Source organism: Triticum aestivum, chromosome 2A (assembly GCF_018294505.1).
Source record: "Triticum aestivum cultivar Chinese Spring chromosome 2A, IWGSC CS RefSeq v2.1, whole genome shotgun sequence".
Taxonomy (NCBI): domain Eukaryota; kingdom Viridiplantae; phylum Streptophyta; class Magnoliopsida; order Poales; family Poaceae; genus Triticum; species Triticum aestivum.
The window spans coordinates 106502922-106569275 of record NC_057797.1 but is presented as its reverse complement, the minus strand read 5'-3'; the positions used below and the strand labels follow the sequence as shown (position 1 = coordinate 106569275).

The 66354-nt window shown below is 46.3% G+C and overlaps 4 protein-coding genes across 5 annotated transcripts; 1 reads left to right on the top strand and 3 right to left on the bottom strand.

Moving 5' to 3' along the window:
- The first annotated feature begins 18529 nt into the window (after positions 1-18529).
- On the top strand, positions 18530-23405 carry LOC123184942 (uncharacterized). 2 transcript variants are annotated; one of them, XM_044596972.1, is made up of 6 exons: positions 18530-18934; positions 19922-20011; positions 20107-20177; positions 20406-20514; positions 22794-22884; positions 23078-23405. In XM_044596972.1, the coding sequence occupies exons 1-5, from the start codon at positions 18683-18685 to the stop codon at positions 22839-22841; spliced, it is 570 nt and encodes a 189-aa protein (XP_044452907.1). In that variant the 5' UTR covers positions 18530-18682; the 3' UTR covers positions 22842-22884; positions 23078-23405. The 2 variants fall into 2 exon arrangements, with proteins under 2 accessions (XP_044452907.1, XP_044452906.1); XM_044596971.1 differs by having other exon boundaries at positions 22788-22884.
- A 577-nt stretch (positions 23406-23982) lies between these two features.
- On the bottom strand, positions 23983-29674 carry LOC123187839 (uncharacterized). Its single transcript, XM_044599799.1, has 3 exons — positions 29345-29674; positions 28851-28942; positions 23983-24500 (listed from the first exon to the last, which is right to left on the bottom strand). The coding sequence occupies exons 1-3, from the start codon at positions 29447-29449 to the stop codon at positions 24323-24325; spliced, it is 375 nt and encodes a 124-aa protein (XP_044455734.1). The 5' UTR covers positions 29450-29674; the 3' UTR covers positions 23983-24322.
- Positions 29675-36850: 7176 nt separating this feature from the next.
- Positions 36851-37610, bottom strand: LOC123184941 (NADH-ubiquinone oxidoreductase 20.9 kDa subunit). The gene is made up of 2 exons (XM_044596970.1): positions 37330-37610; positions 36851-37232 (listed from the first exon to the last, which is right to left on the bottom strand). Exons 1-2 carry the CDS (start codon positions 37481-37483, stop codon positions 37078-37080), a joined length of 309 nt encoding a protein of 102 aa, XP_044452905.1. The 5' UTR covers positions 37484-37610; the 3' UTR covers positions 36851-37077.
- An 8120-nt stretch (positions 37611-45730) lies between these two features.
- On the bottom strand, positions 45731-46596 carry LOC123184940 (protein DMP2-like). Its single transcript, XM_044596969.1, has one exon. It carries the CDS (start codon positions 46557-46559, stop codon positions 45918-45920), a length of 642 nt encoding a protein of 213 aa, XP_044452904.1. The 5' UTR covers positions 46560-46596; the 3' UTR covers positions 45731-45917.
- Positions 46597-66354: the final 19758 nt, after the last annotated feature.

Below are 66354 nucleotides of genomic sequence, written 5' to 3'. Positions count from 1 at the left end.
AAAAAGTAGTTCGTATGGTCCTAAGCGGAAAAGTACAACAAATGGTACGTACAGTGAAAAAACCAAAGGCTATTTTTAGGGCTTTTGAGTTCAATCTTTCAACACATAGAGAGAGAAACTCAGCCTAACAACTTCTATCCTTTTTGATAGCATCGTCACATCTATTGTTTTTTAGCTGGAATTATTGTTTTTTAGAGGAAGTCGGCATATTTTCTTTCTTTTTGTGGAATTTTTCTTACAAGTACAATGGAAGGTCAACTTTAATTCAAAAATATGTTCCGAATTTGACTTTTTATTTAATTACTAATTTTCCCATATAAGGCGTATATACACTCATAGACCAAAAGTTTCCCACATGAAGTATCTTAGTATCCTCTCTTAGAAAATATGATTTGAAAGAGTGTTGCTTCCAGTGAACTGGTAGGATAGTTTTCTTTTTCTTTTAAAGAAGGGGAAGACCCCGACCTCTACATCAATTCGTGGGATAGGGGAGAGTATAAATTGGCAGAAACGGAAATATGACCGTCACACACCTTTTTATCATAGCTAGGAAGCTCCTTAGTTCGTAATCTCCAAACAACGCTAAAGGCGGAAACTTTCAAAAGCTCGAAAGGTCCGACTTAAAGTCGTTTAGAGGCTTTGACTGACAAATGACTCACTTAGCACACACTACTGGATGTCGTTCAGCAATTTCAACCAAGTTCGCTCGAAAATCCGTAATGTGTGCAAAGGAGTGCACAAGCGCTCCAGAGGTTTCAGATGGAGGTCTTCGGGAGCTCATCTATCGTTTGCAATGACTATATCTAAAAAGTAGTTCGTATGGTCCTAAGCGGAAAAGTACAAAAAATGGTAGATACAGTGGAGATACCAAAGGCTATTTTTAGGGCTTTTGAGTTCGATCTTTCAACACATAGAGAAAGAAACTCAACTTAACAAGTTCTATCCTTTTTGATAGCATCTCGTATCTATGGACTCAATATGATCTTGGATCACTAAAATAAAAATTCAAGTCCTTAGTTTGGCTAACACTTGTCTTAATGGGATTTTGAGTGGGCACCAATCATCTTATTTTGACGCATCGTTTGGGAGCTAATATGAAAGATACTTGATGAATCATTAGTACCTTGAGATATGTTGCCTATACAAAAAGGCTATCTTTTTCTACAGCTTTGGAGGCCGCCGAGCAAGACCCAATACTCATTGACCCTTGAGGCTCTTTCTCGGTGACTTAGGCTCCATGTTGTGGCGCTCAGCAAGGAGCGGTTTGGAAACTAAAGTGCGTCGTAGTAAAGGCTCATTTGGTGTTGGGGTGTGTGTACTGCAACTATCGAGCCGAGGACACTGCTCAGAGTTTGTATCGAGGTATGTGTTCTTTCATGGCCTTTGAGCCAGATTTGTGTTTTTTTGCATTGAACCGTTGTGGGGATTTCATGGCAATACACATGATTTGGGGAATTTTGGTTAGGCAAGGTGCACGTGGATGATCTAGTTATGAGATTTCACTCGAGAGAGGTTTTACCCAGGTTATGCTTTGATATTGTATGAACAATGTGGTTACAATGATTTCTAGCACCGATGTGCTTATGTGTCTATCTGGACTTGTCAATCTACCTAGCAAAACTTGTTTAAATCTTATTTTGGTCTTCTCCTTATATGTAACCGATGAGGATGAAGAGCAGTGGTTGTAGCCACGTTGTAATAATTATGGCATGATGATGATGATTACTACATGAATTACTGTGTAGCAATGAAGATGCCTTGAATGCGTCGTTAGAGATGCCTGCTTTGATTGCCCAGTACTTGTCCAGTCAGATGGACACTGTGGTGCAAATCAGCCAGATGGGCTTCACGATACCAGCCCAGCCAAGTGATCTCCTGGCATGGAGTCGGTTCGTTTAGGCCTGCTGGGCCGAATCCTTGTGTGGGCCTACCCCAGGGAGATCCCACCATTATGAACCTATGTTGTAAACCTCTAAAGACTTAAATTCACTGAAGCCAGACATATGGTCTTTTCTAATAAAAAGTTGCATCGGGTGAAGTTATGTTCTACAATAGAAGCTTACGCTCTGAGGGTGATGCCCATAGGGTTCTCATGTGTTCCTTTCCCCACAACTGCGCCGTTGTTCAAAATTATAATCATACAAGCTCCTTCATGGTTGAAAGCTGATATGCAATGATGAAGGTTGTCATGTCAACCATCATGACATTCAATGCACCTTTTTGGATAAGGTTTTACAATCACTCTTGGCCAATTCCAACATGCAAGAAGGAACCACATGCCAACACACACACATACCCATACAAGAACCACTCTTACTAAACTGAGCTAAACCATGAGCTATAACATTAGTATCTCTGTTAAGTATGAACAATCTTGAAATTCATCGACTTCTTCAACGGATCCAACGTCATCATGTTCAAAATTCATGTAAGACAATTTGCCCATATGTGAGGAGTTAAGGCAATTCTTAATATATGTAAAGACAGCGAGCTTTGAAAATGTAGGGTGGATAGAAATCAATACCCATATGGATCCCCATGATGCACGCCTGAAGCTCTGCCTCTTCCATGGTGGAACAACTTGGGACAATATTCCTGCTGATTTCAAGACCCTGCCAGATATCTCTGTCACCACCTAGCAAATAGTTCCTGAGACTGAGCAAGGATCGAAGCCAACGACAACATTAATCACACTACATCCAGCTTGATGGCTTTTCCAAACTATGGTTGTTCATGCTTGTGTATGCAAACTAATCTGTTCCCATAGATTATTTACCTTTGCCATTTTGATTTCCTACATTACCACATCCAAGAAACTAGCCACATAATCTTGGAGAAAGGTGACAAAATTTAGGACAGGTGCCTTACCTTCACCGAATATTAGGTCGTTTCTTGGAGGCCACAATCTCTGGAGCATGAACAAAACCTTAGCTCTATGATCAATATTCAGAATTTCTAGCAAAAGGAGCAACCACTCTAGTCTAGTATTAGCAAACAAATCCTCACTAGGAAGAGGCCAAACTTCTCGAAGATCAGACCTAAGGGTGTGTACCTTGGGGCATTTGACAAGAGTGTGGAAAACATCCTTATCTTCACAACCATATATGCCACATGTAACAGGTCAAAAAAAATATGCCACATGTAAGAATAACACCAAATGATGGTGAACTCTACCAGCATACACCTCAAGACTATTCGTCATCCCTCTCCAAGAAAAAGCTTTCAATTTCTGAAGCGTGTGAGATTGCCAAATTAAGTTCCAGATATTTCTATCCCCATGTGGCGCCATACTAGATTGATCTATATTGCATGCCATTACTGTGTTGCATTGCCATTTCGTACACACTTCTTACAGTGAAAAACTCGTTCCAAGACACAATGACCCCCTCCAGTGGATGACAAATGAATATTTAGGTGTGCCTCCACATCATGAGGGTAGATGTGTCCAATAGAGTTTTCATTCCATCACAGGGGATGACACAATAACAATTCAGATACCCACATCAACAGAGTTTTGTTCCTTTTACCTAAAATTTCAAAGAGGACTCATGGGGGGTCCAATTTATCTATGCAAATATGAACCTTCTCACAAGATTTTTTCTCTCTCCAAATGATACCTTCCTTCAACAAGTACAAGCCATGTAGAAGCCTTGCCAAGTTGGCAACATATTTGATGGAAGGTTGTGTCTAGCAGACGCCCACAAGGGAAATATTTAGCCTTCATAATTCTAGCACACAAACTGTTTGGAAATTGAAGTAGGCGCTATGCCTGCCTTGTAAACGATGCTTGATTGAAGGCCTTTAGATATCTAAACCCAATACTCTCATCTCCTTTAAGTCTGGTGGTTTTCTCCCATGTAGTGGTAGGTTACAAGCTTTGCAAATCATCAAGCATCGATGTCAATGGCGAGGTAGAGATGGCAATTGTGGCCCCAAAATCGACACAAGCTTCATACCCATAAGGCGTACCATGACACCCAACACCTTTGTCTTGAGCACGCACGCCTACAGCTTGGTCGAGCACACCTTGAGAATTGAGAGTACTCGAGCATACGCCTCTTCATGGAGCACCCCTTAAAAAGTTAACTTTGGGGATGGATAAGAGTTGTTCTTAGGGAAGTTAACTCAGCCAACGACACTTAAATCACCAAATATGTGTGTGTCAACTTAGGGGATATGCAATTTTACACTCTCCATGTAAAATATAGGTGTTCTCATACAAAATGCACACATGTAGCAAGTGTTGTTCCTCCAATGGTTCGGTCTGTGTACCCCGGTGCTTCTTTTCTTATTTTAGGAACTTTACCTATTTTAGGAAGCTCTAGACATTCGACACCGGTTTTGTTGTTTCTCTTTGATGTATTCCGGTTTTATATTTGTTTTTCTATTTTTTTTCTTTTTGTTTGTTCTTCTCTTCTTCTTCCACTTCTTTCCTATTTCCTTTTTCTAAATTTAAGAGCATTCACCAAAATTGTGATCACTTTTAAATTCATGAACATTTAAAAAAATCGTGAACATTTTTAAAATTCATGATTTTATTAAAATTTGTGCTTATTTTTAAAATTCATGAACAGTTTTCTAATTCACAAACATTTTTATCATACTGATGAATCTTTTAAAAGCTGCGGACATTTTTTTAAAACCGATGACATTTTTTAGAGTCACAAAAAAATTAAATTAGTGAAAATTTTCTAAATCCAAAATAAAAAAATCATGAAAACAGTTCACAAACATTTTCTAAATTTGCAAATACTGTAATAGGTCACGGGATATTTAAAAATCCGAAATATTTTTTTAAAAAATTGTGGATATTTTTTGATTTCATAAACTGTTTTCGAATCTGTGTACGTTTTCTTTTATGCCAACGGAGGAGCTCGTAAAAAGAACAGAACTAAGTAACCAACGAGCCAGCCGAGAGGACCTCTTTGTCTAAAAAAAAAGCCGAGAGGACCTCCTATTTGCCACCCGCAGGCGGCAAATAGATGAGGTCTTGATGAAGCCAGGGCAAATAGGGTGGCCCATTCCCTGCGAGCGGAATTATGTTTTTCTCTCTTCGGTTTTAGTCATTGTTTCACCCAAAAAACTGGTTATTACTTTTTAGGTGCTACATATTTTGAAAAATTATTAAAACAGAAGAGTATTTTATAAAATTGATCAGTGTGTGTTTTATAAACAAGTTCAGTGTATGTAAAAAAATCACCATATATTTAAAATTGTTCATCGTATAATGCAAAAAATATATAAAAATAAAATATGCAAAAAACAGAATAAAGACCAAAATCTAAAAAGAAAACCCAGAAACAACCGTTACATGGACCGGCTCGTCGAACTAGCTCTTTAATATAGCTCAAATTAACAAAAAATAAAATGCTCATGTTAAGATGAATGCAGACAATCATGCATAATGGACATACAAATGGTATGAATGACTCGATGAAACATGATATAAGGAGTTATTATTCAATAAATGAGCTTTAAAATGAGTAAAAAAATAGAGTCATCAGGTCGCTCGCCGTTGCCTTTGTCTAGCCGTTTCTGGTTTAGTGCAATCCTCCCTGCCATCGGACGCCGGGCCCCTCGCGCCATCGTGCACGATTGTATGCCCGGTTGTCATGGTTATGGTGGTACGGGGTTGGTCTACCCTACAGCCAGGTCCCCTTCGCATGTCATGTCGGTGTCACGACCTGGCATGTGCCGCCTAGTTCTTCGGTCGCGGCACCCGCCATGATGGTGAGATCCCTTCTTTGTAAAAAAAATATAACTATTTCATTTAAGCTAGGCATGTTATGGATGATTCAGATGCTTTCAATGTTATGTTAACCGGAATTTCTTGATTTTATTTCTGTAATACCTTTAATTTTGTTCCTACATAAAAATGGTATATGCCATTGCATTAGTGATTATGTTATACTACATGCTTGTATATTTTAGAAAATATCATATACTATGCATGCTTGTATGTGACAGTGTATGTGTATCAGTGATTATGTTATACATGCCTGTATATATAAGTAGTATATGTCTCGTATTGACCTCTTACCTCGTTACTCCTGCACCGTCTCCAGACTCTCCACGGGGCCGATTTGCCACGTCAAAACGAGCTCAATCTTTTGCTCAATGTTTTTTGCCACTATCAGAATTTTGGAGCGGTGCAGTTTGCCATGAATCATAAAGTGGTGGTTTTCCGCTAACCATGATACGAATGTGGTGGTTTTGTGCATTTAACTCGTATAATTGAGACTATCTTGCCATTTGAAAAGAAAGTCGGTAGAATTAAGAAGTAACGTACATGAGCGTTCTAAAATGAGAGAGAGAAAGAAATTGGTGTATTCGTAGCCTGGCAAAAAATGCGCACCCGACTAAATTCTTCAGACAATCTGTTGTACTCATTAGTAACTGAAAGAGATATATTAGTAGAAGTTGCAGAGACAATAGGACTCAAAGCATAGAAGACTGAAAGTTCGCATGGGAAATAATTGATATCACAAACAGTGGCGTAGCCATAGGGTGGCCAGGGTGGTCCACCACCGTGGGATTTTGACAGCCCAAGCCCATTTACTTCAACGTAGAGAAAATTATAACCCAATTACCTAAGCCCAAGGAAGACATAACTCGAACTGCACATAGGCGGGTGATTGTTTCCTTGTACGTACGATCCTGGTGTCTCTGAATCCCGATCTGATCGCCGATCGTTCCCAAATCTTGGCTCAAACGAATGTGACTTCTTTCGCCGTTCCCAAATCTTCTTAACCCTACCATCTAGCGACAAGTGAAGCAGCAAGCGGAGTCCAATAGTTCAAATGCAGCCTGTGGAAGTAGGCGTGTAACACCCCGGATGTAATTTACCTTATCTGTATTCCAACTCTTGCTGTTTCCGGCCTAAGTTATTTTATTTCGTCGTTGTCGGGTTTTTGCCTTCGCGTGTTGTTATCTTTGTCATGCATCTCATATCATGTCATCATGTGCATTGCATTTGCATACGTGTTCGTCTCATGCATCCGAGCATTTTCCCCGTTGTCCGTTTTGCATTCTGGCGCTCCTATGTCACCCAGTGGTCCTCTCTATCTCTTTTCGTGTGTGGGGGTAAAACATTTGCGGATTGGACCGAGACTTGTCATGCGGTCTTGGTTTACTACCGTAGACTGCCTGTCAAGTTTCGTACCATTTGGACTTCGTTTGATACTCCAACGGTTAACCGAGGGACCGAAAAGGCCTCGTGTGTGTTGCAGCTCAATACCCTTTTCAAACTGGCCCAAAACCCACCTAAACCCTCTCCATCATCTAGAGCGTTCGATCATGATCGCGTGGCCGAAAACCGCACCTCATTTGGAGCTTCCTAACTCCCTCTACCTATAAAATTAGCCCCTCCTCCGAAATTTCAGGTCTCTCCAACCCCAAACCCTAAAAATCTCCTCGCACCGCCGCCGGACACGTCCATCCCGAGCGGACGAGATCGCGCCGCCGCCCCGCACCAGTGGCGTAGCGCCACATGGCGCCGCCGGCCGCTCCCGCGAGAGGCCCGCCGAGCCCGCGCTGGGCCCCCGAGGCCCGGGCCACCACCACCGCCGCCCGAGTCGTCTCCCTCCGCCTGCGCCGCCCGTCTTCCTCGTCGCCGTCACCTGCACCGCCCCGCCGCCTCGCCGGTGTTGCACCGGCAACCGTGCCCGCAATTTCCGGCCGTCGCGCCCCTCCTCGCCACCTCGTCGCACCTGCCTCGCCGGCGCCGCCGCGGCGCCCCGCAGTGCCCGAGGGCCGCGCCGCCGTCTCCTCTCGCCGGATCGGAGCTTCTACCTCGCCGGAGCAGAAGTTTCTCGCCGGAGCTCCTCGGATTGCGTGCCCGCGGAGGAACCCTAGATCTGAAACTTACCTCGGTTGACTTTTTCCCTCGTTTGCCCTAATTTTTTGCAATCTTCATCATGCCATAACTCTGCATCCGTAGCTCCGATTCGTGCGTGTAGTATATCAAAATGTTCGCCTGGACGAGTACATCATTTCATCTCATTGCATTATTTTCATTTGAGCTCATCTTGATGCCTGAAATATTGTTGGAAGAGGACTATGTGAGGAAAGTTGCAGATCTGTTTCAGCAAATAGTCTTTTGTCTTTTTGCCATGATTAATGTGTGCATGCTATGATCCTGAGCTCTACATGTGTTTTGTTATATGCCATGCCATCTTTGCAGGGGTGTATGCCATGTATTTTTGTGCTCTTTGTGGTGACTAGCACAAGCTTGCAAAGTAGCGTAATCGTTGATGCTGATTTCAGGGACTTAGAATTTCTCTAAGTCCTTGTCCTGATTTTGTTGTTATGCCATATGTCCATGTTGTTTCCTAGTGATCCGTGCCTCTTTTGAGGATGATCAGTAAGGATATTTTGTTAACATTGTGGTGCTCTATCCATCCATGTCTTTATTTGCAATTATGGAGCACCCTAGCTTGAGTCAATCGAGCTCTACTTTTGCTATAAAATGATCCTGGCAGATTGTTGACATGTTTAGCGATTTTGCCGAGGATGTTGCTATTGATCCGTGCATGCTATGTTGTTGTTCTTGACATGTATAGCTTCTATGCCATGTCTTCTTGATGGGTGTATACTTAGTTTGTCATGTCATGCTCTGTAGTGAGTGCATCGAGCTCGTAAACATGCCTACTCGTTAACTGTTTTGCATGCTCCAGTTTTTCACTAAGTCTGAATCTGTTTATGTCTTTTCTATGTTCACATGCTTGCAATTGTATTTTCTGATCCCTTTTGGCTCAAGGTCACTAAGGGAATTTTGTTAAGTGCTTTGAGTAGCTTCATGCCATACCTTGCTTTGTCATGATATGTTCCTGTAGCATGTAGTTTTCATGCTCTAAAGATTGCTTCCCGATGATAAATTCCAGACTTGTGTTAATTTCACTAAGTGTGAAACCTGTTATCATTTGCACTTTTGCCATGCTTGTTTGAACCTGTTAATGGATGAATTAGCCGTAGCTCAGTGTTCATCTTTTGTCAAGCATCATGAGTGGATCCCTTCCATGTATTTTGTTGTCATGTTTGAGTGTTGTAGCATATTTTACTTGATGCATTTAGATGGCTACTTGCTGATTATCATAGACCGGTGCCATATTTGTTTTGCTTGCCATTTTCAAACCGTGCATCCGATTCCGGTGATCTTTATATCGATTTCAACCGAAATCACCTCACCTTTCCAGTGGCACCCTTGGATTTCCAAGTTGAGTCCAAGTTCAATCATTCCTTGTCAAATCTTGCATATGCATCACATATCGCATCCCGCATATCATACCATGTTTGCATCATGTTGCTTGAGCATTGCACGTGGTTGATTGTGCTCATTTTGCTTGTTGTTCTTGTTTGGGTAGAGCCGGGAGACGAGTTCATGAACGAGGAGCCCGTTGAGTTTGCTTACGAGGATCAAGGCAACTCTGAAAACTTTGCAGGCAAGATGACCATACCCTCGAAATCACTTCTATCTTTGCTTGCTAGATGCTCGCTCTTTTGCTATGCCTATGCTACAATACCTACCACTTGCTTTTTATGCCTCCCAAATTGCCATGTCAAACCTCTAACCCACCATGTCCTAGCAAACCGTTGTTTGACTATGTTACCGCTTTGCTCAGCCCCTCTTATAGCGTTGCTAGTTGCAGGTGAAGATTGGAGATCGTTCCTTGTTGGAACATTGTATATTGTTGGGATATCACAATATTATCTTGTTTATCTTAATGCACCTATATACTTGGTAAAAGGTGGAAGGCTCGGCCTTATGCCTGGTGTTTTGTTCCACTCTTGCCGCCCTAGTTTCCATCATATCGGTGTTATGATCCCGGATTTTGCGTTCCTTATATGGTTGGATTATAATGGGAACCCCTTGACAGATCGCCTTGAATAAAACTCCTCCAGCAATGCCCAACCTTAATTTTACCATTTGCCACCTAGCCTCTTTTTCCCTTGGGTTTTCGGAGCCCAAGGGTCATCTTTATTTAAACCCCCCGGGCCAGTGCTTCTCTGAGTGTTCGTCCAAACTAGAGCCCCTTGCAGCGCCACTTCGGGGAAACTCGAGGGCTGGTTTTAGTTGTACGGATTGCTTATCTGAGTGTGCCCTGAGAACGAGATATGTGCAGCTCCTATCGGGATTTGTCGGCACATTCGGGCGGTGTTGCTGGACTTGTTTTACCATTGTCGAGGATGTCTTGTAACCGGGATGCCGAGCCTGATCGGATTGTCTTGGGAGAAGGAATATCCTTCGTTGACCGTGAGAGCTTGTGATGGGCTAAGTTGGACTCCCCTGCAGGGATTTTGAACTTTCGAAAGCCGTGCCCGCGATTATGGGCAGATGGGAATTTGTTAATGTCCGGTTGTAGATAACATGAAACTTAACTTAATTTAAAATCCACCAACCGCGTCTGTAACCGTGATGGTCTCTTCTCAGCGGAGTCCGGGAAGTGAACACGGTGTTGGAGTAATGCTTGACGTATGTTGTTCTAGGATCACTTCTTGATCATAGATGTTCGATCGTGCTTTTGCCTCCTTTTCTCGCTCTCTTTTGCGAATAGGTTAGCCACCATATATGCTAGTCGCTTGCTGCAGCTCCACCATCATATCTTTACCGGACCTATAAGCTTAAATAGTCTTGGTCGCGAGGATGTGAGATTGCTGAGTCCCCGTGACTCACAGATTCCTTCCTAAACCAGATGCAGGGACCGATGATACCGTTCCAGATGATATGACCGAGCTCAAGTGGGAGTTCGATGAAGACTCTCGTCGTTATTATGTGTCTTTCTCAGATGATCAGTAGTGGTGCCCAGTTGGGGCAATCGGGGACTTTGTCGCATTTGGGGGTTGATCTTTATTTTGGTACCGTAGTCAGACCATGAGTGTATTGGATGAATGTAATGACTTATTTATGTATTTGTGTGACGTGGCGAGTATAACCCAACTATGTATCTTTTCCCCTTTTATTTATATTACATGGGTTGTTTGCGAAGATTACCTCACTTGCGACATTGCTTTCAATGCGGTTATGCCTCTAAGTCGTGCTTCGACACGTAGGAGATATAGCCGCATCGAGGGCATTACAAGGCGGTAGGCAGGCGGATGAAGCGGTGTCGTCGCAGACGCCGACGCAACGCGGCGGCCGGGGAGGCAGGCGGACGAAGCGGCGCTGACGCCGACGCAGCCGGCGGCCGGGGATGTGTGTCAGGCTGCTAAAATGCAGGTGCACCACCCGGCGCATATACTGCTTCAAAGTATGTTTTCTCTTTCAAGGTTTGATTGTTTGAACTAGTTGATAATAGTACTGGCCTAGAGTGCAAACTTTAAAGTTTTGTGCTTTAAGGACTTCCTAAAATTATAAGATGTTCTAGTTTCTTTTAAGTAAATTTTAGACTCGTTTACAAAAATCAGACTTATTTATGAATTTTGATATGCTTACAATACCTTCATCATTTTCTTTAATCTATTTGTGTAAAAATCATCATTTGGACCACCCTGACTTAAAATTCTGGCTACGCCACTGATCACAAACGGCCCCAAACAGAGGAAGCGGTTGTTCTGATCCCCGAGTTGGGTGAACAGTAGAATTTCTGATTTTTTGTGTGTGTCAAACATTGAGATAAGTTTTTGTAGACTGCAAAATCTCATCACTATATCCCCCGCAAAAAAAAATCATCACTATATGACATTCGTGAAAAATGTGGCAATAAAAAACACAATGGATGCTCCAAAACGTTATTTTCAAATGCATTTTGGAGCATTGATTTTGTTTTTTCCCCATATTTTCCTCGAATGTCATATGATGATGAAATTTTGCAAGCTATCAAAACATTTCTCAATGTTTCACAAAAAAGAAATCATATTTTTTTTGTACTGTTCAACCGAGCTCACATGAGCTCGGGATTAGTCGCCCAAACAGATCAGTGGTGGTAGTAGGCTGCGTAATGCTCTCTGAGCTATTATACATGGTTACGTTAGAAAAATGACACGAAACTTAGACAAAATGTGAGTTTCAACAAACGTAATTCGATAATGAAGGATTAAACACTTATAGAAAAGCAAGTGACTTCATTCTAATGAAGGATTAAACACTTCTAGTAAAAAGGAAGACGGTTATGAAAAGTTGGATTTTCGGAACCGCCTTCCTTTTTACTGGCTCGCCGCGCAGCGCAAGGCCTTGGCGTCCGTGCCAGTCCCTACACCTGCTGCCACTTTACTGTAGTAAGAAAATGTCAATCTAAACCACGTTGATGCAATGCCCGCGGATTAACAACGACGCACAAGTGAACATGCCCATATCATCATTGGAAAATAAACACATCACTAAAGCTCGTGGCGCAAGATGCCAGTTCGATCGCATTATGTTGCGCCCCTTCGGACGAACGTTCACTAGACAAGCTTGACGAGCTACGTTGGTTTACCAAAGTGACGACGAAAGCCGTCAGAGGTCGTGCATACGCCGTCAGTGACCCCGTGAGGTCAGATGCGGTGCAAGCTTCGTACATGGGCGCGACCAACGGTACGCATGCAGACGGCAGGTCTGTAACAGTGACGGCGCCTAACGTCCGGCCCGCCCGCTCATTCGCTCGAGAGAGACAGCTGGCGCGGAGGGCCCACGAAAACCCCAGCCAAAACCGCCTCCCTCCCCCGCGCGACCCTCTCTCCCTCTCCCTCCATTTCCTTTCCTCTTCGCTTCCGGCAGCCTTTCCCCGCCCCTCCCGCTCCTCCAACCCTAGAGCCCAGCAACCATGCCGCCCGGCCGGAAGCTCATGGAGGAACTATGGCGGCATAGGAGCGGGTGGAAGGCGATCGAGGGCTTATGGAACGACGCGTTCCTCAACAAGAGGCGCGTCGAGCGCCTGAGGGCGGCGCGGCCGGGTCCAGCGGAGCCCGCGCCGCCGCTGGTCATCGTCGACGACGGCGAGGCCCTAGGGTATGAGTTCCTGACCCTCAATCTGCCCCCCGCGACTCTTGTGGCAGACCCCGCGCCACCCCCGCCACCTCCGGTTCCCACTCCACCTCCTCCGCCTCCATTGCTACGATCCCGTAGCACCTCCTTGCGTCTCGCCGGGATTTGGATCTCGAACCAAGGAGAATATCTCAGAGAGAGAGAGGACTTGGAGAAGGGGAAAAGAGCAGGGAGGAAAGCTTGAATAAGAAACAATAGTTGTGATTACAATTCGATGCCTCCCACACACGCCAGCCACACGCTTATAAGCCTAATCCACCCACGCCACACGGGCTGAGCCACACAGGCCCAATAACACACGGGCGGGCCTGGCCCAGGTCGTTGCACTCCCCTCCTCTTAAGGAACAGCTCGTCCTCGACTGTTCATCAACCGGCCGTTGTCGTTGCAGTCACAGCTGAAGACCATTCCCAAGTCGCCATTGTAATTGGGAGTCCACGCCATGCAATCTTCCATTGCGTGCGTGTGTGTCCACCCACACGAACCAACCTTGTTTGAAGAATTTGAGCCGGTTTGGACAGTTTATCCCCCAGCAGAAATAGAGAATCCATAGTGTCTGAAGTAGGAGTTGGCGGGTCTGCCGGTTTGAGCAACGAAACATGCACCACGGGGTGAATCTTGCTAGTCTCTGGCAGGGCCAAACGAAATGCAACCTCGCCGACACGTTCAGTGATCTGATACGGACCAAAATACTTGAAACCCAACTTGTGGTTGGAACGTCTGACAACAGTTTGTTGCACATAAGGCTGCAGCTTCAGAAATGCCCAGTCGCCAACTTGAAACTGTCGATCCGATCGATTAGTGTCTTCCTGATGTTTCATCCTGTGTTGAGCTCGCAACAGGTGTTCTCGGATCAATCCTTGCATCAGGTTCCTTTCAGCCAACCATCCAGACAGATCAGAGGACAGAGTACTCTGAAGATTGGCAATGCCCAAGTGTCGAGGTTGATACCCATACAGTACCTGAAATGGGGTTGTTCCAAGTGCAGAGTGGTAGTTTGTATTGTACCAGTACTCAGCCTGAGATAACCAATAAGCCCACTTTTTGGGAGTTGAATGTACCAAGCATCTGAGAAAAGTTTCTAAGCATTGATTCAGTTTCTCCGTTTGACCATCAGTCTGGGGATGATTAGCAGAACTCATATTCATCTTGGTGTCAGTGAGTTTGCACAATTCTTGCCAGATATTGCTGGTAAATATAGGATCTCTGTCAGTAACCAGGACCTGGGGAAGACCATGAAGCTTATAGATGTTATCCACATATATCTGTGCGACTTGTAGAGCAGTAAAGGGATGACATAAGGGAATGAAGTGCCCATATTTGCTGAACTTGTCGATAACCACCAGGATTGTGTCAAAGTTTTTGCTCTTGGGGAGACCTCCAATAAAATCCATGCTGACCATATTCCAGGCTTCTTTAGGAATGGGCAATGGACTTAATAGTCCTGGTTTCTTAATATGCTCAGACTTTGCTTGTTTACACACCACACAAGCTTGTACATAGGCTTGGATATCCTGTTTCAATGCTGGCCAAGCAAACAATCCCTTGATGCGTTGGTAAGTGCCCTGGAATCCAGAATGACCTCCAACTCCACTGTCATGCAAAGAAAGCATAATAGCTTGGTGAGCTTCTTTATTGTGGCCCAACCAAATCCTGTCTTTGTACCTTATCACTCCTTGATGTAGAGTATAACCTTTGTCATTGGAACCAGTCAGGGCCAGTTCTTGCAGTAATTCCCTATCTGCCTCGTACTGCTGGTATCCTTCTGTCACAACAGCTAACCATTTGGGTGTGCAAAAGGAGATAGCAGACAACTCCATTGGGGCAGGAGATCTGGATAAGGCATCTGCAGCTGCATTATCCATGCCTTTCCTGTAGATGATGTTGTATTGCAGACCTAGCAGTTTAAGAAATGCTTTCTGTTGCATGGTACCACTGAGTTTTTGCTCTTGAAGATGTGTCAAGCTTTGATGATCTGTGGAAATAGTGAAAGGAGCATGCTGCAGATAAGATTTCCATTTTTCCACAGCAAGGAGCACAGCCAAGCACTCTTTTTCATATGTGGACAGGGCTTGGGCTTTGGGTCCCAGGGCTTTGCTAAGGTAAGCAAGTGGATGACCTTCTTGCACCAGTACAGCCCCAATGCCTTGATTACTGGCATCAGTTTCAATTGTGAAATGCTTCTTGAAATCTGGGAGTGCCAAAACTGGTGCTTGAGCTAATGCTGTCTTAAGATGTTGAAAAGCAGCTTCATTGGTTGGTGTCCACGAAAACACAATATCTTTCTTCAGTAAATCAAATAAACTCCTACTAATAATTCCATAATTTTTGATGAATTTTCTGTAGTACCCTGTGAGACCCAGAAATCCTCTGATATCTCTAACACAGGTAGGCCTGGGCCACTGCTGCACAGCTCTGATCTTAGTAGGATCAGTTTGCACTCCTTTGCCACTGATAATATGTCCCAAGTATTCCAGCTCTGTTTGAGCAAAAGAACATTTGCTAAATTTCACAAAGAGCTGATTTTCTTGAAGTATAGTGAAAACCTGATTGAGGTGCTCAAGATGTGTTTTCAAGTCTGGGCTGTAGATTAAGATGTCATCCATGAAGATAAGCACACAATGTCTCAACAAATGGGCAAACAGGGCATTCATAGCCGCTTGGAAAGTTGCAGGGGCATTGATTAAACCAAAGGGCATGACCTTAAACTCATACAGGCCATGATGAGTTTTAAAAGCTGTTTTATGTTCCTCTCCTTCAACCACTCGTATTTGATGATATCCTGATCGAAGATCCAGCTTAGTGAAAAATGTAGCACCAGCCAACTCATCAAGTAACTCATCCACTACTGGCATTGGATATTTATGGGGCACTGTGACAGAGTTTAACATTCTGTAGTCCACACAAAAACGCCAAGTTCCATCTTTCTTCCTGACCAACAACACTGGAGAAGCAAAAGGACTAGTGCTCTCCTGGATGACTCCTTGCTGTAACATCTGAGTTACTTGTTGTTCAATTTCAGTCTTCTGCATTGGATTGTATCTGTATGGTTTCACATTGATAGGTTTAGCTCCAGGTAGAAGAGGGATTTGGTGATCAAAGGACCTGTGGGGAGGGAGCTTGTCAGGTTCTGTGAAGACTTGTTTGTGCTTGGCCAAAATTTCTTGCACTGCAGGAGGGATGAATTGATCAGTATCAGGGGCTTCCACAATATGATTTAGTTGAATCACTTGCTCCACTGCACCAGTGTTAAGTAACCCTTGCAAATGCTTGCTAGTTATGCCTGTGCAGGAAATGACTTTCTCTCTTATTCCTCTTAGAGTGATCCTAACTCCTTGATATTTGAATCTCATGACCTTCTTTCTCCAGTCCACCCACATAGGGCTCATAGTTTCTAGCCACTGCATGCCCAAGATGATGTCATAAGTGCCCAGGGGTAGCACTTTTAGAGATGTATTGAAGGTGTTTCCTTGACAAAACCATTGCAAGTTAGGAACCTGTTTATTGCAATGTAACAATCCTCCATCAGCCACAGTAACTTTAGCCGCTGGTATTTCTTCCACTGGGCACTGTAGGTGTTTCACTAGCTCTGCACTGATGAAATTTGTGGAACTACCTGAGTCAACTAAGATCAACACTTGTCTCTTACCAACCATGCCCTGTAATCGGATACTATCCTTTGAAGCAGTGCCCTGGGCTGCATGGACTGACAGTTTCATGAATGCTTCTTCTGCTGTTGCTTTATCGACCACAGGCTGTTCGGCTGGCTGTTCAGTTTCAGATTCACTTTCAGAAATTTCAGACATCTGTAGAGCCTCGATCAGTTCTTCCAGTACGTGAAGTTGGACTGTTGTGGGGCACTTGTGTCCTGGACCATATTTCTCCCCGCACTTGAAACATTCTCCACGCGCTCGGCGTTGTGCCCTGAGGTTATCCACTCGATCTGGAGCTCTTTGATGTGTTTCCGGGGGTTTATCTTGTGCTGGTGTTGTTCCCATAATGCCCTGATGCACATAATTTTTGGCATTGGCTCTGTTTTCCCATCTTTTGCTGTATTTGGAGGTATCTTCAGCCAACAATGCTTCTTGTGTCTGTGCCAAGGAGTAAGCTAGATCCACTGAATTAGGTTGTTGCAGCTTGATCGGCGCCCGGATAGCAGGTTTCAGGCCCTCAATGAACCTGTTGATGAAAAAGGTTTCATCGTAGGAGTGGTTATACACAAGCATCTTGTGCATGTGCTCTTCAAACGCATGAGCATAATCATCGACAGACTCGGTTTGCTTGAGAGAGAAGAACACATCAATTGCTCGAGAATACTTGTTCCTGTTGAATTTAGCGAACACGGCCACACACAGAGCGGCCCAGCTATCAATAGTGTGCATTGCTTCATACGTCTGCAACCAGAGGGCTGCATTTCCTGCAAAGTGCATAGTAGCGAAATCGACCCATAATTCTGATTGAACATTGTACATCCGGAAGTATTTTTCACACTGTTTTTTCCACCACTTGGGGTTATCTCCCTCAAATCTGGGGAAATCAGAGCGAGGAATGCGTGCGGAGAATTTCCCAGGGGCAGAGTGAAACTGCGACTGCGGTGATCTCTCATAATCGTCATTGTCATCAGATAACTCGTCAGGGAAACGAGCGTGCGATCTAGACTGCTCACCTCGATTCCTCTGCTGGAATGACACGCGCAGACCTCGAGTGTCCTGTCCTGAATGGTGCTGATCAGAGCTCTGTCGCTATGTTTGTGGCGGCTCTGTCCGCCGGCCTTGAGCTGTTGTCGTGCCTGTAGGCTGCTCCAAATTGTCGACGCGGTGTACGATCCCGTCCAGCGACTTCCGCATCTCGGCCACAGCCGCATCGAGGGAGTTGTGCGCGACGAGCACCCGCCCCAGCGTCGACTCGGTGCAGGCCAGCGAGCTCGTGGTCGTCGTGGCCAGCGCATCGAAGGCCTTGGCCGAGGAGGAAGCGTACTTGTCGAGGGACTCCTGCAGCCCATCCAGACGTTCTGCCGTCTTCGTGCCCGCCTCCGACACCGCCTTGCTCTGCACAATCATTGCCTGGACGAGCTGCTGCAGCTCGGCGATGGTGAGCTCCGCGGCGGCCATACGCGACGAGAGATTGGGCTTGGTCGAACACGCCGTTGGGAAGGTCCTGGATCTACTCAACCCAGCGCAGGTACACCGGAGGTGTTTTGCGCGAGATCACCCGAGGGGATCTGCACCTTTTGCTAGGAATTACAAGCCGATCGAAGGATTGATTGTGAGCTCTGGATGAAAAATTTCAGATCAGATGAAGCGGATCGATACACGGCTCTGAGTACCAAATGCTACGATCCCGTAGCACCTCCCTGCGTCTCGCCGGGATTTGGATCTCGAACCAAAGAGAATATCTCAGAGAGAGAGAGAGGACTTGGAGAAGGGGAAAAGAGCAGGGAGGAAAGCTTGAATAAGAAACAATAGTTGTGATTACAGTTCGATGCCTCCCACACACGCCAGCCACACGCTTATAAGCCTAATCCACCCACGCCACACGGACTGAGCCACACAGGCCCAATAACACACGGGCGGGCCTGGCCCAGGTCGTTGCATCCATCCCCGACACCTCCTCCGCCTCCACCTCCGGTGCCCACTCCGCCTCCATCCCCGACAGCTCCGCCAGAGGCGGTGCTTCGCGCATGGAGAAACTCGTCCGTGTTCACCTGCGGGAAGTTCGCCGCCATGGGCTTGGTCGCAGCTTTTCTCCTGTACTTGTTCTGGCGCCGCGCCCGCGGCTGGAATGTCGGCGGCGGCGACGACATTGGTGGGCCCGATCCTGGGGAAGGGGGCGGGATGCACGGCGCAGAAGGCAGAGGACTCCTGGACGCCCTCGGCGAAGTGCTGGGACAAGAGATCAACGACGGCGATGGCCAGGGCGGGGGTGGTAACCCTCTGCTCATCAGAAGAGGCGTCCCTTCGGACCTACAGCTTCAGGTATCCTAACTGCAATGTTTCTGCTATTATCATATCTGCAAGTACCAGCAGGAACCAGAGATATGCATTGTCGTTCGATCAATGGCAGTGAGTCTTCAACTTATTGGTTTCCCGTTTGTGTGATAAGTCAGAATGCAGCTAGCGTTCATCGTGGGGTTGATGTTATTAGGATGATTGCATTTCAGTGCGATAGCTGGTTGCTGCCCTTAATAATTGAATAAATTATCAAGTCGGTATAAATTGTATGCATGCTATATATGCAATTCTGATCTTCTTAATTACATATACCAATGCAAATATGGATAATGTTAGTGAACTAGAACTGGAACTGTACCCATTGAATTCTGTAGTTTTAGAATCAATATGATATTCAGATCATGGTATAAATATTGTGTTCTGTTACAGATATTTTGTCAGCTGCTGTAGTGAACTTTCCTAAAAACAAATTGCGAAAAATGTAGGGAATTAGTTTGAAGATGATAAGAGCTAAAGGGCCCAATAGTATTTTGTATCCTAATATGTAGCTGCAGTGGTTACCTTCACATTTTGGCACATATATGGAGTCATGGATCACGCACAGAGGATATTACATTTCTAGGGTAGCCACACCGGTACTATAATCGGGGCATCTAGAATAAGATGGCAGTACTCAATTTGGTTATAATGGGAAGTAGTATTGTGTATTTTTTTGCCATGTTTGTGTTCAATGAAAGTAACTATATCTACACTACACACTTTCAACCTGCCCACTCTTATGGCTAAGAATCGAATAGTGCTTCACGGCTGAGCTGTACTTATTCAGTTACCCTGCAAAGCTTAGCACTTGGTCTATCGGTTTACCGTTTATGCACTAGTAAACTAAAAGGGCACACCGTATAGTTGCCATGTTGCTACTTCAAAGTATGATGCGGAAAAAGCTAAAAAACAAAAGACCTAACAACTGCTAAGTAACAGATTGCTGACAATTGTTGTGTGTGACTGTCTTAGGCAATTTTTTTGTCTGGTGGAGACCTTGGTGCTGACTTCCTTAGGGCTTTCTCGATAGTTGATTCAACATGCAATATTTCTGTAAAGCTGGTATGCCATCTAATTTTGTTTCATCTATTTTATCTACCATCCTTCCGGGTAATTGTGAATTTGTGATATAACATTTTACCATCTTAACATGGAAGATTCTTGGTGCGAAAATCAAGCGATATGCTCTGGAACAACTGAAGCTTACACTTGAAAGATATGACAGCAGGTAGTTGGGAACCCATGCTTTTGTGACTGAGCTCGTAACTGGTGTCACTTTTCACTTTAAACTGTTCTTGATTCTTGAATTCAAGTCAGCCTAACATTTTGAACTATCCTCTTTGACACCGTTTTGTGATGTCTGTGGTTTGTGTATTCACAATTTGGATAGACCCTTTACCAACAACCTAAGTACTGACGAAATTATCTTTGAACTGTTTATTTATACTTGTGTCAGATTCAGAGATATGAGTCTACCATGGCTACTTTCCCTGGCTGAAAACGGACATGGGAAGCTCGTGCCGCGAAATGCATTCAGTCAAACAAATTACATCCAATGCTACAAGGTACTGTATATATAATTGAGTTCCTGGTCCATTATGTTCAGCATATCGCTTTTCCTGAAATACCTCAAAATGAGTAAAATGGTGATGTGCCCCTTCGATTGCATGGCCTCTGTTGGCACTGTTTTATTTTCTTAAACCATCCATACCCGCAAAGAACCTTGAGACGTGTGTTACATCATGCCACACTCTGGCCTACGTGGAGTATTTCATAGTATGTTGCTTTGCCTTGCAGCTCCCAGAACACCATCTCACGCCTGGCATGTCTTTGGTTGGGGTCTCAGGGCATCTCCAGCCGTTGGCCCCCCAGGGGCGCCTAAAATCGCCGCCTGGGGTGAGCCGGCGCAAAAATTAGGCCTGGAGGCGAGTTGGTCCCCAGCCGCCGGCCCCAGGGCCGCCCCTAGGCACGTTTTAAAATAAAAGAAGTTCGGCGAAGTTCGGCTTAAACATGATAAAATTCGGCCAAACACGATAAATTTCGGCCAACCACGATAAATTTCGGCGAAGTTCGCGGATTTTCATTACATATCACATATACATAAACTAATCTAAAGGAAAAACTGGCTGAAGTCGCCGCCGTCGCCGCCATCGTCGTCGTCGGCCTTCTCCTCCTTGACGCGGGCGCCCCTGCTGGACCCCTGCCCGGCGTCGCCATGGCGGACTGGTGGCGGCGCATCATCGTCGTCGTCGTCGCTGTCGCAGATGACGACGACTCCGCCTTCGTCGCGGCCGCGTCGACGCTCCGCGAAGCGAAGCAGGGCGGCGCGCTGGCGCTCCTTCGCCTTCTCCAGGCGCTTCTTCTCCATCGCTATGGAGTCCCTGCGCGCCCATTCCAGGGCCGCGTCGTCGTCGTCGAGCTCCGTCGTCACCGGCGCGGCCGGCTCCTTCTTCACTGGCGCGAGCCCCGGCTCCGTCTTCACCGGCGCGAGCCCCGGCTCCGTCTTTGGCTTGACGAAGCGCGGAGGAGGAGCCGACGAGTAGGCGCGCCGACCGCCCTCGTTGATGACGATGCCGGCGCTGAGAGTGCGTCGGCCGAGCGGCGTCTCCGTCGCGGGCTCGGCCTTGACGCCGAGCAGGGCCGGAGTGCCGGGGGAGTGCGATGAAGATCGGGAGGAGGAAGAAGAGGAGGAGGACCCGAACCTCCTTGGCGCCCATGGCCCGGCGCGTCGGTGCTGCGCCGGGGCGGCCGCCCTCGCCGGGTACGCCAACGGCGGGTCGTTGCCGCCCTCGAGGTACGTCAGCACGCCCTTGAGTGTGCGGCCGGGGACGCCCCACCACAGGTGGCGCCCCTCGCTATTCTGCCGGCCGCCAACCACCGGCGCGCCGTTGATGGACGCCAAGCGCTGCTGCTGGCGGCGCTCGAAATACGCCGCCCAAGCCGCGTGGTTGTCGGCGGCGTACTGGGGGAGGGAGAGTTGGGCGTCGGTGAGGGAGGCGCGCACGACCTCGACTTCCTCGGCGAAGTACTTCGGCTTCGCCACGTCGTCGGGCAACGGGGGAATGGGCACTCCCCCGGCGCTGAGCCTCCACCCCGTCGGCCCGGCGCGCATGTCCGGCGGCGCCGGGATGTTCGCCTGGAACAGGAGCCAGGACTCCGCGACGGCGGCCGAAGCCGTTGGCTGCCGCCTCGTCTCCGGGGTAGCGTTCCGCCATGGCGACGGGCTCGGGAGAGGTAGAGAGATAGAGGGAGGGGCTGGGCGGCGGCGCTCGGGAGAGGTAGGGAGAGGGAGGAGCTGGGCGGCGGCGAGGGGCGGGGCTGGTGTGGGCACAGGCGAGTGCAGGCCACCGGCTATATAGCCGCGCCGCACCCGTGTGTACGCATGCGAGGGAGGGGAGGCGTCGGCGCGCCGTCCCGTGACGCGCCGCCCGTGAGGAATCAATGGCAAGGCTGACCGGCGGCAGCCTTGGCATTGATTCCCCGCGGGAACCGAGGCCGTTGGGGGAAGACGATGCGCCGTGTCGCTGACGCGGCGGGCCCGCGGCTGTTTCGCGCCAAAATAGTTCGCCCGGACGCCCCCCAGCGCGCCGGGTTCGGCCTGGGTCCGCCGGCGCTGTTTTCGGCCCAGGCCGGCGAAAATCGGGCTCCTGGGTGCGCGACTGGGCCGTTTTTTTGGCGCCAGTGCGAAAAAATCGCCTGGGGAGGCCTTCCTGGAGACGCGGCTGGAGATGCCCTCAGTAACTGGTAGTCTTTTGTTTGTCCATGCCTTCCCTGTCGTTGATTGCTTACCAGTTACCACAACCATGTTGTTTGCTGATGCATATGACTTCACTGACAGATGCAGGGGAAAGTGATGAAAAGTCTGCTTTGGTTAGCTGGATTTGCAGTTTGAACAAAATCAAGCTTCAAGATGTGATAGAGCGTTGTTCAGCAAGGTAACTTTCGCCCTCTCCGTCTCTCAGCAAATCACACTGCTTTCTAGTGATTTTTTTTATAGCCATTTCAAGGGCAAAGCTATTCCTCCTTGAAGTACTAGTATTAAACTATCTGATAGCTCTGTGTTCAGTTGTCAAACCAACCCTGTTCCTGATAATAAACTGGGTGCTAATAACTCTGCTGATCTGCCAGGGGGGTATTTGTGTTGAGGAGCTGACAGGGAAGCCTTTCTGATGGGGATATGGAGCATACACGCTGACGATATGGCTAATACGGAGGGAAGATTCAGGAAGTGATGCTGATTCGGAAACAGAAGTGGCAGACGGTTTTTGTGCACCCCAAGCTGGGGGTTTGCATTTTTCCTTGTTTGGTGGACAATACAAACTACACGCCGATCAATGTATATTAGCTGATTCAGGTATATAAACATGTTAATAGAACATATAAACTGTGGAACCATGTCCCAGAATTCAGAAACTGTAGGCATCAGGAAATACACATAACTGCAGAATTTGACGAAGGAATGTTGGTCTTTTTGTCTGTGAGTATTTTCATGCATATGATGAACTGATTATATCATGAGCCTTAATGGTCTTCCCCTTAGTTTAACCGGCAAACGGAAAGGAAAACGGAACACTCATTTGTAGAAGAAGCCACGGAAGATTCACTCACGGATTTCAAACCGGAGTTGAACAGTTGATCTTTCTATCGAGGTAGTTAATGGTAGCTCATGTTTCGCCCCAATCCGTGCTAGGAATCACAAAAGTGCAGAAGTATTTGGTGTTGTAAAAGTATATACCATTACAAGTCTGAAGATCTGGATTTTGCATGATAAAAAGTGTGTGTTTTATATTAAGACCATACAAGCCGTTAATTCAACACAACCTCACTCTTGTTATTCTTCTTTATTATTAAGGAAATGCACCTTAAATACTGGAATAGCAGCACGAAACCAACAGTATCTCTGATTCTAAATAAACATCCCTAGGCAATCATCCATACAAAGCTCCCTATCTGACACAAATTCTTGTTGAAAATCAAGGCACGCGAGGGCACAGAAAGAACACGAAGCAACCAACAAAAGATATACACACTGATAAAAGTATGCCATATCGAAGTTTCAATCAGGAAAGGTATGTCATGGCATGTTAACAAATTTCAAGTTAAGACTTTCTACCTACAACATATGGTTGCACGAAACAAATCTTCCGTGCATGCACCATCTGTACAAATTATGAACAAAAGATATACTGATGGCAGGGTGAAAAGGATCAAAACAACAAATAAGCATCACCACGTCTTCCAGCTTCAAATAAGTACATTTTTTAGAAATACATAAGCTAGAAGAGTTCACAGCTTTATGATATCCCTTTTGTGAACAAGTGTGGCCTTTCGTCCTTTCTCATGTGTGGCTTACATTTCGGGTATACAAAGAGATCAGCAGAATGAAATATCAATATTGTTTTTGTCCGCCTCCTCCCTCTGCTTCCTCACCTCTCGCTCCTTTCTCACTTCATCAAATCTGTATCCTAGTATTCCCGCTCCTGTCGCATTGTACTTGTACGTACACATTAAGGTACCAGCGATGCAGCCAAACAACAGGTCCTTCCCTTTCCTATAAGTCACCATCAATATCGATGCAAAAAAAAAAGTCACCATCAATATGTCAGTTGTAATCCAAAGCTCAGCAACAAATGCATAAACAATTAGAACCAAAAGAGTATAACGACAAGAGGCTGTGACACAAAGTTCAAATAAGGATGCCACCCCCCCCCCCCCCCCCACTGTTCTCTCACACACAAATAATAATTCAAACGTCAAGAGATCCAGAAAATATTGCGAACAAGCGAATACATTAACATAAAGTGAAGATAACTAAAACATAACTCCGCCTATGTTGTCTCAACATAGCCGGTCCCAAACCCGGGTAAAGGAGGAGGGTTGTGATAGGCTTGGCGAGCCAACGTAAAAACTCAGCCACTCTTATGGAGATGAAACCCAAAAGATTTTCGTTGGGGCGTAACCCTCTCAGCGACGCGCTACATCGGAACCCGGGTGTGATGGAAAATGGGCAAGGGCCGCGCCGTCACCCCCAAGGTGGCGCGTTGTATCTTGATCCGGATACGGTGGCAAGTGAGCGAGGATCGGGTCGTCGCATCCTTAGTGGCGCGCTACATCGGCGCCCGGATGTAGTGGAAAATGGGCAAGGGTCTTCGCATTTGACTCGACGAGTGCGAAGGGTAAGGAAGCTAGCCGAGCCTAGGAGGATTCGCTTAGGTAGCTGGAACATAGGGTCTCTGACAGGGAAGCTTCGGGAGCTAGTTGATGCAGCGGTGAGGAGAGGTGTTGATATCCTTTGCGTCCAAGAAACCAAATGGAGAGGACAGAAGGCGAAGGAGGTGGAGGATACCGGCTTCAAGCTGTGGTACACAGGGACGGCTGCAAACAGAAATGGCGTAGGCATCTTGATCAAAAAGAGCCTCAAGTATGGAGTGGTAGACGTCAAGAGACATGGGGACCGGATTATCCTGGTCAAGCTGGTAGTTGAGGACTTGGTTCTCAATGTTATCAGCGCGTATGCCCCGCAAGTAGGCCACAATGAGAACACCAAGAGGGAGTTCTGGGAAGGCCTGGAAGACATGGTTAGGAGTGTACCGATTGGTGAGAAGCTCTTCATAGGAGGAGACCTCAATGGCCACGTGGGTACATCTAACACAGGTTTTGAAGGGGCGCACGGGGGCTTTGGCTATGGCATCAGGAATCAAGAAGGAGAAGATGTCTTAAGCTTTGCTCTAGCCTACAACATGATTGTAGCTAACACCCTCTTTAGAAAGAGAGAATAACATCTGGTGACTTTTAGTAGTGGCCAACACTCTAGCCAGATTGATTTCATCCTCTCGAGAAGAGAAGATAGGCGTGCGTGCCTAGACTGTAAGGTGATACCTGGAGAGAGTGTTGTACCCCAGCATAAGCTGGTGGTTGCTGACTTCCGCTTTCGGATTCGTGTCCAGCGGGATAAGCGTGCCAAAGTCGCTAGAACGAAGTGGTGGAAGCTCAAGGGGGAGGTAGCTCTAGCGTTCAAGGAGAGGGTCATTAAGGAGGGCCCTTGGGAGGAAGGAGGAGATGCGAACAATGTGTGGACGAACATGGCGACTTGCATTCGTAAGGTGGCCTCGGAGGAGCTTGGAGTGTCCAGGGGAAGGAGAAGCGAAGATAAGGATACCTGGTGGTGGAATGATGATGTCCAGAAGGCGATTAAAGAGAAGAAAGATTGCTTCAAACGCCTATACCTGGATAGGAGTGCAGACAACATAGAGAAGTACAAGATGGCGAAGAAGGCCGCAAAGCGAGCTATTGGTGAAGCAAGGGGTCGGGCATATGAGGACCTCTACCAACGGTTAGGCACGAAGGAAGGTGAAAGGGAGATCTATAAGATGGCCAAGATCTGAGAGAGGAAGACGAGGGATATTGGCCAAGTCAAATGCATCAAGGACGGAGCAGGCCAACTCTTGGTGAAGGACGAGGAGATTAAGCATAGATGGCGGGAGTACTTCGACAAGCTGTTCAATGGGGAGAATGAGAGTTCTACCATTGAACTGGACGACTCCTTTGATGAGACCAGCATGCGTTTTGTGCGGCGAATCCAGGAGTCTGAGGTCAAGGAGGCTTTAAAAAGGATGAAAGGAGGCAAGGCGATGGGCCCTGATTGTATCCCCATTGAGGTGTGGAAAGGTCTCGGGGACATAGCGATAGTATGGCTAACCAAGCTTTTCAACCTCATTTTTCGGGCAAACAAGATGCCAGAAGAATGGAGACGGAGTATATTAGTACCAATCTTCAAGAACAAGGGGGATGTTCAGAGTTGTACTAATTACCGTGGAATTAAGCTGATGAGCCATACAATGAAGCTATGGGAGAGAGTCATTGAGCACTGCTTAAGAAGAATGACAAGCGTGACCAAAAATCAGTTTGGTTTCATGCCTGGGAGGTCGACCATGGAAGCCATTTTCTTGGTACGACAACTTATGGAGAGATATAGGGAGCAAAAGAAGGACTTGCATATGGTGTTCATTGACTTGGAGAAGGCCTATGATAAGATACCGCGGAATGTCATGTGGTGGGCCTTGGAGAAACACAAAGTCCCAGCAAAGTACATTACCCTCATCAAGGACATGTACGATAATGTTGTGACAAGTGTTCGAACAAGTGATGTCGACACTGATGACTTCCCGATTAAGATAGGACTGCATCAGGGGTCAGCTTTGAGCCCTTATCTTTTTGCATTGGTGATGGATGAGGTCACAAGGGATATACAAGGAGATATCCCATGGTGTATGCTCTTTGCGGATGATGTGGTGCTAGTTGACGATAGTCGGACGGGGGTAAATAGGAAGTTAGAGTTATGGAGACAAACCTTGGAATCGAAAGGGTTTAGGCTTAGTAGAACTAAAACCGAGTACATGATGTGCGGTTTCAGTACTACTAGGTGTGAGGAGGAGGTTAGCCTTGATGGCCAGGTGGTACCTCAGAAGGACACCTTTCGGTATTTGGGGTCAATGCTGCAGGAGGATGGGGGTATTGATGAAGATGTGAACCATCAAATCAAAGCCGGATGGATGAAGTGGCGCCAAGCTTCTAGCATTCTCTGTGACAAGAGAGTGCCACAAAAGCTAAAAGGCAAGTTCTACAGGATGGCGGTTCGACCCGCAACGTTGTATGGCGCTGAGTGTTGGCCGACTAAAAGGCGACATGTTCAACAGTTAGGTGTGGCGGAGATGCGTATGTTGAGATGGATGTGTGGCCACACGAGGAAGGATCGAGTCCGGAATGATGATATACGAGATAGAGTTGGGGTAGCACCAATTGAAGAGAAGCTTGTCCAACATCGTCTGAGATGGTTTGGGCATATTCAGCGCAGGCCTCCAGAAGCTCCGGTGCATAGTGGACGGCTAAAGCGTGCGGAGAATGTCAAGAGAGGGCGGGGTAGACCGAATTTGACATGGGAGGAGTCCGTTAAGAGAGACCTGAAGGATTGGAGTATCACCAAAGAGCTAGCTATGGACAGGGGTGCGTGGAAGCTTGCTATCCATGTGCCAGAGCCATGAGTTGGTTGCGAGATCTTATGGGTTTCACCTCTAGCCTACCCCAACTTGTTTGGGACTAAAGGCTTTGTTGTTGTTGTTGTTGAAGATAACTAAAACATAAAATACACTAATAAAGAATGACCAAAATATCTTTACTAGTGAAGATAACCCCGATCTCCCTCATCCATCTAAATCCATGAGAACCATCCAATTCGAAGAGAAAGAAAATCATATCTTGCAATGGTGCTCTCATCACTGCCACAGTTACGCAGGTGCAATGTTGGCTGCTTAATTAAGTTTCTCCTCTGCGGTGTTGCACGTGCATTGCTTATTATATGCTACTAATCCAACGCAACTGAATCATTTGTGTGGTTCCATAGCAAAGCACGGCTGTTATGCTAGTAAATAAATATTTTGCAATGTAGTTGGGGTTCTATAGAGCCAAGAAAAGATATACTGATGGCAAGGCATTGCACCATCTGTACAACTATGAACAAAATATATACTGATGGAAGCAATATAGGAGATAAGGGAACAGAAATATTGGCTCTACAGTGTAATTGCTCTGTTCTTCACCCTTGTATTCATGAACCCCTCTCTATTCTCTACAACTTTCATATAATTGGTTAACTGTTCTACAATGATCATTTGGCACAAATGAGTTTTCCCCTGCCGTCTTCGTTACATTTCACAAAATAAGAATCATAAAATGGAAGAAAAAAACTACTTCCCACCACGAAACCATGAATAGAAACCGAGAAAAGGGCCCAGGATTCTCAATACCCAAGACTTTCTAGCCAGGATCTCTACGAATTGTTGTCCCAGCTCAGATAACAAGACACTGTATTGCATTTAACAAGAAACAAGGATGCTTTATGTACCAGCCGGTTTTTTCACAAAACGAGGCGATTGTTCTCTTGATGTCATCAGCCATCGTGCTCTTGGATTCATTCATGCCACCAGAGTACATCCGCTGTAAACCAGAGTAGCTGAATTAATCATTAAACTTGTTTTATTTGATTCAGCGCCAAACAAGCTGAAAACTACTAGTACAATATGAAAATGCAGAATGCAGACAATCCAACACGAAAATGCAATAGACACTACACTACTGTACAGGAATACAACCACCACCACCACCCCAATCAGCAATTTTTCCATGCCACTCGGTCACCCAAACTCCTGGTTTTCAGAATTGATGATCTGGAGGTTCGTTGCCATACAGGAAACTGTGCCATCTTACAAACAAAAAATATAATAGCAATTTGATTCGACGGATCCGTAAATTACACTGGAAATCTTAATCTCGCAACCTAATCCAACCTGCACACCCACCTGCCTAGAAAATCCACATGGGCAAAGTAGAGGTACCTACCCTGGTGGTGCAGCTGCATCCAGGGCTGCTGCCGCCGCCGTGGCTGGAGAAACGAGGGGCCGGCGCCTGGCGCCGGAGCGCGAATCCGGCGGCAGATCGGAGCATAGCCGACACCGCGGTTGTCGCGTTCAGGGGCGGAGGTCCCGGCGGCTGTGGATTGAGGGGCTGGGGTCTGCGATCGTGGACAGAGTACACCTTCCCTCTCCTATGGCCGATGGGAGATAGAGGAGTTTCAGAACGTCGACGCGGTCGAGCCGCTCCACCCAGTGACACAGGCAGCTCGAAGACGAACCCCAGTTTTCACACAAGAGACATGCAGCCCCCACCGCCGAAAGACTGAGCTCCTCGGACCATCTATCAGACCAGGCAACGTCCGTACCCACCCGCCGAGCAGGCAAGACAGTTACTACTCCCTCCGTCCGGGTGTATAAGTCATTCGCGTAGTTCTAGGTCATCGATTTGAGGAATTAAATATGTGTTATATGTCATGAAAAGTATACCACTAGATTTCCACACGGATGTAGTTTCTAAATATATATTTTTTATCACATATAATACATATTTAGATAGTTAAATTATCGACCTAGAACTACGCGAATGACTTATACACCGGGACGGAGGTAGTACCAAATATCACGATCCGCGTGACTACTCCAAGTACGCGAACGTCGGCTGTTATGATGTGCGTCAGGCCATCGTTAGCCACAGATATGTTAATTTACTTCACGACAGTTATGAAGTGCGTCACGGATATGTTAATCTACTCTCACATGTAAAAATATAGGCCTTTTCGTACCAAAAGGGCACACGTGTGGCGAGTGTAGTTCCTCTAATGGGAGTATGGGACGGTGCACGTACCTCATTTTTTTCCTTTTCTTAGGGAGTTCACGTGATTTAGGAACCTTGTAGAACATTCAAGCTGTTTTTTTTTGTTTTTCCTTGTTTTTTTTGGATTTACCTTGGGTGGGTGGGTGGGTGGGTGGGGTCTTCATGGACATTTCCTCATAATCGCAAACATTTTTTTCAAATTCGTGAACACTTTTAGACTTCGTGAACATTTTGTCATAACCGCAAACATTATTTTTCAAATTCTTGAACGTTTTTGACAATTCACGAACAAAATTTTAAAGTTGTCAGCATTTTTAAATTCACGAGTTTTAAATTTGGTGAACACTTTTTCAATTCATGATTTTTTTTTCATATTTATGAACATTTTTCAGATTGATGAACCTTTTAAAATTTGCGATTTTTTTCAAAGCTATTAACATTTTTTTAATTCACAATTCTTTTAAATCTTATTTTTAAAGAAAATGCATATTTTTAGAATTCATGAAAATAATACTCTCCCTGTTCCTAAATACTGCGCAAAGATTTTACAAATTCAAGACATTCTTTTAAATCTATGAGCTTTTTTCGTTTGCAGGGATTTTTTAGAAATCGACAAACTTCTAAAAATATACCCCCCTACCCCTAAAAAAATCCACGTACCCTTGAAAAAGAACTACTATTCCACGTACCCCTAAAAATATTGTTATTCCATGCAATCACCATCCAATAGGAGCTCCTGCAATTGCGAACCAATCTATGATTGGATGGTTAGAGAGACTATGGTATCCTCAGCCCACCAGGGTTCAAATCCTGGTGCTCGCATTTATTCATGGATTTATTTCAAGATTTCCGGCGATGCACATTTAGTGGGAGGAGACGTTCCCATAGATGACGAGGCGCCTACGGCGACTTCGTAAATCTCAAGATGATATGCCAGCTCAGTCTTGCGAAGGTGCTTATAGGGATAGGGTGTGCGTATGTGCGTTCATAAGGATGAGTGTATGTGCGTGTATATGAGCGCTTGTGTCTGTACTGATGTTAAAAAAAAAGAGCTCCCGCAATTGACTTTGGTTGCTGGAAGTAAACACGGCTTCCTGGTGCCATCTCGTGCTAGTTTTAGATGCAGTCACCGTTATTAATTTTTTTTTGAGGGAAGTCACCGTTATGTATCCGCTAGTTTTCTGTAGTTGTAGCATATATATAGTACCTACCCCTTGCTTCTTCGCCTTCGTCGTTGTGCTCGGAAACTACTCGGCGTCGTTGGATGCGGCGAGTTCTCGGTGGACTGAGTTCGTCGGATCCATTATCCGAGAGACGCCCAGCCGAGTCCCAATCCCGACTCCCCCGTCTAGGATTCACAATCCTACATAAGCATATCGTGCTTATACCATACCTATCAGGACATCAGACCATATCATATGGCGCCTCCCAAAAGCCAGAGCCGATCCGGGTGGCCGGACCTGCCGCCGGATCTCCTCGGCGTCGTCCTCCACCGCCTCCCGTCCCTCGCCGACCGCGTCCGCCTCCGCGCCGTCTGCCGCGCGTGGCGCTCGAGCGCCAGGCATCAGCCGCCGCCCCCCGTGCAGCTCCCCTGGATCCTCTTCGGCGACGGCACCCTGCTGGACGCGGCCAACAACACGGCGCACCGCGTGCGCCTGCCGGACGCCGCCGCCGGCTGCTACAGCGCCGGCGAGAACATGCTCTTCGTCATGCACGACGACGGCCGGTGCTCCCTGATGGACGCCTTCTCCGGCGCCATGACCCCGCAGCCCGAGCTCGCCGCCCTCCTGCGGTACTACAAGGTCGACCCCCACGACGGGAAGTACAGGACGGGCGTCGAGAAGGTGGTGGTCTCCGCGCCCTCGGCGGCGCTCCCCGTGATCGCCGTCCTCACCAGCGACTGCAGGGTCGTCGTCTCGACCCGCCGCCCGGGCTGCGAGGTCAACTCCTGCCTGGTGCTGAGCGAGTTCTCCATCATCGACATCGCTCTGTTTCAAGGGAAGATCTACGGCCTCTCCCACAACGAGGAGCTCCTCGGCTTCGAGCTCGGCAATGGCCGCCTCCAGAAGCCGACCCCGGCAGGAGCCAGGCCCGACGTGGTAGGCGGCGTCCCGCTGATAGAAGCCAGTCGGGCACACGACTCCCACGACAGTTCTCGTTACATACGCTACAGGATTCAGAAAAGATTTCCCGACAGCGTGGCCCGGCTGTACCTCGTCGAGTCCGACGGCAGGCTGCTGATGGTGAGGCGATGGGTGAGATGGGACGCGCTGGAGAGCATGGCGAGGCGGTGCGTGAGATCGGCCGCGGACGGGCCGGGTGGTTACAGGCGCATGGAGCGGACGCAGCGGCTGGACGTGTTCGAGGCGGAGCTGGGAGACGGCAGGCCGCGCGTTGGCCGGTGGAAGAAGGTCGACGGCCTGGGTGGCCGGGCGATCTTCGTGTGCGCACGGTGCTCCAAGTCTGTCCCCGCTGGTGACGGAGCTCGAGAAGATTGTGTCTACTTCCTGCGACGCCAGTACCTTGGGAGGAAGCCCGGTGATGGCTCGCTCGGGGACTCCGGCGTGTTCGACATGAGACGTAAAACTATCACGCCGTTGCTGCCGGAGTCATCGGCGCCGGTGCCCCTGCCGTGGGATAGCCCGCGGTTTCCGACGTGGTTCTTCCCCGTTGAATATTGAGAATCCTCACCTGGTGGCTTTCCATCAGGCGTGGTAGAGCTGGATTTTGTTTACGTATTCTAGGGCTTGGTAAGAGCAACTGAACAATGCAGAAACAATCAATTAGTGATACTCATTATTTACCCAAGTGTTTCCCTGGGATATGATGCCGCAGTTTTTGCCTACTACTATAACTGCATTTGACTAACTAAATTTTTTTGTCAGTGAAAACATAGACACAAGGATAAAGAAGTGCAAAACCAATGTAGATCAGGTGGGAACTAAGCAACCGAGATGAAACAATCTCAAAGTTTTGTTTATTTCACATCCAGCCATACAATCCCTAGCGACTGAATTCACAGGAAGGTAAATAAACCGAAAGGTCATTGCAATTACTGCATATGCATAAACGACTTAGTAATCTCAAGCTGATCTTCCAGTGGATGAATCTCATATGAACTTGAAACGAATATATGGTCTGATATTATCTCAAGAGCAATAAATATGAATACTAAGAGCATGAAACATGAATACTCACATGGCTAATGTAAGGTCAGTTCTCCACGATAATAAGCAAATGCATGCACACCGCAGAAAGGAACGCCAAGTCACCAACAATAGCATATTACACCCCTCAACTCTAGCCCTAGTCTAATATACAACCCACAACTCCAATACCATCTAGTTTACACCCCCCAACTCTCAAAACCAGGCGGAATTCAACCCTTCCCTCCCCGGTGACCGGTTTTGACCTGTTGAATGATGAACAGTAAATTCAAAAGAAATATATTTTAAAAAAATTACGTTTTTTCACCGGCTGAACAGTAAAATTTTAAAAAGTTCTAAATAAATAATTAAAAATAATTTTGATTTTTTAAAATGTTGATTTTTTGTCCGGGTGAACAGTAAATTTCAGGAAAAAATTAAGGGAATTTTTTTTCTAAATTATATTTGCATGAAATAGTTAACAGTTCGGGCTGATATATTTTTTTTGTTGAGAGACCACCGAAATGTCCAAACAAGCTGAAAATTGTCACAGACATCACACGCTGAAAAATCGTCCACGCAAAAATAATTCGGTTTTTTTGGAAAAAAGTATTTTTGGAATTTACTATTCACCAGGTAAAAAATCGAAACTGCTTGTTGAATTTTATTTCCAACTTATTTTTTGAATTTACTGTTCACTCATTGGAAAAACCAAAATATTTTTTGATTTTTTGTTACTGTTCACCCAGTCAACGTGTCAAAACCGGTCAACGGGGAGGGAAGGGTTGAATTCCGCCTGGTTTTGAGAGTTGGGGGGTATAAAATAGATGGTATTGGAGTTGGGGGATGTATATTAGACTAGGGCTAGAGTTGAGGGGTGTAATATGCACTTCTCTCAAACATAATCTACAACAAACTGTTTCTTTTGCAAGAATGGGCATCTTAGATCTTACTGTGTTCCCAGATGGACATCACATATGACCGTACGGCGAAACCCATACTCATCGCAAATCATGGTTATATCTTTTAGACGTTGCACAGCCTACCCGTGAGTTCAGGCTGTTGCAAGTTCCAACATCACTTCTCAGTGTGTCTAGTTTCCCTTGCAGGGCAGAGCAAGCATTAGACCAAACATGAATGAAACCACTCCCACAATATATATTTCGATAAAACTGCAACTTGGTACTCCCACTGGTCTTTTTTATTCTGCATATAAGGATTGTCTGAAGTCAAACTTCGTAAAGTTTGACCATATTTATATGAAAAAATATTAACATCTACAATGCTAAATTTATACAATATGAAAGCTAAAGTTATGACGCATCTAATGTTGTTGATTTCACATTCTGAATGTTGGTATTTTTTTCTATAAACTTGGTCAAAGTTTACAATGTTTGACTTCAGACAAATTTTATATGCGAACTAAAAAGGACTGGAGGGAGTATGTGATATCGAACTATCCCTGAAAAAATTATACTAGAAAATGGTTGACAACAAGTGATTAATTACACTATTCATCAAATATATTCTTAAATACTATAATTGCAGATCATTCTTATATCTGCAAAACAGCTGATCAGCTTCCAAAAACATTGCTCGAGGGGAACATCCAAGAGAATAATCAACTGTATTTCGTATTAACAAAAAATGTACACACCACACTTGACAATAGCATTATCACCAGGTGGCTCAAGTTGTTTCCTAGGTTAGTAAGCATCGATGAACTTTCTGCGTGCTCCAGTGCTCGTTAAACCTTAAGATATGTCTTCATTTCACTAGGTTCCTTTTAGGTGCACCACCCACATTGGCACATCTTGACTATAAAGCTATGTACCGCAAAAACCAGGCTAAAATCCATTTTAACACAACTTCCAAATTTTACATTAGGATCATCCATTCCTACTCAAATAGATAAGTTGACCAAAATCTCACCCGATGCAGTGACCTGTACTTTTAATGTTTTTAGTGGATTCCGACCAAGCAACAAGTGATTGTGTTGAATAATATCAAGTGGCCAGGAATTTCAAATTTATTACTGGATTCCAATTGAGTTTCAGGCGATGAAGGTGAATAAGATCGAGAATGACCACTCTATTTGATACCAACTAAATGTACGGAAGTGCACTCGTTGATACAACTATTGTCAGCCAGATCAGATTTTTTTAGCACCATAACTTATCAATTTCCGAGGTTAGTAAGTATCAATGGACTTCCTATGTGATCAGGCGCTCCTTAAAACCAGCCATGTATCTCCCTTTCCAAGATTCTTTTGAGATACATATGCACTAAACTGACAAATTGCAACTAACATATGGACCGTAATGTAATACCAGGTAATTCCCCACAAAAATATAAAAGAATCATCCAGACAATCTTTGACGAACTTTCACCTCAACAAGCCAGCCTGACCAACATAGTTACCACTACAGGTAGACAAAATCACAATCCCTAAATGAGAGAAGCCAGTTTTTCTTTTAACTGGTGAATTCTTCTTCTACTTACTTAAAAGGCAGAGCTCCTACTAGTTGCCCAATTTTTTTTTCCATTTTAGCAATAGGATTCCCTATTTCACAGCAGTATCCATTTTAATACTCCCTCCGTCCCAAAATAAGTGTCTCAAGCTTAGTACAACTTTGTACTAAAGTTAGTATAAAGTTGAGACACTTATTTTGGGACAGAGGGAGTATGATTTTAGCATATTTTCTACTCCCTCCGTTCCAAAATAGATGACCCAACTTTATACTAACTTTAGTACAAACTTGAGTCATCTATTTTGGAACGGAGGGAGTACAAATAATCAGATATATTCATTCCTATGATACCTTCAAGCATTGCGTATCCAACCAAGCACAATGATGAATGGAAGTAAGATGAATAATCAACTTTATTTCATATTAATTCAAAATGTATAGATGCACACTTGCCAAATACTACCTCTGTTCCAAAATACCTTGCATATTAGGTTTCATTAGGACAAGTCTTTGAATAACACTTAAGTATGTAACTTTTGTGATAGAAAAGCATAACCACAAATAAGTACTACCTATGCTCACTAATGTAAGATGTTTTGGCAGTTACTCTCTAAACATCTTATATTGTGGGACGGAGGGAGTAACCGCCAAAACGTCTTATATTCAGGAACAGAGGGTGTATTTGGAATACGAATCAAATGACATCATTTTTTATGCAACAAAAAATATGAATGAAGGGAGTACAATTATTATCAACTCATTATGTGGATCAAGTTAACAGCCAGCAAAACTTATTTATTCCCTGGGGCTGTAAGCATTCATGAATATGTGTGTTCAAGTGCTGCCTAAACCTGCAATCTAACTTCATTTTCCCAGATTCTCTAGAGATGCATGTGCACCAATATTCACACCACATCTAGGCCATAACAACTTAGCACCAGGTAACTCTCGATAAAGAAATTTCTCTAGAAACCTCTTTGGACAGACTTACGCCACAGCTAGCCAGTGTGAGGTAAAAGAAAATCACACTACTTAATCTAGAGACACTATAAGCCATTTCATAATACAAAAGTTCCCCATTCCATAAGTTTACCAAAATGGCGACCAAATTATGACCAGGTCATAACAAAACGAGTAAAACCATAGCATGAATTCCTCACTACTGTGCAGCAAGGCACCCCATTTATTACACCAAGACCACACATTGCTCACACGAGATTAGAGAAAGATAAAAGCAAAGATGTAACATTTGCGGTAGAGAGACGAGGAGAAATGGCGCCTCCTACCACTACAGCTTGTACTTGTAGCGCGCGACCTCGGATTCGTTGGGGAAGAACCCCATGAGGCGTCCGGCGGAGTTCTGGTAGGCGTACATGAACCCTCCCAGGACCCCGATGAGGCCCCCCGTCACCATCGACGGCCCGCGGATCCCCGGCTTGATCCCTGCGAGCACACCCCCAAGAACGCGGATTTGAGCCTCCGGTAGCGAAGGGAAGAGGACGGCCGTACGGGGAGAAGGTTAGGGGCTAGGAGGGCGTACCGGAGAGGTAGCCGACGGTGACGGAGACGGCGGAGATGGTGGAGAGGCGCATGTAGTCGAGCGCGGAGAAGTTGCCGACGACCTTGGTGAAGGCAGGGTTCCGATCCACCACCGGGTACTCCGGCTTCACTGACGCGGTGATGTCGGTGTTCATCGCGGGCTCGATTCGTTCCTTCCGGCGGGCGGCGCGGCGGCAGATTTGGTCGCTGGGAGGAGGAGGTCGAGATTCAGGTGTGGCTCTCGGGCTCTCTCACTGGGAGAGACGGAGAGTAGTGGGGGCGCTGTGTGTGACAATGGGCCGGGCTTGATGCAGCCCAAGTTCTGAAAGCAAGCCTGGCCGGCTTGTTTACACTTCTTTGTAAGTGACGTTCGGCCCGGCCTACTTACTACTCGTCGGAAACACCTAAAAAAACTACTTGTAGAGTCTACGAAGCCTCTCTCGCCTCGCTTTTCAAACATGGTTTTGGGAAAATCGAATAAAAATTGTTTTCAGATGAAGTGGACACCCCCATTTGGGGGCTAGAACCTAGTGGGACTTTCTCAGTTAAATCTTTTTACAAACAGATCAATTTTGATGGGGTAGCTTCTAGTGTTAGTACAAAAATGTGAAAAATCCTATGTCCACAGAACATTCATATCTTCCTATGGCTTTGTATTCATAATAAGATACTTACTAGAGATAATCTTGCGAAAAGAAGGAAAGTGGAAGATCCTTCCTGTTTATTTTGCTCTGAGCCTGAAACCATTCAACACCTGCTGTTTGACTATGTGGTGGCCCAGCAAGTTTGGAACCTTGTTGCAGAAATTTTTAATATTGATAGCATATCTTGTTTTGAAAGAGTTATGTCCTTCTAGCATATACATAAAGAAAAGGCTGTTTTGAATCTGACAACAACTGCTACCTTACGGAGCTTGTGGAAACTGAGAAATGAATTTTGTTTTCAAGGACGCAAATGGAGAAGTGTGAAATGCATTCTTGCGAAACTAAGCCGTTATTTACGCCAGTGGAAAGTTCTCTGTGACGATGGGCAAGCAACCCTGCTGCAACGATGCATCCTACTGTTGGACAAGCGGCATGGGGAACTCCTCCGGATCGCTTGGAGATGAGGCCGGGGGAGACCAACTGAGTAATCAGGACGCTGGAGAGGATGATGGACTGAAGATCTGACTTGGACCCCGCTCTTCTTCGTTTTCCTGTTTCCTTGTTGGTTCTCTGGGACTTTCAGTGTTGGCAAGTTTGTGTCCGGGACAGGGTCTGTTCTGTTGGCTGTAGCCTTTATCTTTTGAGTTAGATGCTCTGTATGGAAATCAATGCCTAAAACTTTGTAGTCTGTGAACTGGTTGTGGTCTGCTTCAATAAAATGGGGCAGGGGGGGCAACCCCCTTTCATTCAAAAAAATTGAGAATCTGGATAATTTATGAATTTCCGAACAATTTTTGAAATTAATAACATTTTTTGGAAATCATGAACAAACTTTGAAATTTTTAACATTTTTCTTGAAAATAGAACATAACTTGATTTTTTATAATTTTTGGGAATTGGTACTTTTTTAGAATAATGTGCACTAATTTTTTTAACATTATTTGAAAGACAAGAACATATTTTTAATAAAAAGGAACAAATTTTGAAAATCCAATTTTTAAAAAAGTATATAAATTTTTTTAAAAAAGAAGAAGAAAATAAACAACAGAAAAAATGTTCAGAACACCTTCAAGAGTGTTCTCAAACCTGGTAAAAATTGTCTCTTGACCTTCTAGAAGTTTCTCAAATTTTGACCCAAAACGCTCTCTACATTTTCTCGGAAAAAACTTTCAATCTACTCATCTTCAATCATGGTAGTACAATGAATACTAGAAATAATTAAAAATTACATTCAGATCCGTAGACCATCTAGCGACGATTACAAGCACTGAAGCGAGCCGAAGACGCGCCGCTGTCATCGTCCCTCCCTTACCGGAGCCGGCAAACCTTATTGTGGTAGATAATCGAGAAGTAATCGTGCTAAGGCCCCATAGAACCAACGCACCAGAACAACAACCGCCGCGTATGAAGAGTGTAGATCAAAAGGATTCAATCTGAAAACACATGAACGGAGACGAACGACGAACAGATCCGAGCATATCCACCAAAAACAAATCCGTCGGAGACACGCCTCCACACGCCCACCAATGATGCTAGACGCATCACCGAAACGGAGAAAGACAGGGAGACCTTTATTCCATCTTCGGGGGCACTCGAGTCACTCACTCGCACGTCTGGTACGAGGCGTCGACAATTGGACGCAACTTGTGTTGCATAGGAAATTCCTCAATCTCCGTCTTTGCCGGCAAATCCTAGTTGACGCCCGCCCGCGTAAACTAGTTGAGCTGACGCGTGCACGTGAGCGACTTGGACTCCTTAAATGGGACTCAAACGTCCGGGCTGACCGGCATCCCTCATATCCAGTCCAAATATGAGGCGGATATGGGGGGCGCCTGGGCGCTCCCGCCACGTAGGACTGACGAAGGGGTTCCACGCGGACTCGCCCAGAAACCCGACAGTCCGACGTACACCTTCTACGTCGCTGCGATGTGAACGCCGCGTGGCGCAGCTCCGGCTCGCCGCCCGAAACCAAATCCGCCTATTTAACCCGGCCGGCATCCCACAACCCTAGCCCGTCCACCTTCCCCTCTCTGTGCCATTAGTCCGAGCCCATCCACCTCCTTCCTCTTCTGCTCCAGCGCTGTACCCACGCTCCGGCGCTCCGCCATGGTTTGAAGGAAGATCACCTACCATGCAATGCTCACACCGGAGCGCCGCTACGAGATTCAGCAGGAGATCCGGGCGAGACAAGCCGCGTGAGCCGCCCGCATTACTGCCGGGCTGCCTCCGAACTCGCCGGAGCCGGAGCAGTAGGAGGAGCAGCCGAGGGGAGCGGAGGAATAGGAGCTGGCTCCGATGGAGGTGGAGGAGGCGGAGAAGCCGGAGCCGGAGCTGTCGGAACAACAGTTGTCGGGCTTCAACATGGAGCAGGCGGAGGCGGAGTTCACCGTCGCCCAATTGGACAAGCTGGTGGAGCAGCAGGCCATCCTGGAGTCCATCCAGAATGAGGCCTATGTGGAGGCCAACCGAAGGTTCATCCAGCAGGAGCAGGCGGCATCCGACGCGCTCTTCGCTAAACTCGACACGGAGATAGTGGAGGAGGAGGCCGGAACGGAGCAGTCGGAGGAGCCAGAGCTGCAGCTAGGGCTGGAAACGAGTCGAGCTCGAGCGGGTTGGAGTTGGCTCAGCTCAACTCATATGAAAATTCGAGCGAGCTCAAACTGAGTGAAGCTCATGATCGAGTTGTGGAACATGACTCGTGCTGAGATTGTAACGATCTCGAGCTAGTTTCGAGCTAAATGAGATGATAACAAATATGAATCTATGGATGAAAAACTAAAAAATTAAGGTGAATATGCTCGGAACCTTTGTCAAAAATATAGGTTATTTAACATATAGTCGACCACATGTCATAATTAGGCTTAAATCTTCTCCGCACTTAGTTAAGTTTCCATGTTCGTTGGTAAATAAAATGGAGAAAAATTATGGACAACATAGATGGTAATAAATTATCACATTTCCATTTAATATAAGACATGATCATTTAACATAATAATATTCTGTGGAGCTATCGAGTTAAAATCGAGCGAGCCAACATTAGCTCAAAATCAGCTCGTTTCTTGGTCGAGCTACATAAAGTGTTCAAACTCAGCTCGTTTCTTTTCGAGTCGATCTCGAGTCGAGTCAAAAAACGAGTCGATCTCGAGCGGCTCACGAGTCTCGAGCTTTTCTCGCAGCCCTAGCTGCAGCTGCCGCCCATGCTGCCGGAGCCGGGCATGTAGATCGTCGATATCTCTGACAATAAATAGCTAGGTGGTCGACGTAGTACATAGATTTATTTCGTTTGCATGTCCTTGTATGGATTTAAGAATGTAGTATGAAATGTCCGAATGTAACTCGTGAAATTTGAGACATACCCGATCACTGTCTATAATTGCGCCCGGACGCGTCGGGCGGGCGTTTGAGGGATTATATTTAACATATTCGGCTGTAGATGGTCTAACTTCGTACTGTCGGCCAGTGCACTTGTCCACAACCGTCACAGAGAGGCGCCGACCTCCAGTCGTGGTATGTATGTACATAACAATATGTGTAACCAGTCGTGGGAGCCAATCATTGGCATGATTTCACTTTGGCACCTAGTGACCTTTCGGATGATGGCACATGCCCCACTTGAACGATCATAAAACGACACTTTCATTTTAAGGCTGGTCACAATGGGAAGGAATTTAGAGGTAACATCACACACTCCAATACAACTTTGCTTATGTGTCACATATTTAATGAAGAGAGAAGTGCTTGTGGTAACTAGCTAAGTTACGGGAACATCACACACTCCAAGAAACAATGAGTCTATAACCTAATAAATACATTATTGCATGACACTACATAGATGTTCTTACCCACTGTGAAGGTAGTAACATAGTCTAGAAAAGTATGTAAGTTACTAGACTATGTTCTTGTCCATTGTGACCAGCCTTAATTGATTTACGCATAATCAAATTTTGAGGTGGCCATGCAATGATCGCATCAATCATCATTAGAAAAGAAGGAGAGAATGCGCTTTTGTATTTGCATACCGTTGGCGCCGCATGCGCCACAACTTTTACGGAAACGAGAGTATATATATACAACTATATATACAGGGCAGGGCTGGAATCATATCAATCCTTGAGAGATCGCACTCGGTGCATTATATCGCTAATTAGTTTGTGCTCAACGATGTCATGGATCTGGTCCCGATGCAGTTCATCATTGGAGTTGGTAGCTGAGTTAGCTCTATTTAGCGACGCTAAAGTGATCACGGCCGAAGATCGCGTACGCATGCATGCATCAGCGTCCAAAAATAAATAACGATCGAGCTGAAGAGAGTGCACGGCAGACATACTTGTATGGACTGTAGTGCTGGTGGCGCAAAGCATGTGTCAAAAGGAATACCGATCGGGCGGCCGTAGGCGCCGCCCGGTCGTCCGTTCGTGTCGTTTCCCCGCCATTTTCTTATGCTCGCGCGTCTTCCCGACCCCGACTTGCATGGCGCGCTCGGCCTCGGCCGGCCGCCACGATTCTTCCCCATGTGCCCGCCAACGTATTCCCAATAATGGAAGGGATTTCATCCAGGCTTATATATACGTGCGCCCGCATGGTCGGCTGCTCCCCATGCTTCCTACAGCCCAGAGCTCGCTCACTCGCCTCAGTCGCCAGTTGACTCGCCGTCGCTTGCTTCGCTGCCACGAACCCTAGCTAGCTCACACCGCATAACCCACATGGGCCTCGACGTGCCGCCGAGGTGCCGGTACCAGAGGCTGAGCGCCGAGCAAGGCGGCGACGGGGAGAGGCCGGCGGCGGCTTCGGCTACCAGGTGGACGAGGGCGAGGCGGCCGCTGCGGCTGCGGAGGAGGGCGCGGAAGAAGGTGGCGCCGCGTCCGGGCGGCGGCAGGAGGCTGAGGCTGATGCGGGTGGTGCTCGCCCTGCTGCCGGCGCGGCGGGCGGCCGCCCTGCTCGCGGAGCTCGTGGGGCGGATCGCCTGCGCGGCGGAGTGCCCCGCCATCGTCTTCTCCTCGCAGTGGGGGCTCCCCGCGCTGTCCCACTCCGCCAGCGGCGGCGCCAGCCGGACAGCCAGGCTCCGGGCTTTCTACCTCGAGAGGAGCCGCTCCGCCGGCACCGGCTCCCTTCCTGTTCACCAGCAACATTAATGGCGGCAGTAGATGCTCCTAAATTTCGCCATGCAAGAGAGAATCAGTTCTTGGAGGAGAGGAGATCCCGTGGCATATTCGAGCTGATCACGCGTGGTGGAAGAAAATTGTCCATGGCCGGCTTTAATGCCGTTTGATGTAAATCTCGGAGAGATCGTGCACTGTGATCTATGCAACCATAGTGATCTATTTTTATGATTAACTCAACTAGGAGAGTTCCTTGTTGTTGTTGTTGTTGTTGTTGTTGTTTTTCTTCGAATAAGGAGAGTCCAATGTTGTACCAGCATTTCCACAAAATCTTGGCCTAAGCATCATGTGTTGCTAGCTCTAGTATCTAGTTTTGGAATAAAGATAATGTATTTTCTTTTCAAAAAAGGAGGATAACCCCCTGCCTCTACACCGAGCGATGCACACAGCCATCTTGGCATAAATCTGACATGATTTTTTTAGCATGAAAAGAACCAAAAATTTATATCAAATTTCAAAGTTTGGCTAAAACTAAAGCTTCTCCGGGGATGCTCCGGCCACTACTCGCGATAGTACTTTATTTCTATCCGGTGCAAAATTTAGTGGCATGTTTGGAAGCTAGAAATTTGAATGATATTTTTGTTGCTCCAGTAGTAAATTTCAACTCGTTTGGGTGCCTAGAAAAAATATGCGTCAGTCACTTCTTCCGCTTTACGTGAGGATGAAGGAGTGTGGACGACGTGAGGAGCGCCAGGGACGAGTGCCAGCCAAGGCGAGGCTGAGCCGTGCATGAGCGGGAGGCGATAGCTAGCAGGAGCGAGTCCGGAACTTGGCAGGGTCACCGGAATTGTTGCAGGTCAGGGGGAGGGGGGCTCAGAGGATTGTCGCGGTGGCGGCAAGCAACGGCGGTCATGGGAGGTTGAGGCGTGGGTGGGGCGGTGCACAATAGCGCTCGCCCCCCGCAGGGGGCAGAGGCAGGCGGTTGGGGTAGGGTGGGTGGGCAACTACGTGAGGAGAAGAATGGGAGGTTGAAGATGAAAAGTGTGAGGTGGTCGTGGCCGTTGGATGATGATCAATGGTATTGACTAACGCAAAAAAAAAAAAACCGTTAGCTGGCGAATAGGCACTCGCAAATTTCAGTATCGCCACAAGGTATTGTCATTCCCACGGCAACTCAACTAGATTTTCTAATCAACAGCTGTTCAAGGGGCAACAAGATTTCTTAAATCAACGGTTGATCATGGCAACAATGGCAATACGTATGAGGATGGCAATGGCCATGCTGACATACATATACTGACGTTCAAGGGCATGATACATTGATTCCTTTACGTCCCATACATTTCATCTGTAGACTGAAAGACCAAGGGGGGCTTGGTATTGAAAATCTCGAAGTTAAGAACATATGCCTTTTTAGTAAGTGGCTGTGGAAGCTATCCCATGAGACCTATGCCACGTGGGCACAAATACTTCGTAGCAAGTACCTTCAGACCAAAACTTTGTCACAAGTGACGGTTAGGCCGACTGACTCGCCTTTCTGGAAAGGACTCATGAAAGTTAAACAATCCTTGTTTAATAGGGCAAAGTTTATTATTGGCAACGGTGCTAGTATACGGTTCTGGGAGGATACTTGGCTCGGAGAGACACCCTTGGCCATTCAATACCCGTCTTTATATCGTATTGTTCAACGTCGTGAGGTGTTCGTTGCAACGATATTTCAATCTATCCCCCTTAATATTCAGTTCAGACGGTCGCTAGCGGGCAATCGTTGGGAAGAATGGCTCTGTCTAGTTAGGAGGCTGATGGAGGTTCAGTTTTCCCCGCAACCAGATGAATTATGCTGGAAGCTAACTAGGTCTGGAGTATTCACAGTTAAATCAATGTATATTGATGTTATCAATTCGAGCTTCATTCCTACCTTCAAGCATGTTTGGGCTGTCAAAGTTCCTTTGAAAATAAAAGCGTTCATGTGGTTTGTCCACAAACAAGTCATTTTATAACTAAGGACAACCTGACAAAGCGTAATTGGACAGAATCTACTAGGTGTAGTTTCTGTGAGCGGGAGGAGACAATTAAACACCTGTTTTTTGATTGCCCGCTGGCCAAAATTCTTTAGCGTACCGTCCACATTGGTTTCAATATTACTCCACCGAATTCTGTTAACATGTTATTTGGGACATGGCTTAATGGGATTGAGCCTGACTTAGTGAAACATATTCGTGTGGGAGTATGCGCTTTGCTCTGGACTATTTGGAATTGCAGAAATGATTTGGTTTTTAACAGAATATCACGATTTCATTTTGTGCAGGTTATCTTCCGAGCCACGGCATTAATCCGTTCGTGGTCGCTACTCACTCCGATGGAGGCCAGGGAGCATTTGGTTACTGGGTCTATCCGCTGGGAGATGGTAGCTCGGGATATCTTTAACCGGTTTGGATGGCGGTCATGTAATAGGATAGGCAATTAGTTTACCTATCTCACTTTAGCCAGCCGGTTGTGGCGTCCCTGATTTGGCTAGTTTGTATTTCTAGCCTATTTGGCTCTGAGTGAGCTTTTGTTTCAGTTGGAGACTTTGAGACCTTGTTACAACCTTTTATTTTTAATAAGATGACCGTATGCATCGTTCTGATGCAGAGGCCGGGGTGCCCTCCTTTTCAAAAAAAAAAACATGTTTCTATCGTACAAGCGTTTGTTGCCATGTAGATGCACTATCCTTTTCACTCTCTCATGATGCTAGCTAGCTAGTGATGGCGATACGTACATGCATAACATGCGTCTTTGCATTTGGAGTTTTCATATGTTTCCGATGGAGAATTGGAGATGCGTATGTTGGTACGAGCTTCACCTCAGTGCGAATGGGAGTGGGGCGTCATGTCCGTATAGCCGACGCTCTTCCTGGTGGTGGGGAAGATCATGAACACCACGCTGGACAGGAACCCCGCCCCGAGCGGCAGGTTCACCAGCAGCTCCCTCACGTCCGCGCCGGCGTCCGGGAACAGGCAGCTCTGTATGCCGGCGTCGGAGAAGGCCACGGCCAGGAACACGACCGCGGAGAAGACGGCGTGCACGAAGTCGAGCCCGGTGAGCCTGAACCGGCCCAGGTCGCTGAACATGGCGTCCTGCTCGGCGGCCGCGCCGGCGAAGTTGAACGGGTAGAAGGACCGGAACGTGGCGATGCCGTAGTAGAGCTTGCCGTCGCGGCCGACGAGGCTGTCCGTGAAGGAGAGGAGCACGCAGGAGAGCGCGCAGCCGCCGATGAGCGCCAGCACCAGGTACCGGTTGGCCGTGTGGCAGACGCCGTGGTTGGTGAAGGACGGCGCCAGGGCCTGGAACGCCAGCACCGTGCCCGTCGGCAGCAGCTTCAGCAGGTCCGACGCGCCCGACAGCGTCTTGTCCACCGGCGACTTGCCCTTGACTGGCTTCGCTTCCTGAGGCGGGCATTCTTCGCCGGTCACGGGCATCTGGACGTGTATCGCACCGGAATCCATGGAGCCGCCGGCCGGCTGATGCGAGTGCGACGAGGAGATTTATGAGCCAGATGCTTGGCGCCGCCGTTGGGCTCCCTTTTATATCGAGTACGTGAGTGAGGAATGCCAACCTGCGACAAGCAACAGGAGGCGGTTGCTCGGAGCTACACGCGAGAGTGACGCCGGCGTAACTGAAATATTCTCGGCCTTTCGAACGCATGCACGGTGGCTCACCCGGCCAAGGTAGCTTGGTTGCGATGATAAGAAACTGCACGGAGAAACGGTTGGGCCAGACACTGGCCGATCCACAACGGACTCCTAGTTTTAGACAGTTATTATCGCTTAAGAAGTTGAGCCTACTTGAAAACGGTTATTGATAAAAATAAGTCCAACAACTTAATTAAAAAGGAAATTCATCGTGTTGTTTATTTTTTAATAACAAATTCATCTTGTTGTTACCAGCTTTTCGTTGTTGGAGAGTACTACAAACCCTAAATTGTGGTGCTTGGCTCGATTTAAATGCTACGCTGGCCCAGCGCGTGTGGCGCGTCCGAGCCATCATGAACTGCACCGATCTTTGACACCAAGAGAAAGCTTTGATGGGAGAGAGATGTGAGCCTGCTCGCCACCATTGAGAGTCGCCTAGGAAAATCTTCGCCCGACTCCTTGGCCCTCCTCCTCCGGAGGTGCTCCCATCGTGAGTGGGTATGTGGGAGGAAGCCAGGTACTCGTTTTAATTGTCCATTAGGTGTAGGGCTAGGGGTAGGCAGGGGCGGCGCTAGGGGTATTCTTGGGTCTTCATGTGAATACCCATGATTTTTACAAAACAATGTTGATTTTAGCAAAAGAGTGACAATTTTCGAAAAACGGCAATGATTTTAGCAAAATGAATACACATGAATACCTGGTTGCAAATTCCTGGAGCCGCCACTAGGGGTAGGTTTGCCTCTTTGGCGTTTGGCGTGATGCCGACTTGGAGCTCCGTCCCAGTGCATTCGAGCAGCGCTCGGCGGCTAGCTCTCTCCCGAGGTGTTCTTCCATGGTTGAAGCCGACCAGAGAGGCGGATCCAGTGAGTGCTCCTCTAATAAGCCCGAGATTGTCTTGAACTAGAGGTGGGGACTCTCTTCGTCCTTGGTTTTTGCTGGCCATCGAGGTGGTGAAGATGGAGAAGGGGAGTTCTCATATCCGACAAACGGGCAGAGTTGCATCATCATCGGCGTTTGTTGCAGAGAAGCTACGACGCCCACCACCAAGCAGAGGTGCTTGATGGATGCCGGTCTTCGAGGCCATGTCGGTGATTCTTCTGGTAGAAGGGCGGCCTACTGGATTTGTGGCGTTCTTGCCGATGATTGCTCTTTTCTTCCTCATGGCCTGGATGTGGCGGGTAAGGAGGTTGTCTGCCAAAGCTTGGACTCCATCTCTACTACTTCCGGCATCGACTGGTGTTTGTGGTGGTGCGATGGCGGCTTTGCTATCCCAATTGGTTCATCGCCAGCAACAGTAGGGTCGTATTTGAGTTGAGGTCATTTGGAGCCCATTGCGATCATAGATCTCCTTTCAGGGTCCTCCTTGCATATTTTAGAGACTTGATTGTAATTTTAGTTCCTTTGAGTCCTTTTGTGAGCTTTGTACATATATTGTTTAGATATTAATGGTATTCTATGGGTCCTTCAGGGCATATTTAATTGAGCGTAGCTCAGAGCGTTAGCTTCCTTGTGGTGGATCTAGCCCACCAGGATTCACGTCTTAAACATGACACTGATGGTCGTATTTTTCTGGATTTATTTTAGTCTTTTTGGTGATGTTTGTTTTTATTGCCTACGGGGTGTCTATGGCGACTTCGTCTATCTTAAGACACTGTGCTTATTTTCCCGGCTCGGTATCTTAGTGGTGATCACAGACATAGGGTATATATATATGTGCATTCATAGAGAAAAGTGTATGTACATGCATGCGTTTGTATTGTGTTAAAGAAAAATCTTTGTCACCAGAAACACGGGCATGTCCGAACTTAGCATGGGAGACCATGGGCAGTTCTACCCTTCCCGATGTTTTGTTTTCTCACACACAACGAACAATGGGAGAAATGAACGAACCACACGACACACACACACACACATACACACACAAATCGAAATACCATTGGACATATCACGGCACTAGGTAACCGCAACACGGAGAGACACACACATGCCAACTGGTCTACACGAAAATGAAAAGTGGTTAACGCCCCAGATGATGACCACCCTTGTCAACATCCATCTTTTCTTTTCGGCCATTTGTCAATAGCCACCTTGTTGGGACGGGCAGCTCGCTATGCAGAAAACTTGTTCCATCAAGCTGGCGGTGGAAGGCCTATTCTTTTTTTTTTTGCAGGGTAAAAGGGAGTTTTATTGCAAAATCACAGTGTTACAATCAAGAAGCCACAACTCCTCGATACAAGGTGGAAGGCCTATTCAACGCGCATGCACGTCGACGAGGCCGGAAGCATGGTGTAATTTTTTAACAAATGAATTTGTTTCAATAATTTGTGCTCCTTATCATGATTTCATACGATTTCTTTTGCAAAGTAAATGCTTGCACCGATAGAAATTTTAAATCAAAAGGTTATCTCCAAATCAGTTACAGAATCCACTGTAGCACATGTCATTTTTTTTTGTTATCGGTCACAAATATGTACCCATCGAATAAAACAGATGCTTCCGTTGCGCAAAAAATGATGCTTCTAACAGTCCAGAAAATTTTGTTTGTGCCACAAAAAAACCTTTGGAAACTTGAAAACATATATTTGTCAGAAACAAAGCAATTTGCTAGATTTTTTTGTTGGAAACAATTCATAATTTACCAAAATTGTCTCCAGAAATATGGCATTTGTTGCTAGATTTGTTTGTTGGAAACAGTTCATAATTTACTGAAATTGTGTCCAAGAAATATGGGATTTGTGCCTTAATAACCTAGGTGGCGTAGTCACGAACACCATGGCGTTGGTCTGATTTGCACCTTAAAAACCTAGGGGGCCTAGGCATGGGTTTGAGAAAGTATCCTATTATTCAGTGGATTTTGGCCTAGGTGTCCTTTTGACATGTTGCATGCTAATTCTCCATAGAGCATTTATCTTATAATCATTCATATATTTATTTTCCATACGATCCCTTAAACATGTAGGAAACTGCATGTGAGCCTCCACATGTCCTATTTCCATCAGTTAATTATAAATGTTTTCTTTCTTATGTTTTGTCCTGTGCATGCTTGCCGCCATTAGTTTCTAGGAAAAATGAGAAAACTACTAGACGACATCCACCTCCTGTATGATACATAAAACTATGAGAAATACTTGCAAGAGTGCTATCTATTTTGGCCCGGTACACTTTTTGGGTCTGAATCAACGCATTGCGTCCTCTTGGACCATCTTATGCCGAGGTGTCTCCGGACTCCGGGGACCTCTTTTGTGGATTGTTTTTTAATATACTTTCTTTGTTTTTATTTACTTCACATATTAGCTTTGATTGAGTCAAACTTTATAAATTTTGACCAAGTTCATACAAAAAAAATATTAACATCCATCAAAACAAATCAATACCATTAGAATCTTCACTCTATATATTTTCATACCGTATATATTTTTATTGTGAAGGTTTAGATTGTTTGCGATAAACTGGGTCGAACTTTGTAAAGTTCGACTTACATCAAACCTAATATGCAGAGTAAATAAAAATGGATGGAGTACATAGTTGTGAGTATATGATGCATACTTGTCTATTTAGCTAAGTAACGAATGATTCCGCAAAAAGTATATGATGCATACTTGTCTATTTAGCTAATATTTTCGTACCATATATGTATGTATGTATGTATGTATGTATGTATGTATGTATGTATGACTTAGATCAAACATAATATGCGGAGTAAATAAAAATAGATGGAGTACAAATAGTATGGGATGGAGGGAGTAGTAACTATGTGTTTTTTCATGGTGAGGGGTAACATTATTAGCTTGACATCGTTACACTATGATCAATACTCCCTCCATAAAAAAATATACGAGCATTTAGATGACTACTTTAATGAGGGAGTACAACATTTTATAAAAACAATAATAAGAGATCTGAAATTAAATGTTTGCAAGATAAATAGGGACATCAGTTTCACCAATGTGTGCAATTGACTGTTAAGAATTATGATAACAAGAGCATGGTCTAGGGCCAGTTCTTTTGGGCAATTCTCCGAGAATTGACCCCCTCCCCAGCTTCTCCCAAAATTGCCACTTCATCTTTTTTTACAATTCCTAGCTAGTTAAGATCTAATTAGCTAGGAATTGTAAGAAAATATAGAGTGCCAATTCTGGGAGAAGCTGGGGAGGGGGTCAATTCTCGGAGAATTGCCCAAAAGAACTGGCCCCTATTTAGGTAAGGAATGACCCCGCAAAGAAAACAATTAATATGTCTTCACAAGAAAAGCTAAAATGAGCCACCGTGAGTGGTGCATCTTCATATTTTCCTTCTATTTGTCTTTTTGGTTTATGAACCAAGGACCCTGCAGGGTTTGTATCAAACTTTTGGGTGTGTCTTTTTTTTCGAAAAGGGGATCCCCGGCCTCTGCATCAGAGCGATGCATACAGCCACAAAACATTGGATGACCAGCTAGACAGCAGATGTTTTATGGGTGTGTGAGTGTGTCTTTTATTCATGTTGAACTACTTATTGTAAAATCATAAGGGCTTGTAACGCCCCGAGACCGATGTGCCAGGTGTCCTCCAGTTATTCGTTGTTGTTGCCTTGTCATTGCTTGCGTGTCATGCATCTCATATCATGTCATGATGTGCATTTCATTTACATACATGTTTGTCTCATGCATCCGAGCATTTTCCCCGTTGTCCGTTTTGCAATCCGGCGCTTCTATGTCCTCCGGTGTCCCTTTCTACCTCTTTTCGTGTGCGGGTGTTAAACATTTTCGGAATGGACTGAGACTTGCCAAGCGGCCTTGGTTTACTACCGGTAGACCGCCTGTCAAGTTTCGTGCCATTTGGACTTCGTTTGATACTCCAACGGTTAACCGAGGGACCGAAAAGGCCTCGTGTGTGTTGCAGCCCAACACCCCTCCAAAGTGGCCCAAAACCCACCTAAGACCTCCTCCATCATCTCGTAGTTCGATCACGATCGCGTGGCCGAAAACCGCACCTCATTTGGAGCTTCCCAGCTTCCTCTACTTATGAATATGTGATCCCCTCCGAAATTCGCGGTCTAAACCTAGATCCACTCCTCTTCCGCGCGTCCGGACGCATCTGCGCGTGCCGGACATGTCCGCCGCTCCCCTCCACGTCGCCCCGGCCAATTGTGGGCTGCCACGTCAACGCCGCCGTCGCCTGCACCCAACCGCGTCGCGCCACGTGGCACTCCGCAGGTTCCTGCCTGCTCCGCCGCCGCCGGGCCCGCCGCTACCCAGATCCGGCCCTCCCGGCCCGGCACGCCGCTCGCCGCTGCCGATCCAGCGCCCGAGCGCGCCGCTCGCCGCGCCTCCTCACTCCGTCGTGCCCCTGTCGCCGGAGCATGCTGCCGCCGCCGTTTTCCTTCGCCATCGACCAGCGCCACCAACCGCCGGAGTGCCCCGCCTCCACCTCGCTGCACCGACGCCACCCCGTCGTCGCCCAGCCCCGGATCTGGCCGGAATGGGTCCGGAGCGACCAGATCCGGCAGTCCCCAGTGGCCTCCGGCCACCCTGCCGTTCCTGCGTCCTCGCCGGAGTTCTCCAGCGCCGCCGCCGCCATGGATCGGGAGGAGCCCGATCCAGCTCCGCTCCCTGTGCCCGTTGACCGCGCCCAACGTGGGCCACGGCCCAGCTCCTTCTCGGCCAGCACAGCGCCAAGCCGGCCCAGTCTCCAGGCCCAGCTCCACTTCCTCCGCCGGTGATTTTTTTCGCGAGGGTATATTTCCACTAAGTCCCCGAAGTTTTCAGATTCATGTGCTCATGTTCGTCATATCATAACTCTGCATCCGTAGCTCCGATTCATGCGTGTAGCATATCAAAATGTTCGTCTCGACGAGTACATCATTTCTTCTCATTGTATCATTTTCATTTGAGCTCATCTTGATGCCCGAAATGCTGTTGGAAGAGGGCTATGTGATGATTATGTCAGATCTGTTTCAGCAAATGGCCTTTTGTCATTTTTGCCATGTTTAATGTGTGCATGATACGATCCTGAGCTCTACATGTGTTTTGATGAATGCCATGTTATCTTTACAGAGGTGCTTGCCATGTATTTTTGTGATCTTTGTGGTGACTAGCACAAGCATGAAAAGTGGCTTACTCGGTGATGCTGATTTCAGGGATTTAGAATTTCACTAAGTCCTTGTCCTGATATTGTTTTTATGCCATATGTTCATGTTGTTTCCTAGTGATCCGTGCCTCTTTTGAGGATGATAAGTAAGGATGTTTTGTTAATATTGTGGTGCTCTATCCATGCATGTCTTTGTTTGCATTTATGGAGCACCCTAGCTTGAATCAATCAAACTCTACTTTTGCTATAAAATGTTCCTAGCAGATTGTTGACATGTTTAGCGATTTTGCCGAGGATGTTGCTATTGATCCGTGCATGCTATGTTGTTGTTCTTGCCATGTCTTCTTCATGGGTGTATGCTTAGATTGTCATGCCATGCTCTGTAGTGAGTGCATCGAGCTCGTAAACATGCCTACTCGTTAACTGTTTTGTATGCTCCAGTTTTTCACTAAGTCTGAATCTGTTTGTGTTTTTGCTATATTCACATGCTTGCAAATGTATTTTCGATCCCTTTTGGCTCAAGGTCACTAAGGGACTTTTGTTATATGCTTAGAGTAGCTTGATGCTATGCCTTGCTTTGCCATGATATGTTCCTGTAGCATGTAGTTTTTATGCTCTAAAGTGTGCTTTCTGATGATAAATTCCAGACTTGTGTTAATTTCACTAAGTCTGAAACCTGTTAGCATTTGCACTTTTGCCATGCTTGTTTGAACCTGTTAATGGATGATTTAACCGTAGCTCAGTGTTCATCTTTTGTCAAGCTTCATGAGTGGATCCCTACCATGTATTTTGTTGTCATGTTTGAGTGCTGTAACATATTTATCTTGGTGCATTTAGATGGCTACTTGATGTTAATCACAGATCGGTGCCATATTTGTTTTGCTTGCCATTTCCAAACCGTGCCTTCGATTCCGGTGATCTCTATATCGATTTCGACCGAAATCACCTCACCTTTACAATGACACTCTTGGATTTTCAAGTTGAGGCCAGGTTCAATCATTCATTTTCAAATCATGCATATGCATCACATACCGCATCCCGCATATTATACCATGTTCATGTGTTGGTTGTTTACTGTGTTGTGTGCTTCTTTCCGGTGTCGCTTCTTCGGGTTGGTTCCGATAACGTCGCATTTGTGAGGACCCGTTTGACTACGTCTGTTTGTCTTCTTCATGAACTCGTTCTTCTTCCTTGCGGGATTTCACGCAAGATGACCATACCCTCGAAATCACTTCTATCTTTGCTTGCTAGTTGCTCGCTCTTTTGCTATGCCTATGCTGCGATACCTACCACTTACTTATCATGCCTCCCATATTGTTAAACCAAGCCTCTAACCACCTTGTCCTAGCAAACCGTTGTTTGGCTATGTTACCGCTTTGCTCAGCAGCGTTGTTAGTTGCAGGTGAAGATTGGAGCTTGTTCCATGTTTGGAACATGGATATTTTGTTGGGATATCATAATATCTCTTATTTAATTAATGCATCTATATACTTGGTAAAGGGTGGAAGGCCCGGCCTTATGCCTGGTGTTTTATTCCACTCTTGCCGCCCTAGTTTTCGTCATATCGGTGTTATGTTCCCGGATTTTGCGTTCCTTACACGGTTGGGTTATAATGGGAACCCCTTGACAGTTCGCTTTGAATAAAATTCCTTCAGCAAGGCCCAACATTGGTTTTACCATTTGCCACCTAGCATTTTCTTTCCCTTGGGTAGGCCTGCCCAAGGGTCATCTTTATTTAAACCCCCGGGCCAGTGCTCCTCTGAGTGTTGGTCCAACCTGTCAGCTGTCGGTGGCCACCAGGGGCAACTCTGGGCTGGCCTACCGGAACCTTGGACAATCCGGTGTGTCCTGAGAACGAGATATGTGCAGCTCCTATCGGGATTTGTCGGCACATTTGGGTGGCTTTGCTGGTCTTGTTTTACCATTGTCGAGGGTGTCTTGTAACCGGGATGCCGAGTCTGATCGGATTGTCTTGGGAGAAGGAATATCCTTCGTTGACCGTGAGAGCTTGTGATGGGCTAAGTTGGGACACCCCTGCAGGGATTTGAACTTTCGAAAGCCGTGCCCGCGGTTATGGGCATATGGGAATTTGTTAAATGTCCGGTTGTAGAAAACCTGAAGTTGATCTTAAATTAAAATGCACCAACCGCGTGTGTAACCGTGATGGTCTCTTCTCGGCGGAGTCTAGGAAGTGAACACGGTGTTGGAGTTATGCTTGACGTATGTTGTTCTAGGATCACTTCTTGATCATAGTTGTTCGACCGTGCTTTTGCCTTCTCTTCTCGCTCTCATTTGCGTATGTTTAGCCACCAAACATGCTAGTCGCTTGCTGCAGCTCTACTTCATACCTTTACCTTACCCATAAGCTTAAATAGTCTTGATCGCGAGGGTGTGAGATTGCCGAGTCCCCGTGACTCACAGATACTTCCAAAACCAGCTTACAGGTGCCGTTGAACCGTGCAGATGGCGCAACCAAGCTCAAGGCGGAGCTCGATGAAGATCGTGTCCTTTGTGTTGTTTCGTTCTAGTTGATCAATAGTGGAGCCTAGTTGGGGTCAATCGGGGATCTGTGTAGCATTTGGGGTAGTCTTCTTTTATTTTGGTTCCGTAGTCGGACCTTGAGTGTATCTGGATGTATGTAATGCTTTATTTATGTAATTGTGTGAAGTGGCGATTGTAAGCCAACTATGTATCTCTTTTCCCTTATGTATTACATGGATTGTGTGAAGATTACCTCACTTGCGATATTGCTTTTAATGCGGTTATGCATCTAAGTCGTGCTTCGACACGTGGGAGATATAGCCGCATCGATGGCGTTACAGGGCTTTAGTTCGCTATAAACCCGGGCAAGCGTTCTCTTATCCAAAAAAAGGTCTTATTCTCTGCCGAACTGCCCGTTGTCTTCTATTCATGGTTTTGGTCAAGATGTGAGGTCACTAGTGGTCTTTCAACAAGTTATATTGTTCACTTGTATAATAAAAGATGTAGCAAAGGTTGTTGTAAGTTTCTCTGAATCAATAAATATACTGATGTTTTTTGAATTGACCAATCACAAATGTACTTTTGAAATATCAATGGTCAAAGTTGAGTGGTACTTAACACTATATTTTAAATGATACTAGTTCACTAAAATGTGTGAGTTACCCTACTAGGTAATTTAATCAAAACAAGAGAATGGTCCCGTTTATGGGTCCGCTACAGTTATGCAAAGGAAGGGATGTTAGTTTTAAACTATAGCTAGCTGTCAGAGAGTACCTAACAATATTCCATTCTAATCAATCATTCGAGCCGCCCTCACGCCAATCATTGACCATGATTACTGTTGGTCCCTAGTGACCTTTCTTTTGCTTGCTAATTATGGCACATGCCAACTTAAACCATAAAACCTAACTAGCATACTCATCTTTATTATCATGCATCCAGTTAATGGATTCCATGATGCATTCCTACTGGTTAGGGAGAATGTCCCAACATTTTATGGCACATTGTTAATATTTCAAAGTACGATCAAGGCTGGGGTGCATCTCGAGTGATGAGGCCATGCTCTGGTTGTTTGGCAAAAAGCAAGTGGTTTCTTTGGCCTGCGGCAATGGAAAAAAATGTGCCAATTGCATATAAACAATCTTGTGAAGTGGTCATGCAATTATCGTATCAATCATCATAATAACACAGATCAAAGAATATGCTCTTACGGTACGCCATGTTACTTTGAGTGGTATTTGTTGGCTGCCTAGTTTGTGCTCTCGCAGAAAAGGTACGAGTTGTGGTGGTCCATATATGTGCTACGTCTTGTACGAAAACACACACTTTAAATTCCATGTATTCAACTAGAAGTCATTTTGTTCATTATGAATTCCTAAATTTTGTGGACTTTCACAATCTGAATGATACGTTAGAAAAATAACTAGTAACTATGTGTTTTTTCATGGTGAGGGGTAACATTTATTAGCTTGACATAGTTACACTATGATCAATACTCCCTCCGTAAAAAAAATATAAGAGCGTTTAGATCACTATTTTAGTGAGGGAGTACAATATATTATAAAAATATAATAATAAGAGATCTAAAATTATATGTTTGCAAGACAAATAGGGACATCAGTTTCACCAATGTCTGTCTATACACTTTTGCACCCACTAGTTAATATAGTTATCATAATTCTTAACAGTCGATTGCACACATGCTAAGACCTCTTACTATGTCTTATGTCCATGTTTAGTTTTAAAACTCGTATTAAGGCATGAATGCTCGACCCTCCTTGGCTTTGCCTCCGATCGTTCCGCCCCTGCCTCCGACCTCCTCATTTTCCCACCTCCTCCCCTTTTTCTTCTCACTGCGAACATTCCTCTTCCTCCGTCCCATCGCCACTTTCGAGCTAGGGTGCCATCACGCATAACAAATCCTTCACCGGAGGGGCTTATTACCACTAGTATCACGTGCCGGTTGTCGTTGCCATCTCGCCGTTGGCCTAATAACCGTTGTTGTTGACTCCTCCTTCCACCTTCCGACTCATTGTCGCAGGCTTGTCCCTCTTCTCCTATACGTCCAATCCAGTGTTCGAAATTTCATATATTTTGGTAATTTGGTGGGACCAAAATATTTGTAATATCAAAATTTTGGGCCAGATTCAAATTAATTTCAAGCCAAACTAATTCAATTTTGGCCTAACCATAAGATCATGAAAGCATGGAGATCAAAATAATAGTGGGCGTCAGATCAGCGTGCGTGCATGGAGATGAGAGCGCGGAGCTAAGCTAAATTATATGCATGCGTGGCGTAGTATAATGCTGGTAGCGGAAAGCATGCGTCAAAAGGGAATCAGGCCGTAGGCGCCGCTCGGTCGTTGCCGCGCCATTTTCTTATGCTCCTCCGATCCAATTTGCATGCCATGCCATGCCACGGCGCGCCCTCCATCGGCCGGGCCGGCACGGTTCTTTCTTCCCCATGTGCCAACGCGCAATAATGGAACTTCGTCCGCGCCTATATATACCTCCGCCCGTAGGCTCGCTTGCTCCCCATGCTTCCCACAGCTCACAGCTCACTCACTCGTCCGCGACCGGCCGGTTGGTTAACTCAGCTGCCACCTTAGCTAGCTCACCTCACATGGGTCTCGAGGTGCTCACGGCGAGGGACCAGCCGCCGAGGTGCCGCTACCAGCGGCTCCGCGGCGAGCTCTGCAACGACGACGGCGACGGCGGCCAGGAGGCGTCGGCCGCCAGGTGGACGAGGGCGAGGCGGCCGATGCGGCTGCGGAGGAGGCTGTCGGGGAAGAAGGCGGTGCCGGTGCTGTTCCGGATGGCGCAGCGCAGGCGTGGGGTGAGGCTGCTGATGCGGCTGGTGCTCCTGGCGCCGGCGCGGCGGGCGGCCGCGCTGCTGGCGGAGCTGGTGCGGCGGATCGCGTGCGCCGCCGAGTGCCCCGCCATCGTCTTCTCCTCGCAGTGGGGGCTCCCCGCGCTCTCCCACTCCGCCAGCGGCGGCGCCAGCCGCACCGCCAGGCTGCGGGCTTTCTACCTCGACAGGAGCCTCTCCGCCGGCTCGGGCGCCGGCTCCCCCTGCTGATCATCTCACCAAACCACACACCATCGACAGCGCGCGGCTGGTCATCGACTCATAATGCATGCATGAGCTAGCAAATCGTGTTCCCGATACTGTAATCATGCGCTGCATGTAAGGCTCGAGCTATAGCAAAGCATCTTCACGATGCTGTAATCATGCGTTGCATGGCGATGAGTCATGCGTGCACATGGCTTGGCAACAAGAATGTCTCTGACTCTCTGTAGCTGTACTGCCGACTGCCGAGTGCTTTTGCGTGCGTTTATTGAGGCAACTTGCGATTCGTTTTTAGAAGAAAAAAAAAGACGCAGAGACTGTGCTGTACGTGCTGCTGGCTTTTACTTGTTTCATTGACGTTCGGTTACATCGTCGATCCATGAGCAGGAAACCGAGGATGTACACAAGTACAGAGCGAGCACACCACGACACAATTACGTCACGTAATGCACGAGCACGTATGCATGTGCGCGCGCCCACTGCACATAATGCGTGGCTGAACAAACGCTGAAGGCTGAGAGGAAGAGCCGATTCAAAGCACGAGAGTTAATTGCATGTTGGTACCATACTTGGGCATCTACTCACGAGTCAGTATCACTATTCGTGCATGTCGCAGTTCAGTATCAACTCAGGGCCTAAGTGGTGCATAACGGGCTAAGGAGCGTATAAGCGCGTATTGACCGCGTATCCGACAGGCCGGGCCCACATGTTAGGTGACACGCTGGCCGAATCGGCGCGTGGACGGGTCGCTGACTCGGACGAGTCTGACCTAACGGGCTAGGTCGAACCGAGCCGCCGGTTCGAACCCTAACTCTCGTTCCCCTCTCCCTCTCCTTCCCGTGCTCCTCTCTGTCAATGACGACGGCGAATCCGGGCGGCGGCGGTGTAGGCGGCGGCTCGAGCAGCGGTGGCGGTGTGGGCGGGTACGGAGATCTTCCTGGCCTCGGGGCAGATGCGCACCCAGGATTGGCCGAGGGTGACGGCGACAGTTCGTCGTACTACTCGAGCGGCCAGGAAGAAATGGAGGAGGCCCCGCTGACCATGGAGCAGCGCCTGCGGATGGCAGAGATCTGGGTCGCCAACCCTTTCACGAGCCATCACTGGACCCATGGATGTGGTGGAGTGTTGTAAGTCCTCCTCCCTCTCCTCTGTTCTTTCTTCCAATTTGGAGGCTAGGGTTAGTGTTAATGAAAATGTCCAAATTTCCTGGCACTTGTAGTGTGGAGGAGGCTATCTGGGATGTTAGGATTCACTTTGATGCCCTGCATAATTTGGATAGAAAGATATGCAGTTCTGATGTCACTTTTCTCAATCTGTATACACTGTTGCATACACAAGGATTTACATTCTCCGATGAATTGTATCACATGGAGAACACATGCATAGGAGAGCAGAGAGAGCATGGCCTAGACTTGATTGACACAAACATTAAATTGCAGTAAATTAAGAAGCAAAATGAGCATACTTTAGTTTTGAATCTGTTAGTTAGAGCAACAGCCACTGACAGTGCTGCAATTCAGAGAAATGCTGAACTACAAACCATTCTTTATGCACCACCAGTTGTGTATGATCTCAGTGAGCCAGCTGTGCTTGTTGTTGATGACCAAGGGGTTGTTTTTCATAGTCAGGGCAGCAGTAGTACCAATGTTGAAGCTAGTGGTTTTTGCACACAAGAGAGCAAAAATTTAGGTAAACAAAGGCTGAAATCTGTGATGGAGGATGAAGTTTTGTTGGAGGAAGGATATTACAGTAGTGATAATTCAGAAGGGGCATATGATAGTGACAATTACTTGGAGAAGTACAGGATTTCTCAAGACACAAAGATAATAGATGGAAAGAGACAAGCAGATGAGGAACAACTAGCAGATGATCAAGATGAATATTCATATGATGAGTCAGAAGGGGAGGAACAACTGCATTATGAGGGTGACACTGAGGTTGAGGATCTGTTTGAGATGGATGAGAGGGAGGAGGAAGAGAGTGGGGATGAAGAGAGGGAGGAGAGCTTGAATGTGGAGTTAGCTCAACAGTTGCAGGTAGAACCTCCAAAGAAGAGACAGAAGCTGCCAATTAGGAGGTGCCCCACCACTAGAACACATTCTAGTGTTTTAAAGGAGGTGAAGCAAGATTTCATTCCTTCATCAGATGAAGAAGAAACTGGTTGGCTGATGGATAGTGAAGATGATGGGCATGAGCCACTGCAATTTGTCCTAAAGAAAAGAAAAAAGAGTAGGGCATAGAAAAGAAAACCTAGGATATGATTCAATGAAAAAAGGGAGCACCCACACCAGCAATTATGTAAGTACATGTGCTTCACAAATCAGCAGCAATTCAAAGATGCTCTGTTGAGCTTGCACATTTCACAGGCAAGATATTTCAGATATCATAGAAACTCTGACCAAAGGATCATTGCATGTTGCAGAAATGAGCACTGTCAGTTCCACATTGTCGCTGCTGTGATCAAAGGTGAAAAGACTTTTGCTATAAAAAATGAACCTGGAGCACACTTGCCCTGCCAGTACAGAGTCTTCTAGGGTTAGTGTAAAGTGGCTTGTAAAGACATATGAGTCATTGTTCAGGTCTGATCCAACCACTAGCATACAAACTCTAATTGATGCCTGCAAGGAGAAGTATGGTGTTGAGGTTCCTAAGCACATGGCCTATAGGGCCAAAAACCTAGCTGTGGAAGCTATCTTAGGAGAGCACAAGAAGCAGTATCCTAGGATAAGGGACTATGCATCAACCATCATGCAGACAAACCCTGGAAGTAGGGTTGTAGTTACAACTCTAGTTCCTAAAGCAACAAAAAAATACCACCAGGGCCAAGGTTTCATGCAATGTTTTTCTGCTTAAATGGAGCAAGGGAGGGATTTCTCAATGGATGCAGACCTTTCATTAGTTAGTTAGTTGTTTCTTTGGTTTAGTTTTATTGCTATGTACATGATTAAACCTTTGCTTTAGTTTCTTTGCTATGTACTGACTTAATTGGTTCTTTTTTTGCAAAACAGGTTTTGATGGATGCTTTATTAAGCTGACCACAGGTGCACAGATCCTTGCTGCCACTGGCAGAGATGGCAATAATAACATTTTTCCAATTGCATTTGCCATTGTTGGTCACGAGGATACAGCAAATTGGTGTTGGTTTCTGCACCAACTCAAGATATGTCTAGGAGGAGAAGTTGGCCAATTTGGTCCTTATACCATCATGTCAGATAGACAGAAGGTAAGTACATAGTTTGTTGTGTGATTTCAGTAGCATAGTTTGTTGTCTATCTTCAACTATAGTCTGTAGCTTAGTTTTCTGTGTAATTTCAACAGGGGCTACTCAATGCAGTGAATAGAGTATTTCCAAACTGCCACCAGAGATATTGTCTTAGACACTTATATGCAAATTTCCAGAATGCTAGTTTTAGGGGGGGGGGGAAGATCTAAAGAAATGCATGGATAATGCCAGTTATGCTTACAATGAACATAAGTTTAATATTGCTATGAATGATTTGAGAAATGAGTGTGAGGATGCTTGGATCTGGCTTAATGCAATTCCTAAGAAAACATGGGCTAGGCATGCTTTTGACACTAACTGCAAGACAGATTTGGTTGTTAACAACATATCTGAGGTGTTTGAAAGGACATGCGGTGCCCCCATGTGTGGTTTTGGTAATTGATGACATTCTCTATGAACTAATGGTTGCATTGAGTTATATTTGAAGAATTTTTCCATAGGCATTTCTTGAAGTCCATGTGTTGGTTTCAAGGAGTTTATGGGTTGACTAAGGTGCTATTAAGGAATTATCCAAAGATTGGTCATGTGAGTGTTGAGCTTATTGCAAGCATGTCTTGAAGAAGAAGATTGTGTGATCATTCATGTTTACCTTCAAGACATCATCCAAACGAAGAGAGTTGGAAAGATTCAAGGTTAATCAAGACTAAGTCAAGAGTGAATCAAGTTGATCAACTCACAAAGAGTAGAAGATGTACCGAGAGGGATCAAGTGATCCCATGGTATGGTAAGAATTGTCCATTGCACTTTGTGTACTAACCCATGGTCTATGTGAGAGTCTATGTGGGGTTAGGTGCGTGTCCATGGGCTTGCGTCAAGAGGATGATATCATACAACCCAGGGGAAGGATGACATCAAGTGGTGATCATCATCAAGATTGCCGTGTGCAAGTTCAAGTGGAGAATCACGAATAGATCAAGTGCTTGAAGCTTGCCATCCATTATGGTGTCAATGGACTTGTGAAGATGTGCCGAAGAGTGGCTCACCCATAGTGGAGTATGGGGGAGCAATCATGTAGTCTCCATCGACCCAACGCAATCAAGAAAGGTGGTCCATCATGAGGAGGACAAGATCGTCATCATCTAGCTCAAGTGGATCATGTGCAAGGCAAAGGTTTGCCCTTGATAGGTTTTCTATTTTACCGGTCTCATGGTGGTAGTTGGGAGACCGGGTTATAGGATCGATAGCTGTACTATCAAGGGGGGCTCTTAAGTGAGTAGCTTGATCGTATCGTTCGTCAAGAGCTCAAACCATTGCATCCTTGCATCATATTTCTTGGTTCTTGTTTGGTTCTCTTTTTGAGTCTTAGAGCTTATGGTCATCTTGATGACAAGCTGTCGAAAACGGAGTTTGCATGCGTCTTCTATGATGTTTTCGGTGTTGGAGGTTTTATCGGTCTTATCCGAGAAAGGGTTCTCACCATTTTATTTTGGGACTTTTCTAATTTGCTTCTTATTGGTATTTCTTTCAAGATTGTGTTAGCCCTTGTCACTAGCTTTCCAACAAACTTGGTTTCGTCGAATTTGGAGTCCGTTTGCAGAAGTTGTGTTAGTTTTGGTATTCTAAAAAGGCTGCAGCGGTACTACCACGGACAGGAGCGGATGTAATTCTTTACTACCGCTCTTGGGAGCGGTACTACCGCTTGGAGCAGTACTACCACGGCTACTTCCGTGGCTACTTCAGCTCGGGACCAAAAACTCGTCACCAGTCCAGCGGTGGTAGGCACGGATGTAATTTTTTAGTACCGCTCGCAAGCAGTAGTACCGCTACCCTTAGCAGTAGTACCGCTACCCCTAGCGGTAGTACCGTGAGGTCAAGCGATACTACCGCTCTGACGGTTCTTCTGGCTTTTTGCCTCCTCGCTGTTGTGTTTCAAAGGGCTACTACCGCCCTAGCGGTAGTACCGCTCCTTGGAGCGGTAGTACCGCTCGGTGCGGGCTGTGAGCATAACGGTTGGATTTTTCCCCACCTATAAAAGGGGTCTTCTTCCCCAATGAACCTTATCCTTTGAGCTCGTGTTCTTCCCCCATTGTTGACCTTCTTCGAGCTTGCTAACTCTCAATCCCTCCATGGATTCTTGCTAGTTTTTGAGGGAAAAGAGAGAGGAGATCTAGATCCACATTTCCACCAATCACTTTCTCCTCTACGTGAGGGGAACCCCTTGGATGTAGATCTTGGAGTTCTGTGTGCTCTCCTTCTTGTTCTTCCTCTCATTTTCCTCCCTAGCATTAGTTTCTTCGGTGGGATTTGAGAGAGAAGGATTTGTGCACTCCGTGTGCCCTTGCCATTGCATTTGGTGCATCGGTTTGAGTTCTCCACGGTGATACGTGGAAGTGAAGTTTGAGAAGCTTATTACTCTTGGGTGTTTGGGCACCCTAGAGCTTGTTCCTCTTGGGTGCCTTGGCGCCCTAGACGGTTGGTGTTGTTCGGAGCTCAATCATTGTGGTGTAAAGCTCCGGGTAAGCGTTGGGGTCTACAATTAGGTTGTGGAGATCGCCTCGAGCAATTTGACGGGTACCGGTGACCGCCCCCAAGGGTTGCCAAGGTGTACGGGTTCGGTGACCGCCCCCAAGGGTTGCCATTTGTACGGGTTCGGTGACCCCCTCAAGGGTCCCTTAGTGGAATCACGACATCTTGCATTGTGCGAGGGCGTGAGGAGATTACGGTGGCCCTAGTGTCTTCTTGGGGAGCATTGTGCCTCCACACTGCTCCAAACGGAGATTAGCATCCGCAAGGGTGTGAACTTTGGGATACATCATCGTCTCCGCGTGCCTCGGTTATATCTTACCCGAGCTCTTTACTTATGCACTTTACTTTGTGATAGCCATATTGTTTCTTGTCATATATCTTGCTATCACCTAGTAATTTATCTTGCTTAGCATAAGTTGTTGGTGCACATAGGTGAGCCTAGTTGTTGTAGGTTTTGTGCTTGACAAATTAACCGTTAGGTTTATTCCGCATTTGTTCAAGCCTAAACCGTAATTATTTTAAAACGCCTATTCACCCCCCTCTAGGCGACATCCACGATCTTTCGGTGTTCAACAAGTATATCCTTGATTTTAGGAAAAAGCCTATTAGGACTATGGTTGATGGTATTAAGCACAAGAAAATGGTGAGGTGGCATAGGAATAGAGAGAGAGGAAAGGTAGCTTTCTGGGAGATCACACCACATTATGCTGAGAAGCTAGAGCTGGAAAAGGAGAGGGCCAGATACTGCAAACCCATTCAAGCTGGTGTTAATTTATGGCAAGTGACCAGTGGGCAGCAAACACACCCTGTGAACTTGGATAATCATACATGTGGTTGCAGAAAATGGGACCTCAGTGGCCTACCATGCAACCATGCAATTTCAGCAATTAACAAGGCCAAGAGGTTTCCAGAGGACTTTCTTTGTAAATTCTTCAAAAAACCATTTTATGTGGCAGCATATGAACCTATGATCTTTCCTGTTCCTGGTGAACATGACTGGATAAGGACACATGGACCAGACATAGAGCCACCAGAATTTTATGTTAGGAGAGGAAGAAAACAAGAGAAGAGGATCAAGGGGAAGTTTGAAGTGCGAAAGCCAAAGGACAGCAGTAGAATGGCCACAATAACATGCTCTAACTGTGGTCTCCAAGGCCATAGATACACCAACTGCCTGAAACAATTGAAACCAGATTTGGCTATGAGGAAAAACAAGCATGTGGAAATACCAAATCTCACTTCTTTTGTATTAGTTGACTAGTGCATTCGTTAATATTTTAATGTTGTCTACTAATACCAATCTCACTTCTTTTTGCAAGACACCTGCAAGATCACAGCAGCAACCTACACCTGCAAGATCACAACCCCCACCTGCAAGATCACAGCAGCAGCCTCCACCTGCAAGATCCCAGCCTGCACCAAGATCACAACCTCCACCTGCAAGGTCTGGTGCAAGGACTGGTGCAAGATCTGGAGCAAGGTCTGGTGCAAGTTCACAGCCATCAACTAGTGGTGCAAGGCCATTCACTGCCCCAAGATATGCAACTCCTTCTACATCTTCTGCCCCAAGAAGTCACACTGGTTGGATGACCTGATTTTCTCCTAGTGGTAACAGATGAGTGTAATGAGTTGTTGTTTCTCAAAACTATGGTACTGATCAATGTTTTGTGTCCTGAACCATGGTTGGACGCTTAGGTTTGACTATACTGAACCAACATGTAACACCCACAATGCGGCTATATCTCCCACGTGTCGGAGCACGACTTAGAGGCATAACCGCATAGTAGGCATGTCGCAAGAGGGGTAATCTTTACACATCCCATGTACTGAATAAGAATGGGATAAAGAGTTGGCTTACAATCGCCACTTCAAACAATACATAGATATATCATACATTATCTAGAATACAATCAAGGTCCGACTACGGAACCAAAATAAAGAAAGACAACCCTAAATGCTAGATCCCCGATCGTCCCAACTGGGCTCCACTACTGATCAATTGGAAAAGACGCAAAACAACGATCAAGATCTTCATCGAGCTCCCACGTGAGCTGGGTTGCATCACCTGCACTGGTATCATCGACACCTGCAACTGTTTGGAAGTATCTGTGAGCGACGGGGACTCAGCAATCTCACACCTGCGAGATCAAGACTATTTAAGCTTATAGGTAGGAAAGGTAGTGAGGTGGAGCTGCAGCAAGCACTAGCATATAAGGTGGCTAACATACGCAAATAAGAGCG

What these genes read in the sequence shown, in the direction of transcription:
- LOC123187839 (XM_044599799.1), bottom strand. Translation starts at nt 29,449, where the DNA reads ATGCTCCGATCTGCCGCCGGATTCGCGCTCCGGCGCCAGGCGCCGGCC. An exon ending in GATGCAGCTGCACCACCAGG is followed by an intron (nt 28,943 to 29,344) that starts GTAGGTACCTCT and finishes TCTGGTTTACAG; the next exon opens with CGGATGTACTCTGGTGGCAT. An exon ending in TTTTGTGAAAAAACCGGCTG is followed by an intron (nt 24,501 to 28,850) that starts GTACATAAAGCA and finishes GGTGACTTATAG; the next exon opens with GAAAGGGAAGGACCTGTTGT.
- LOC123184940 (XM_044596969.1), bottom strand. Translation starts at nt 46,559, where the DNA reads ATGGATTCCGGTGCGATACACGTCCAGATGCCCGTGACCGGCGAAGAA.
- LOC123184941 (XM_044596970.1), bottom strand. Translation starts at nt 37,483, where the DNA reads ATGAACACCGACATCACCGCGTCAGTGAAGCCGGAGTACCCGGTGGTG. An exon ending in CACCGTCGGCTACCTCTCCG is followed by an intron (nt 37,233 to 37,329) that starts GTACGCCCTCCT and finishes GTGTGCTCGCAG; the next exon opens with GGATCAAGCCGGGGATCCGC.
- LOC123184942 (XM_044596971.1), top strand. Translation starts at nt 18,683, where the DNA reads ATGGGCTTGGTCGCAGCTTTTCTCCTGTACTTGTTCTGGCGCCGCGCC. An exon ending in CTTCGGACCTACAGCTTCAG is followed by an intron (nt 18,935 to 19,921) that starts GTATCCTAACTG and finishes TGACTGTCTTAG; the next exon opens with GCAATTTTTTTGTCTGGTGG. An exon ending in GCAATATTTCTGTAAAGCTG is followed by an intron (nt 20,012 to 20,106) that starts GTATGCCATCTA and finishes TTAACATGGAAG; the next exon opens with ATTCTTGGTGCGAAAATCAA.